This window comes from Triticum urartu, chromosome 3A (genome assembly GCF_056163025.1).
Source record: "Triticum urartu cultivar PI428250 chromosome 3A, HENAU_Tu73, whole genome shotgun sequence".
NCBI lineage: Eukaryota > Viridiplantae > Streptophyta > Magnoliopsida > Poales > Poaceae > Triticum > Triticum urartu.
Genome location: NC_141875.1, coordinates 134,177,997 through 134,246,488, shown reverse-complemented (window position 1 = coordinate 134,246,488; position 68,492 = coordinate 134,177,997). Strand labels below are relative to the sequence as shown.

General features: G+C 47.2%; 7 protein-coding genes, 1 long non-coding RNA gene and 1 pseudogene across 14 annotated transcripts; 4 read left to right on the top strand and 5 right to left on the bottom strand.

The window, feature by feature from the left end:
- Positions 1-13,406: 13,406 nt before the first annotated feature.
- LOC125548174 (cell number regulator 6-like) lies at positions 13,407-17,443 on the top strand. Of its 2 annotated transcripts, none has more exons than XM_048711847.2 (4): positions 13,407-13,538; positions 13,661-13,775; positions 16,429-16,694; positions 17,216-17,443. In XM_048711847.2, the coding sequence occupies exons 1-4, from the start codon at positions 13,407-13,409 to the stop codon at positions 17,441-17,443; spliced, it is 741 nt and encodes a 246-aa protein (XP_048567804.2). The 2 variants fall into 2 exon arrangements, with proteins under 2 accessions (XP_048567804.2, XP_087372815.1); XM_087516689.1 differs by having other exon boundaries at positions 13,407-13,547; positions 13,670-13,775.
- A 1,990-nt stretch (positions 17,444-19,433) lies between these two features.
- Positions 19,434-28,158, bottom strand: LOC125546732 (putative glycerol-3-phosphate acyltransferase 3). 3 transcript variants are annotated; one of them, XM_087546616.1, is made up of 3 exons: positions 22,815-22,901; positions 22,125-22,224; positions 19,434-21,628 (listed from the first exon to the last, which is right to left on the bottom strand). In XM_087546616.1, exon 3 carries the CDS (start codon positions 21,081-21,083, stop codon positions 19,569-19,571), a length of 1,515 nt encoding a protein of 504 aa, XP_087402742.1. In that variant the 5' UTR covers positions 21,084-21,628; positions 22,125-22,224; positions 22,815-22,901; the 3' UTR covers positions 19,434-19,568. The 3 variants fall into 3 exon arrangements, 2 of the variants coding, with proteins under 2 accessions (XP_087402742.1, XP_087402744.1); XM_087546618.1 differs by lacking the exons at positions 22,125-22,224; positions 22,815-22,901 and adding an exon at positions 22,029-22,056; XR_015618408.1 differs by lacking the exons at positions 19,434-21,628; positions 22,815-22,901 and adding an exon at positions 27,539-28,158 and having other exon boundaries at positions 22,138-22,224.
- Positions 22,231-24,159, top strand: LOC147978945 (protein FAR1-RELATED SEQUENCE 5-like; annotated as a pseudogene).
- Positions 23,727-27,532, bottom strand: LOC147978944 (uncharacterized). The gene is made up of 2 exons (XM_087546619.1): positions 23,907-27,532; positions 23,727-23,764 (listed from the first exon to the last, which is right to left on the bottom strand). The coding sequence occupies exon 1, from the start codon at positions 25,847-25,849 to the stop codon at positions 24,374-24,376; it is 1,476 nt and encodes a 491-aa protein (XP_087402745.1). The 5' UTR covers positions 25,850-27,532; the 3' UTR covers positions 23,727-23,764; positions 23,907-24,373.
- A 4,680-nt stretch (positions 28,159-32,838) lies between the features above and the next one.
- Positions 32,839-35,927, bottom strand: LOC125548173 (VAN3-binding protein-like). The gene is made up of 6 exons (XM_087546615.1): positions 34,532-35,927; positions 34,053-34,437; positions 33,789-33,935; positions 33,555-33,606; positions 33,392-33,447; positions 32,839-33,280 (listed from the first exon to the last, which is right to left on the bottom strand). Exons 1-6 carry the CDS (start codon positions 34,799-34,801, stop codon positions 33,045-33,047), a joined length of 1,146 nt encoding a protein of 381 aa, XP_087402741.1. The 5' UTR covers positions 34,802-35,927; the 3' UTR covers positions 32,839-33,044.
- A 998-nt stretch (positions 35,928-36,925) lies between these two features.
- On the bottom strand, positions 36,926-41,616 carry LOC125543282 (uncharacterized). 3 transcript variants are annotated; one of them, XM_048706582.2, is made up of 4 exons: positions 41,456-41,616; positions 40,982-41,057; positions 38,777-38,958; positions 36,926-37,623 (listed from the first exon to the last, which is right to left on the bottom strand). In XM_048706582.2, exons 3-4 carry the CDS (start codon positions 38,885-38,887, stop codon positions 37,171-37,173), a joined length of 564 nt encoding a protein of 187 aa, XP_048562539.2. In that variant the 5' UTR covers positions 38,888-38,958; positions 40,982-41,057; positions 41,456-41,616; the 3' UTR covers positions 36,926-37,170. The 3 variants fall into 3 exon arrangements, with proteins under 3 accessions (XP_048562539.2, XP_048562541.2, XP_048562540.2); XM_048706584.2 differs by having other exon boundaries at positions 40,982-41,054; positions 41,456-41,613; XM_048706583.2 differs by lacking the exons at positions 40,982-41,057; positions 41,456-41,616 and adding an exon at positions 39,994-40,318.
- Positions 41,617-42,387: 771 nt separating this feature from the next.
- Positions 42,388-46,836, top strand: LOC125543280 (uncharacterized). 2 transcript variants are annotated; one of them, XM_048706578.2, is made up of 11 exons: positions 42,388-43,123; positions 43,222-43,291; positions 43,376-43,504; positions 43,613-43,729; positions 44,051-44,422; positions 44,754-45,067; positions 45,169-45,268; positions 45,368-45,427; positions 45,512-45,598; positions 46,108-46,248; positions 46,336-46,836. In XM_048706578.2, the coding sequence occupies exons 1-11, from the start codon at positions 42,972-42,974 to the stop codon at positions 46,693-46,695; spliced, it is 1,902 nt and encodes a 633-aa protein (XP_048562535.2). In that variant the 5' UTR covers positions 42,388-42,971; the 3' UTR covers positions 46,696-46,836. The 2 variants fall into 2 exon arrangements, with proteins under 2 accessions (XP_048562535.2, XP_048562538.2); XM_048706581.2 differs by having other exon boundaries at positions 42,389-43,123; positions 43,237-43,291.
- Positions 45,402-46,239, bottom strand: LOC147978943 (uncharacterized). Its single transcript, XR_015618407.1, has 2 exons — positions 46,102-46,239; positions 45,402-45,629 (listed from the first exon to the last, which is right to left on the bottom strand). It is a non-coding gene; the product is annotated as an uncharacterized LOC147978943 (long non-coding RNA).
- A 5,969-nt stretch (positions 46,837-52,805) lies between the features above and the next one.
- Positions 52,806-63,792, top strand: LOC125530359 (D-3-phosphoglycerate dehydrogenase 2, chloroplastic-like). Its single transcript, XM_048694764.2, has 5 exons — positions 52,806-59,575; positions 61,923-62,299; positions 62,394-62,504; positions 62,603-62,698; positions 62,793-63,792. The coding sequence occupies exons 1-5, from the start codon at positions 58,972-58,974 to the stop codon at positions 63,465-63,467; spliced, it is 1,863 nt and encodes a 620-aa protein (XP_048550721.2). The 5' UTR covers positions 52,806-58,971; the 3' UTR covers positions 63,468-63,792.
- Positions 63,793-68,492: the final 4,700 nt, after the last annotated feature.

Genomic DNA, 68,492 nt, shown 5'->3' with positions numbered 1-68,492 from the left:
CGGGTGTAAGACAGTTTTACACATGCAAAACACTTAGGGTTAACTTGACGAGCCTAGCATGTGCATAGACATGGCCTCGGAACACAGAAGACCGAAAGGTCGAGCATGAGTCGTATGGTAGATACGATCAACATGAAGATGTTCACCGACGTTGACTAGTCCGTCTCACGTGATGATCGGACACGGCCTAGTTGACTCGGATCATGTAATCACTTAGATGACTAGAGGGATGTCTATCTGAGTGGGAGTTCATAAGATGAACTTAATTATCCTGAACATAGTCAAAAGGTCTTCGCAAATTATGTTGTAGCTCGCGCTTTAGTTCTACTATTTAGATATGTTCCTAGAGAAAATTTAGTTGAAAAGTAGATAGTAGCTATTATGCGGACTAGGTCCGTGAACTGAGGATTGTCCTCATTGCTTCATAGAAGGCTTATGTCCTTAATGCACCGCTCAGTGTGCTGAACCTCGAACGTTGTCTGTGGATGTTGCGAACATCTAACATACACATTTTTATAACTACGTGATAGTTCAGTTAAATGGTTTAGAATTGAGGCACCGAAGACGGTTTTGAAACGTCGCGAAACATATGAGATGTTTCGAGGGCTGAAATTGGGATTTCAGGCTCGTGCCCATGTCAAGAGGTATAAGACCTCCGACGATTTTCTTAGCCTGCAAACTAAGGAGAAAAGCTCAATTGTTGAGCTTGTGCTCAGATTGTCTGAGTACAACAATCATTTGAATCAAGTGGGAGTTGATCTTCCAAATGAGATAGTGATGTTTCTCCGAAGTCATTACCACCAAGCTGCTAGAGCTTCGTGATGAACTATAATGTATCGGGGACATATATGATGATCCTTGAGATATTCACGATGTTTGACACCACAAAAGTAGAAATCAAGAAGGAGCATCAATTGTTGATGGTTGGTGAAACCACTAGTTTCAAGAAGGGCAAGGGCACGAAGGGATACTTCATGAAACGGCAATTCAGCTGCTGCTCTAGTGAAGAAACCCAAGGTTGAACCCAAACCCGAGACTAAGTGCTTCTGTAATAAGGGGAACAGCCACTGGAGAAGAATTACCCTAGATACTTGGTAGATGAGAAGGCTGGCAAGGTCGATAGAAGTATATTGGATATACATTGTGTTGATGTGTACTTTACTAGTACTCCTAGTAGCACCAGGGTATTAGATACCGGTTCGATTGCTAAGTGTTAGTAACTCGAAACAAAAGGCTATGGAATAAACGGAGACTAGCTAAAGGTGAGCTGACGATATGTGTTGGAAGTGTTTCCAATGTTGATATGATCAAGCAACGCACGCTCCCTCTACCATCGAGATTGGTGTTAAACCTAAATAATTGTTATTTGGTGTTTGCGTTGAGCATAGACATGATTGGATTATGCCTATCGCAATACGGTTATTCATTTAAAGAATAATGGTTACTCTGTTTATTTGAATAATACCTTCAAATGGTCTTACACCTAAAATGAATGGTTTATTGAATCTCGATCGTAGTGATACACATGTTCATGCCAAAAGATATAAGATAGTAATGATAGGACCACCTATTTGTGGCACTGCCACTTAAGTCATATCGGTATAAAACACATGAAGAAGCTCCATGTTGATGGATCTTTGGGCTCACTCGTTTTTGAAAGGTTTGAGACATGCGAACCATGTCTATTGGTGTATATGCATGAAGAAACTCCATGCAAATGGACCGTTTGGACTCACTTGATTTTGAATCACTTGAGACATGCAAATCATACCACATGGGCAAGATGACTGAAAGCCTCGTTTTTCAGTAAAATGGAACTAGAAAGCAACTTGTTGGAAGTAATACATTTTGATGTGTGCAGTCCAATGAGTGCTGAGGCATGTAGTGGATATCGTTATGTTCTTACTTCACAGATGATTTGAGTAGATGTTGAGTATATTTACTTGATGAATCACGAGTCTGAATTATTGAAAGGTTCAAGTAATTTCAGTGTGAAGTTGAAAGATCGTCGTGACAAGAGGATAAAAGATCTATGATATGATCATAGAGATGAATATCTGAATTACGAGTTTGGCACAGAATTAAGACATTGTGGAAATTGTTTCACAACTAATACAGCCTGGAACACCATAGTGTGATGGTGTGTCCGAACATCATAACTGCACCCTATTGGATATGATGCATACCATGATGTCTCTTATCGAATTACCACGATAGTTTATGGGTTAGGCATTAGAGACAACCACATTCACTTTAAATAGGGCACCACGTAATTCCGATAAGATGACACCGTATGAACTATGCTTTAGAGAAACCTAAGCTGTCATTTCTTAAAAGTTTGGGGCTGCGACGCTTATTGAAAAGTTTCAGGCTGATAAGCTCGAACCCAAAGCGGATAAATGCATCTTCATAGGACACCCAAAACAGTTGGGTATACCTCCTGTCTCAGATCCGAAAGCAATAAGGGATTGTTTCTAGAATCGGGTCCTTTCACGAGGAAAAGTTTCTCTCGAAAGAATTGAGTGGGAGGATGGTGGAGACTTGATGAGGTTATTGAACCGTCACTTCAACTAGTGTATAGCAGGGCACAAAGAGTTGTTCCTGTGGCACCTACACCAATTGACGTGGAAGCTTATGATAGTGATCATGAAACTTCAGATCAAGTCACTACCAAACCTCGTGGGATGACAAGGATGCGTACTACTTCAGAGTGGTACGTAATCCTGTCTTGGAAGTCATGTTGCTAGACAACAATGAACCTACGAGCTATGGAGAAGCGATGGTGGGCCTGGATTCCAAAATGGCTCGAGGCCATATAATTCGAGAGAGGATCCATATATGAAAACAAAGTGAAGACTTTGGCAGAACGGCTCGATGGTCATAAGGCTATTGAGTACAGATGGATTTTAAAAGGAAGACGGACAATGATGGTAAATGTCACCATTAAGAAAGCTCGACTTGTCGTTAAGATGTTTTCCGACAAGTTCAAGGAGTTGACTACGATGAGACTTTCTCACTCGTAGCGATGCTAAGAGTCTGTTGGGATTATATTAGCGATTACTGCATTATTTATGAAATCTTGCAGATAGGATGTCAAACATTGTTTCCTCGATGATTTTCTTGAGGAAAGGTTGTATGTGATACAACCGGAAGGTTTTGTCAATCCTGAACGATGCTAATAAGTATGCAAAGCTCCAGCTATCCTTCTAAGGACTGGAGTAAGCATCTCGGAGTTGGAATGTACGCTTTGATGAGATGATCAAAGGTTTTGGGTTTATACAAAGTTCATGAGAAACTTGTATTTCCAAAGAAGTGAGTGGGAGCACTATAGAATTTCTGATAAATATATGTTGTTGACATATTGTTGATCAGAAATGACGTATAATTTCTAGAAAGCATATAGGGTTATTTGGAAAGTGTTTTTCAATGGAAAGCCTGGATTAAGCTACTTGAACATTGAGCATCAAGATCTATAAGGATAGATCAAAACGCTTAATGGTACTTTCAAATGAGCACATACCTTGACATGATCTTGAAGGTGTTCAAGATGGATCAGTCAAAGAAGGAGTTCTTGCCTGAGTTGTAAGGTATGAAGTTAAGACTTAAAGCTCGACCACGGCAGAATAGAGAGAAAGGACGAAGGTCGTCCCCTATGCTTACGACATAGGCTCTACAGTATGCTATGCTGTGTACCGCACCTGAAATGTGCCTTGCCATGAGTCAGTCAAGGGGTACAAGAGTGATCTAAGAATGGATCACAGGACAGCGGTCAAAGTTATCCTTAGTAACTAGTGGACTAAGGAATTTTCTCGATTATGGAGGTGATAAAGAGTTCAACGTACAGAGTTACGTCGATGCAAGCTTAACACCTATCCGGATAGCTCTGAGTAGAGATACCGGATACGTATAATGGAGCAACAATTTAGAATAGCTCCATGTAGAACAGTTATTTGAAATGGCTCCAAATATAGCGTAGTAGCTGCATCTACAAGATGACATAGAGATTTGTGAAGTACATACGGATCTGAAAGATTCAGACCCGTTGACTATAACATCTCTCACAAGCATAACATGATCAAACCCAGAACTCATCGAGTGTTAATCACATGGTAATGTGAACTAGATTATTGACTCTAGTAAACTCTTTGGATGTTGGTCACATGGCGATGTGACCTGTGAGTGTTAATCACATGGCGATGTGAACTAGATTATTGACTCTAGTGCAAGTGGGATACTGTTGGAAATATGCCCTAGAGGCAATAATAAATAAGTTATTATTATATTTCCTTGTTCATGATAATCGTTTATTATCCATGCTAGAATTGTATTGATAGGAAACTCAGATACATGTGTGGATACATAGACAACACCATGTCCCTGGTAAGCCTCTAGTTGACTAGCTCGTTGATCAATAGATGGTTACGGTTTCCTGACCATGGACATTGGATGTCATTGATAACGGGATCACATCATTAGGAGAATGATGTGATGGACAAGACCCAATCCTAAGCATAGCTCATAGATCGTGTAGTTCGTATGCTAAAGCTTTTCTAATGTCAAGTATCATTTCCTTAGACCATGAGATTGTGCAACTCCCGGATACCGTAGGAATGCTTTGGGTGTACCAAACATCACAACGTAACTGGGTGACTATAAAGGTGCACTACGGGTATCTCCGAAAGTGTCTGTTGGGTTGGCACGAATCGAGACTGGGATTTGTCACTCCGTGTGACGGAGAGGTATCTCTGGGCCCACTCGGTAGGACATCATCATAATGTGCACAATGTGATCAAGGAGTTGATCACGGGATGATGAGGAATGAGTAAAGAGACTTGCCGGTAACGAGATTGAACAAGGTATCGGGATACCGACGATCGAATCTCGGGCAAGTATCGTACCAATAGACAAAGGGAATTGTATACGGGATTGATTAAGTCCTTGACATCGTGGTTCATCCGATGAGATCGTCGTGGAACATGTGGGAGCCAACATGGGTATCCAGATCCCGCTGTTGGTTATTGATCGGAGAACGTCTCGGTCATGTCTGCATGTCTCCCGAACCCGTAGGGTCTACACACTTAAGGTTCGATGACGCTAGGGTTATAAAGGAAGTTTGTATGTGGTTACCGAATGTTGTTAGGAGTCCCGGATGAGATCCCGGATGTCACGAGGAGTTCCGGAATGGTCCGGAGGTAAAGATTTATATATAGAAAATCCTGTTTCGGCCATCGGGACAAGTTTCGGGGTCATCGGTATTGTACCGGGACCACCGAAAGGGTCCCGGGGGTCCACCGGGTGGGGCCACCTGCCCCGGGGGGCCACATGGGCTGTGGGAGGTGCGCCTTGGCCTACATGGGCCAAGGGCACCAGCCCCAAGAGGTCCATGCGCCTAGGGTTTTAAGGAGGGAAGAGTCCCACAAGGGGAAGGCACCTCCTAGGTGCCTTGGGGGGAGGGAAACCTCCTCTTGGCCGCCTCCCCTTTCCCATCTAGGGCTGCCGCCCCCCCTAGGGGTGGGAACCCTAGAGGGGGCGCACCCTCCTCCCTCTCCCCTATATATAGTAAGGCATAGGGGCTGCTCATAACACGCGATTTGATCTCTCTCATTGGTGCAGCCCTCCCTCTCTTTCTCCTCATATCCCGTGGTGCTTGGCGAAGCCCTGCAGGATTGCCACGCTCCTCCACCACCACCACGCCATTGTGCTGCTGCTGGATGGAGTCTTCCTCAACCTCTCCCTCTCTCCTTGCTGGATCAAGGCATGGGAGACGTCACCGGGCTGTACGTGTGTTGAACGCGGAGGTGCCGTGCGTTCGGCACTAGGATCTCCGGTGATTTGGATCACGACGAGTACGACTCCATCAACCCCGTTCTCTTGAACGCTTCCGCTTAGCGATCTACAAGGGTATGTAGATGCACTCTCCTTCCCCTCGTTGCTGGTCTCTCCATAGATAGATCTTGGTGACACGTAGGAAAATTTTGAATTTCTGCTACGTTCCCCAACAATGGCACCCCCGAAAAACCAGCCAATCACACCAACAGGGATTGGTGGGTGTTCAAGTAGGCAGGCAAGTTAAATGCCGAAAGCAGAGACAAGGGGCTGCATAGCAATGACGAGGAGGAGCCCCAGCCGCCGAACAACAGTGGACAGAAAGGGTTTTCTCCCACAAGTGCGGACGGTGAACATGATATATGCAACCCACGTCCCCAAGAGGGAGCGGAAGCGTGTGCTAAGGGACGTATATGCGATGGAGCCAGTCGCCCCAAAGTTCAAACCATGGTCTTCCTGCCCGATCACTTTTGATCGAAGGGACCACCCCACTAGCATCCGTCATGGTGGATTCGCTGCATTAGTTCTAGACCCAATTATTGACGGATTTCACCTCACTAGAGTCCTTATGTACGGCGGCAGCAGACTGAACCTGCTTTATCAGGATACAGTGCGGAAAATGGGCATCGATCCCTCGAGGATTAAACCCACCAGAACGACCTTTAAAGGCGTCATATCAGGTGTAGAAGCCAACTGTACAGGCTCATTTACACTTGAAGTGGTCTTCGGATCTCCGGATAATTTCCGAAGCAAGGATTTAATCTTCGACATAGTCCCGTTCCGCAGTGGCTATCACGCACTGCTCGGGCGAACCGCATTTGCCAAGTTCAATGCGGTGCCGCACTATGCATACCTCAAGCTCAAGATGCCAGGCCCTCGAGGTGTCATCATGGTCAATGGAAACACCGAACGCTCTCTCCGAACGGAGGAGCATACGGCGGCTATCGCAGTGGAAGTACAAAGCAGCCTCTCAAGGCAATTCTCTAGTCTGGCCATTCAACGTCTGGACACCGTCAAGCACGCCCAGAGTAACCTACACCAAGACCGCTCGGCACGTTCAGAGCAAGCGTAGCAATGCGGCCCCAACCCCAGCCCTCGCGAACTTGCGAAACCAGTGATGCGCATACATAACTACGCTCTGGAAATACCATGGGCACATGGGGGAGGGGCACCATCACGGCACGCCCGAAACGCGGCTTAAACCGCACTAGGGTCTGCCGATTTCTTAATTTTCTCTTATTTTTAGGACTCCATTCTTCGAAAGGCTTGTCCGGCAGTACAATTTCCGCACAAACGATACAACCAGGGAAGCAGAAAACTACGCCGCACTACGGAACTCTAAGGTGGTCTCTATAACGAGCAGTATACCTGTTTCGCATAACATTCCGCAGCTCGCCCCTGGAAAGGACATATTTGATAGTCCCATCTTTTGCTTATTGCACTATTTGTATCGTTCTGCTTTGATCGCAGCTTTTTTAAATAAACAATGCATAGCTTCCGTCTATTATTGCATTACCTTTTTTACGAATATATGTTCATTAATGACATGTTGCACCCGTACACTTTGGTACGGCCAATACGCCAGGGGCTTAAGTACCCCACAATACGGTGTGAGAAGTCCGAACACTTTCACAAGTGCGGCACCCCGAACTTATAGCATTATATGCATCGGCGGCGAATCATGTCTTGGGTCAATAGTTGGGTTTGTCCGGCTCCTATGTTTTGGTACCTTACGTTCCGTTATATCGGCTAAGGTAGCACTAGGAGAACTACTGCAATTCTGCCCCAGTTGAGCTGGGCTAAGCACCTCAGTAGAGAAAGCTAAAACTGACTGTCATGATGAGGTGAGAGCTGGTCGCTGTTCGAGAGGTTTTCGAGTCCCTAAAGACTTATGCCGCTTAGAGCGAGGAGTCGGCTTTGTCCGGCCTAGGCGTGGATAGCGCCCCGAACTCGGTCTTCTGAACACCAGGGGCTTCGCCAAAATTTAAAATTATAGAATTCTATGGCTAAGTGAGAGTGTTCAAGCATTATAGTCCGATTGCCTTGTTCGTTGTGTTGAGCGCCTCCCTCGAAAGACCCAAGAATGGGAAAAAGAGCGCTCATGTTTATCCTGAACACCCCAGCACTCGTGCCATGGGGGCAGAAGCCGACGACTCGCCATCTCTCAAATTTGATAAACGGCCGCACAGAAGGTAATATTTTAAATTCAAAAAGCATTGCTTAGCGCACATGAACAAGTTTTCAGCGCACAGGACAAAACGAGCGAGTTTACTGAAAAATTACATCCATGGAATATTCATCCGCCACAAGGCGGGCACCCTTCAGAACGCCCTCATAATACATCTCGGGCTTGCAATGCTCCTTGCCCGGCGGTGGCCCGTCCTCCACAAGCTTCTCAGCATCCAGCTTGCCCCAGTGCACCTTCGCACGGGCAAGCGCCCTACGGGCACCCTCGATGCATACGGAGCGCTTGATGACTTCGAGCCTTGGACAGGCCTCCACCAGCCGCCTCACCAGCCCGAAGTAGCTCCCAGGCATGGCCTCTCCAGGCCACAGCCGGACTATGAGGCCCTTCATGGCCTGTTCGATCACCTTATGGAGCTCGACCAGCTGTTTCAGCTGGTCTCTTAAGGGCACCGGGTGTTCGGCCTCAGCATACTGAGACCAGAACACCTTCTCCGTCGAGCTTCCCTCCTCGGCTCGGTAGAAGGCAGCTGCATCCGACACGCTACGGGGCAAGTCTGCGAATGCTCCTGGAGAGCTCCGGATTCGGGTAAGTGACAAGTAATTCGCTTTTACGTGCTTGCTTTGCATAAAGAATGCCTTACCCGCCGCTATCTTTTTTATTGCCTCAACCTCCTGGAGGGCCTTCTGGGCTTCAGCCTTGGCAGACTTCGCATCTTCAATGGCCGCCGCAAGCTCAGACTCTCACGTCTTCGAGTTAAGCTCCAAACTCTCATGTTTTTTCATGAGAGCCTGGAGCTCTTGCCGCACCTCACCAACCTGCGTCTCATGCTTCTCCCACTCGGTGCGCTCCGTGGCCGCCCTCTTTTCGGCCTCGGACAGCGCTTGCTTAAGGGTCGCCACCTCAGTTGTGGCCCCTACAATAGCCGTGTTAATCCTGTCACTTTTTGCAATTGCACCTTTCACATATTTCAATAAGGTATTTCTTACCTTCCTTCTCCTCGAGCTGCTGCTTGGCTAGGCCGAGCTCTTGCTCGGACCGCTCGAGGTTCTGCTTCAGCGTATCCACCTCCGCAGTCAGTGCGGCGGAGGCCAGCAGCGAAGCCTGCATACGCATATTGACTTGATTATGTTAGACTCCTGCGAATGTTATTAGATCCTTTATTCGGCTTTTCTTTCCGAACGCCGAACAGAGCATCAGGGGCTACTGTCTATGCGGTAATATTTTTACATATTCTTTACTCACCTCAAAGCTTGTTAGAAGGCTGGCACAGGCTTCAGTCAGTCCGTTCTTGGCGTACTGAACCTTCTGGATCACCGCACTCATAATAGTGCGGTCCTCCTCATCGATGGAGGCGCCGTTAAGCGTCTCCAGCAAATTGTCCGGTGCCTCCGGTTGGACGGAGGTCACCGGCTTAGTAGGCTTGCTCCTCTTGGAAGGAGGCTACCTACCGGAGTCCAGAACCGTTGAAGGTTCCGGCGCGGTGTCCGGCTCAAAGCTGGACTTAGAGCCCTTGGGGTTCTACCCCCTTCACGCCTGGAGTCCGGGAGGTCGCCTTCCGGCGCCTCCAGGGTCACCTCCTCCTGGCTTGGAACCTGTTGGGATAGCACCTCGGCGTCGTCCGTAGGGTGGGGGGAGGTAGTCGTCGGAAGCGAATTCACATCCGATGAATCCAGGGAACCGCTTGACGACACGTCGAGCCGGTCTTTGGGTGGACTACATAAACATGTTCGACATAAGCAAAAGTTGTGCAATGGAGGAATACTATGAGTCACTCTGGTATCCGGACACTTACAATCTCGCCAGGGGCTTGGCCCTGTGCGGCCACTCCTCTTAGCCGTCGTCGGCGTTGGTGGAGCCGTCCAGAGGAAGGGTTTTCCCCTTATTGGACCCTTCGGCCTCCCCAGTTGGGGTGACCTTCCTTTTCTTCTCTCCCCCCGCTGGAGGGGGAGAGGTCTCTTCTTCCTCCTCATCGTCTTCACGGGAGGAGTGCGTCTTGGAGTCGTCGGATGATGAATCCGACACCTCCTGGCGCCAGGCACTCTTTCGAGTCCCCGTGGCCTTCTTCTTGGCCTTCTTCTCCGGCACCACATAGGGTGCCGGAGCCAGCAGCTTCGCCAAGCGAGCGTCCGCTGGGCCTTCGGGCAAAGGAGCCGGACAGTTGATCTGTCCGGACGTCTACTGCCAATCCTGTCAAAGTTGAGGGAGCTTAGTTCCCGCATTGAGTCAAACTATGAAAAACTAATCCCCTGTAAAAGGTGAAAACAGCTTACCACACGAGCGTGACGCTGCGTGCTGAATCCGCGATCCTCGGTAGCGAATGCGGGGGCCTCGGCGCCCTTGAAAAGTACCTTCCAGGCATCTTCGTACGTCGTGTCGAAGAGCCTGCTCAGAGTTCGGTGCCACGCCGGGTTGAACTCCCACAAGTTGAAAGCCCGTTGTTGACATGGGAGGATCCGGCGGATGAGCATAACCTGGACTACGTTGACAAGTTTGAGCTTCTTGTCCACCAGGGTTTGGACGCATGTTTGGAGTCCGGTCAGCTCTCCTTCTTTACCCCACGACAGGCCCGTCTCTTTCCAGGAGGTGAGCCGCGTAGGGGGTCCAGATCGGAACTCGGGGGCTGCAACCCATTCAGGGTCGCGCGGCTCGGTGATGTAAAACCACCCTGATTGCCACCCCTTTAGGGACTCCACGAAGGAGCCCTCGGGCCATAGGACGTTGGGCATCTTGCCCACCATGGCGCCCCCGCACTCCGCCTGGGTGCCGCGCACCACCTTTGGCTTGACATTGAAAGTCTTGAGCCATAGGCCGAAATGGGGGCGGATGCGGAAGAAAGCCTCGCACACGACGATAAACGCCGAGATGTTGAGGACAAAGTTCAGGGCCAGATCGTGGAAATCCAGGCCATAGTAGAACATGAGCCCTTGGACAAATGGGTGGAGAGGGAAGCCTAGTCCACGGAGGAAATGGGGGAGGAATACCACCCTCTCATGGGGCCTAGGGGTGGGGATGAGCTGCCCCTCTTCGAGAAGCCGGTGCGCAATGTCGTTAGACAAGTATCCGGCCTTCCTCAGTCTTTTGATGTGTCCCTCCGTGACGGAGGAGACCATCCACTTGCCTCCCGCTCCGGACATGGCTGGAGAAGGTTGAGGTGGGGTGTGCGGACTTGGGCGCTGGAGCTCGAGTGCGCGGAAATGGATAGGCAAAGGAGGAAGAAGGCGTGGATGAAAAGGTGGGTCCTTATCCCTTTATATGGGCGGACGCGACTATGCGCCCCCACCAGCCTGGTAAAACTCGCTTATCTCCCAAGCGCCATAGTCAATGGCGCGGTTGGGTTACCCACACCCGTATTGATGAAAATCCCGGAATAAGGGGACACGATCTCTGCTTTAACAAGACGTGTCAAGGAAACCGCCTCGCTAAACACGCTGAGGTGGGACAATAAAATGATTCGAATAAAGACTTGGCCGTGGTGTGATGTCACTCTACGGAATACGTTAGCAGATTAGATTTGTGTAAATATTATTCTCTCTATGGCAATATGTGGAAACTTATTTTGCAGAGCCAGACACTACCTTTGTGTTCAAAATATTCTATGAAGTACTTGGGGGAGGAACCCGCCTTACAATGCCGAAGACAATCTACGCACCGGGCTCGTCGTCATTGAAGCCTGGTTCAGGGGCTACTGAGGGAGTCCTGGATTAGGGGGTGTCCGGATGGCCAGACTATACCTTCGGCCGGACTCCTGGACTATGAATATACAAGATTGAAGACTTCGTCCCGTGTCCGGAAGGGACTTTCCTTGGCGTGAAAGGCAAGCTTGGCGATACGGATATGTAGATCTCCTACCATTGTAACCGACTCTGTGTAACCCTATCCCTCTCCGGTGTCTATATAAACCGGAGAGTTTTAGTCCATAGGACGAACAACAATCATACCATAGGCTAGTTTCTAGGGTTTAGCCTCTCTGATCTCGTGGTAGATCTACTCTTGTACAACCCATATCATCAATATTAATCAAGCAGGACGTAGGGTTTTACCTCCATTAAGAGGGCCCGAACCTGGGTAAAACATCGTGTCCCCTGCCTCCTGTTACCATCCGGCCTAGACGCACAGTTCAGGACCCCGTACCCGAGATCCGCCGGTTTTGACACCGACAGAGGCCTTACCTTATAAGCTCCCTGATGATGTCAAAGTTGTTCGAACGTCGCCGCTTGGAGAAGGAGCCAGAGGACTATGACACGAAGCGACATTGTCCAGTCTGTTGGAGGACGCTTTTGAATACCACATGCATAACACGGAGACACAATCAAATCAGCCACTCTAGAAAGAGCAGCTACTAGACGAGTCACACCCTCCTCTATGCCATCGAGGAGACCGTCGTTGACAAGGTGGATCGAGAGTCGGAGAGTCTTATTCTTGATCCACATAACATTGCCATCATCACCACAATGCTACCACCGGGGAGGGAAACTCTTAACTCTAAAAGACCTAACCACAATACCACATTGTCTATCTAGGATCCCCACTACGAGGCTTGGATCATGCAAGTAAAGATATCTCCGAAGCTGTTGACCACAAGTCAACATATACCAATTCAGTTATCAAAGGTGAGGATGCACCGAGGGAGACAAGATCCACGACGCTGGTTCAAGCTATTATGACTGTTATTTACTTAACCACCGTACATTTTACATTACCTAAGAACAACATGTATATCACTACACTAACAACCGCTTTGAAGGAGGTAAGAAGAGAAGAGACTACATCCTATCCTGTACTCCTAGTCAGGTAGTCTCTCTTCTTCATGTATATCCTGGCCCACCATTCGCGGAACCCTAACTTCTCCTCAAAATCGAGAGAACTCGCTTTAAAAAAAACCAAGGGAACTCTATGCGAGCCCTATACAACCACCATCGCTCCACCCGCTCCCCACAGGTCAGGCTACGGGTTCCCTTCGCATTTATATGCTGCTTGATGACGGGACATGGTAGATGTAAAGCCTCCAATAGGTTTCTGATCAAATTCAGGAGGAATTGATGGGGATTTTGAGGAATCAATGTTTTTTGTTGTTTGGCACAAATTATGAAATAAAGTGTGTGCACGACAAGATATAAAGACTGGAAAAGTTCTGTGTTCAATATTAGAAAAATGTGCACATTCTCACAAAAAAGAAAAAAAGTGTCCTAAAACAAAAAGGCAAACGTGACCTTTGCGTGATGGACCCCCCGGCTGAACCGTCATTGACCTGACTTGACCGTGGACCGTCGGACGCGTCGGGAGCCAAATCTCACTCCACCACTCGCACCCGTCCCCACACTCCCCACCGCGCAGCCCTCCCCTTCGTCGGCAGCCCAAAAACCCTCGGGGGCGAAGCGAGGAGAGGACGGCAATGGCGGAGGCGAGCCGCAGCCACCCGTCGCAGTACGTGAGGCTGAAGAAGGACCAGGACGCTTCCGCCTCCGGCCCCAGCGTGGAGGACATCCGCCCTGGCGAGCTCAACCTGCCCGTCGCCGTCCCGCAGGTCGGTCTCGCCATTCCTCGCGCGATCCTCGTTTTCTTCCAATTTCTGCTGCCGCAATTGTTTGTTCGGGGAATCGGGATGGTCCGATCTGATTCTGGGCGCTGCGTCGTGTGGCTGTATAGCTGGAGCAGAGGAAGTGCTTCGAATGCGGGCAGGTGCTGCCTGAGAGCCACCGGGCGCCGGCCGACGAGCCGTGGACAACCGGCATCTTCGGGTGCGCCGAAGACCCCGAGAGCTGTAAGTGGCGTGGAATTTCCTTCTCGCCTTTGCATTTGCCCCCCACCCCCCCCCAACTGCCTAGCCGATCTAGTTCTGCTACTTCCTCCCGCTCTAGACGGGTCACACCTTCAAAATTCGTGGTAGTTTTGATGTGCTGATATGCCAGAGTTGGCAGGAATTTTCATGTGGATCTGCACAGGATGGGGTTGTGTTGCTGTGGTTGAGCTCAGGGTTTGTGGCTATTACACACATTGCACAACTCAGCAACTAGATGTTTGTTTCCATGGCATTGAAGTGTTACTGAAGTGTCACCGACAGAGGTTAGGTGCTTTAGTTTTAAATCCTTTAGCGGTCCCGCGTATTAAGCGCACACAGGTTTTTATTATGAAGCCCGTACGTCAAGTGAATCTCTCTCTAGTAAAGAAAAGAGAAACATCTGCACAAGGATGGCCCATACACCTCCTATCCTCCTTTTTTCATTTAGGCTTTTATTGTTTTCCATTTTTTACATGTGTTTGTTACAGACTATTTTTCAGCACTAAAGGTGTTTCTTTCGAAATTTCAATTACAAATTATAACAGTATTTATATGCTTATAGATCATTGTGAAATATTTCCACATTAGTTTAGTGAGCAGTTGCCTGTCAGAAATTTGGTGTTGCCTCCTTTTTACATGGTACCAGTTGAGATAGTTTTCAAACAGAGATGCTTTGCAAATCTGAATTTTCTTCCTCTCTGTCATTTTTTCATTAACAAACGTGAACTTAATCGAGGAACAAACCATGGTAGACTAAACATATAGTCAATTAATTCTTTCTCATGTCTATGAGAAAGGCATGGTTGATATTTTACATTGCACATATAACTCAGTTGTAAACTGGAGCCAACCCGATGCTGATTTATGTCTTATACTACACATGTAACTCAAATTTATAATGTGGAGTCGATCCGAAGCATGTCTGCCCTACATTTAGGAGTATTTTACCTAGACTAGAGGGGTAGAGGTTCATGACTGAACAGTCCAAATTGAGTACTTCATTTTTTTTATAGCTTGCTTAGGAGTACTTTATTTTGAAATATTAATTGTTCACATACACTTTTTTGTATCATATTGCAAGCCTTTATGGTTTGCAAATTTGAAGTTCTGTTATCTTTTTGGTCTTCTATTATCTTTGTAAAATTAGCCTGTGATGATGTGCTCATGTGGGAAGGGATTAGGCACTGGTCATTGTCTGAAAGAAATAAAGAGTAGCAGTCGTAACGACTGGCTTCGATTATCATGTTCTTATTGTTAAAGACGACCCTTCTTTTTTCCGTATTGGAAAAGTTCTTCAAAATGTAGGGTGTGTTTGGTTTTGAGCCAAAACTGGCCTTGCCAAAACATTGGCGTGCCCATGAGTTTTGGCTGTTGTTTGGTTGGACACCAAATATTTGGCTTGCCCAACCCAGCCGGCGTTTGCCCATGCAGTTCTCGCCAGTACGCGGGCGAGCCATGGGGTGAATTCGTCCACCAGAATATTGTCTGCCAGCCTGCTAGCATTCCCGCGTATTATGCTTCGGTCTTACGCGAGCCGGAAAATTAATTAGCTAGCTTGTATACGCACGCCTCCTCTGATCGTATCGATCAAGTCAGCTAGTACGTCTGTTTCACTCGGTCAAAAGCCTGTACATGCTGCTTCTCTGAACTTTTCTTTACTGTTCTTTTTTCTGAATGTTTGATCATCATGATTTATGGGCTCCTTATATAAAAATTTCAAGTTAAGACCTCAGATGCTGATATGTGGCATGTTAATTGGCTACAAACCAAACTGAGACCCAACCATTTTGCCAAAAAATTGGTACGTGCTATGGCTACAATCCAAACAACACTACCACACCAAAATTTTGGTCATGCCCTTGCTTTGGCTATGCCAAAATTTTAGCAGGGCAAGTTGGGGCACAAACCAAACAGCCCCGTACACACTTCTACAGCTGACTGTCGGTTATCATTTTAGCTCTTTTAGGCTCTTTGCAAAATCAACGTGCTGTGAGAATGTGCTCATATTGAAAAGAATTTGCAACTTCCATTGTTTCAAAGAAGCAAAAATTAGCAGTTGTAACGTTTACTTTTACTACAATGCTTTTGATCTAAAGATGTCTTTCTTCTTGATCTGTTTGAAAGTTCTTGTACATGTACACTTTCCCACTATAAGTGTTAATTGCGATAAACTGTTGAGCACATAAATGATTGCGTCGTACATGGCCGAAACCTGAAAGCTTAATGGAATAGCTAATTCTTTTTTCTTTCTTGACTTCCATAGGTTGGATTTTTTTTTTAATCTTGTAGTGATGGATCTTGTAATATGCTCCGAGGTTCCTTATGCCGTTCTTCTGAACTTGAACACAGAGCAGCTGAATCTCTAATCACAAGAGGGACCATCTCCAGGTTTACTGAAGAGTTAATCTAAGCACTAAAAGGAACACCATAAAGTTTGCGGATGTGTCTACTAATCATAATTGCTTAGTCTATTACCGACTTTCATTCATGGGGCCTTCTTATTCAAATTGTGTCATCATAGGGTTTGTGATGTTTGTACCTTTATGCTTCAGTCCGTGCAGTTTTCATATATATTACTGCTACATTCTGAGATACTTCTGAACCACTTGCGTGTCTGATCTTCTTACTTTTTTAGGCCGGACTGGTCTATTCTGCCCCTGTGTTTTGTTTGGACGAAATGTTCAGGCTCTTAGAGAAGATATCCCATGGACAACACCCTGCACTTGCCATGCTGTCTGTGTTGAAGGTGGCATTGCATTGGCAATCCTTACGGCTATATTCCATGGTGTTGACCCAGACACATCAGTCCTGATTGGTGAAGGCCTGGTGTTCGGTTGGTGGTTATGCTCTATATATACTGGTAATTTTCGTCTACAGCTTCAGAGGAGGTATCATCTCGAGGTACTTCTTTCTCTCTTTCACTGTTTTCTTTGTATGTGTCATGATAAATCGCATTCAGAAGAACATCTACAAACAGTTGTATTTATTTCTACTATAAGAAGTACAGAATTGCATTCTCCATCTGAGATAGTTGTATCAGGTATGCAGGCGTCCAGAAGCAAACTGCATGGTTAAAGTTATGTGTATCCGTCCTCACTAAAATAAAGTTCTGTAGTTTGGACGAGAGAGTTATGTCGTCCAGCGAACTTCTGTCACTGTCATGAAATTTTTGCTTGGCATTGTCCACTGGCGGTAGCTGGTTATATCATTGAATTATCAGACCATTTCATCAACCCTGTATTGCTCATCATTGTGATCATGGAGGGTCCTTGACCACCTTTTCACGTATAGTATCTTTTTGTGGTCACTAATTCTAATCAGTTGTCACGTCTAGCATTTGATATGCGGGCTGGGCTTTTAGTTTCATGCATCAGTATCACGGGCCTTTCGCTAACCATCACATATTGTTGTGCTTCCACCAGAACTCTCCATGCCCTCCTGGCATAGTCCACTGCTGCTTCCCCTGGTGCGCGAACTGTCAGGAGCATCGTGAAAGGAAAGGCCGCCTCGCAGAAAGCAGTGTTGTTCCAATGACCATTGTCAACCCGCCGCCGCTGCAAGAGATGAGCATGGTCGAGAACAACGCTCCCACATCCGAGAATGAAGCGTCGAAGGCCGAGCATGATGATGTGGAGGTGATACCTCTCTAGGAAAGATAGCATGAGAACTGAAACTGACATGGAATCTGCTAGCCAATTTAGAGACTACCATATATTGTTAATAAATCACTGTCATCTGGCAGGTACCGTATGAAACATTGTTCTGATCCAGATTTTAGTTTATGACCATTACTACCTATGATAGAATGTTGACCGTGGGCATGTAATATATGTGTGGAGACCATTACTACCTATGATAGAGTGCTGCCCGTGGGCATATAATATATATGTGTGGAGACCATTACTACCTATGATAGAATGTTTCCCGTGGGCATATAATATATGTGTGGATATATTTACATTTGTGAGTGGTATGTCCTATGTTCTATCCACATTATGCATTGCCTGTGTTCTCGACTTCTCGTTCATGAAAGTTAAGGCCTGCTTTGGTTCAAAGGATAGGAATATCATAGGAATAGAAAAGAGATATTCATCTCATTTTCTATAGGAAAAGAGGTGCTATTCGATTCGTAGGATAGGAAATTTTCCATAAGGTTTGAGCTAATTTTCTTTTTCTTTGAAATGTGAAGGATAATCCTACTAGGAAATCTTACAAACCAAAGAGCTCCAATGAAAATTTTCCTATAGGAATCCTATCCTATAATATTCTTACAAATCAAAGGAGGCCTAAGTGTATGGTACAACTATATGAAGAGGTTTAGGCAAATCTCCTTTGATGTAGTGTAGATTAGCATTTACGTGTAATTCTTGCAAATTTATATGAAATCGTGTTTGCTATTTGCAAGCCCTTTGGGAAGAGAAGATGGTGAGGCGGAGATGGGGTGATGCAGCCGGGCATGGTGAATTGACGATGCCAAGCCGGGGCCAACACGGGGGGACGGCGAGGGGGTTGCCGGCACCGGAGAAGAGGATGGACTTAGAGGGGTGGCCAAGTGCCATGGCAGACCAGTGGAGATGGGGACGCGGTTTTTTATGTTCGCGTTCTGTATGCAGTGTGAATCCGAGCCGGCCATCAAGCATGCTGTCCAATCAGTTAGGCCCATCATTGTGTCAGCCATGCACCAGCCACAGGCTAGTAGATTCGTTTCTCTACCTAGGTCCTGTGCATGCTCTATGCACTTTTCCCTCCCATGCTCCTGTTTAGTGGCAAGCCAGCCTCATAATTATATCTGGCATGGATAATTAACGTCGCTAGTTACTTTTTGTTGCAGGATAATGTCACTAGTTACTGTAGGATTATTACATGTTAACCCACAGCCTCACTAAAAAATCACGCGCGTGCAATTTTTATGAAGGCTTTATCGAACTTTATGAAGAATGTGCCTGAACTTTGCTATGAAAATCAGAAGGATTTTTGAAGAAACCAATAAAAATAAAAAGTTCTTTGAGTTTTGGCGATAAAGTTCCAAAAATACGGTTAACATGTTCTCTACCTATTTTTCAAAAATTGCGAGCTATGCCAGAGTTTTCCAAAAGTACTTCTATTTGTCATGGCAAAGTTCATAAACCAGTTTAATAAAGTTTGGTTCTATGTTTTTTTGCGGGATGCAGTTTGGTTTTATTTAAAACTATTTAAAGAACATTCTTTGAGAACAATTTCAATAACATGATATTTTAATTTTGTGATGTTTAAATTACTTCCAACAAAATAGGCTAGAGAGATAATCACAAGAATTAATTCCACCATCGGAGGGGTAAAGTGAATCTATCAATAGCGCGTCACCTACTACTGGACAAGACTAACCTGGGTCTTAGTAGGGCCCTTCTCAGCTTTCTCACATACATCATGGGTAGATTTAGACAGTGGAGATACACGCTGTGAACGGAACACGAATGTAAATGCCTTTTCTGTGGAGATGACAGTTTGGGGAGGGTGGGGGTAGCAAGGAGACCGGCAATTCGGCCGGAGTCGAAGCGCGGCAAGAGGAAGAAGCTACACGAAGGAGAAATTTGACTAGCGCTTAGATATTTTTCCAGGGAATCCAGGCAGCTGATGAATAATGTGTCCCATCCCATGTGAAATATATGAAACTTTAGCGTTCCAAACATACCCAGTTCATCAATCCGGCATACAAAAAATGTGGTTATGCAGTGCAATGTACAGTAACGCAAAACAACACTCTACTATGTATATATTCTAAGCATCCCTACAATCCTAGATGACTTTGCTCGTCTTGGTCGCCACGACCCCCTCGTTACCAGCGAGCAGCAAGTACTTGTCCTTCCTCGTCAGCGCCGTGGGCGTGAACCCGAGAGCGCCGGCCAGCACGCCCTGCACCTGGTTCGCGACCTCGATGCTGCCACGCGGGTTGTCTGTGCGCACGGGCTCCAGGAAGTGGACCGAGTACTCCGGCCGTGGGTTCATCAGGAAAAAGACCGAGTCCAAGCACTTGGCGCCCGGCGACGTCGACGTGCCGTAGAACATGGTGGAGCGCTCGTCCACCGCCACGGGGCTCACCTCGTCGGCGAGCTCGGCGAACAGCGGGCTGAACCTGAGCAGGTACGGCTCGCGGCACGTCGTCCCCTCCGGGCACACCACCACGTCGCCCCGCTCCAGCAGCTCCGACATGCGGCACCGGTCCTCGTCGCGGCCGCGGGTGAGGCGCAGCAGCGAGATCGGCGAGAGCAGCTCCGACAGCGGGCTCAGGCTGTACGTCACGGCGAACACGGGCTTCCCCAGCGCGCTCGAGATGGCAATCGGGTCGAGGAGCGTGCGGTGGTTGCACGCGTAGAGCCGGCCGCCCGAGGCGCCGCTCTCGCCGTTCGCGGCGGCGGGAGGGGCGCCGGTGACGCGCACCCGCACGCCGGCGAGCGCGGCGGCTGGGCCTATCAGGCGCCGCGGGAGGAGGGTATAGATGGCGATGTGCACGACAGAGAGCACGACGGCGAAGGGGAAGTAGACGTACATGGCGAGCGCGGCCGCCGGTGTCGGCGTGAACGCCAGCCGCCCGTCGTGGAAGATCATGGGCTTCGGGTAGTGGTACGTAGTGTTCTCTTCGGCTCTCTTGACCGCAGCCCTAAGCCTCTCCGCGTACGTGTTCCCGTCGTCCATTACACCGGCGAAGTATCCGTAGCCCGTCTTGACCTCCCTGCCGATCACCGCGTCGAAGCCCACGTAATCCTTCAAGAACGCCTCCACCATCACCGTCGGGAACGACCTGCTCGCCGCCGCCACCTTCACCTCACTCGCCGTCGCCTCCCTCGCCTCCCCCAGCGCCTCCACGCGCGCCGCCTCCTTGGAGAAGTACTTGGGCAGCACGGCCCTGCCGATCCTCGCCGCCTCGTCGCGCCGCAGCCCGCAGAAGCTGACCATGACCATGGCCTCTACACACGTCGCGTGCGTCATGATGTGCAGGAACGGGTAGAGCGCGAGCAGGAGGAGGCCTCGGGCGAAGCTGCCGGCCTCGACGGCGACGAGGAAGAAAGGAGGGAACAGCGTCGCGGCCGACGGCGGTGAAGACTTGAGGAGCAGCGCGTCGACTTCGAGCACCACGGTCTTGATGCCGTTTCCGAGCAGGCACGCGGGCGTCTCCACCGCCGGTGCTGCCGTCGTCGTCGGCGCAGTCGGGATGAACCGGAGGAGACCGGCGACGAGATTGCTCTTGACGACTCGGTGGAGGCTGAGCATGCGGTGGACGACGCCGTCGCCGGTTGACATCGCCATGGCCATGCGCGCCCGCGCATGTACCGTGATTTAGCCTCAGGATTTCTCGATCTGTTGTGCGGTGTCTCGGAAACTCCTCTTCCACGGGGTTCGGCTCCTCTGCAGTCCAACTATTACTGCACGGGTGCTGTAGACATCTACATCAGCCGTCAATTCCAATCTGACCGCTCTAATTTCCCCACTTAATTCTTTTAAAGAATGAAAACAAACACCCCAATTTGTCCGGTGAAATATCTCCTACGGCTGCTTGGCGCCAAACAGAACGCACATTGGCGCCAAACAGCGATCTCCATGCCTTCGTCCCGCCGGTCTTCCCCAGTCCTCCTTGATCATCCTTCTTGTAGCCAGAACGTGACCAAGGTATATGTTGATCTATGGGCGGCATAGAGATCCTCTTTTGCCCTATATCTGTCCTCCTCACGCTGATCTGCAAGTTTATGTGGCATAAAGATCTCCCTTTTGCCCCATCTCTCTATTGATTGTTCTTCTCCCGCTGATCTGCAAGTGGTGTGGATGATCTCCCTTTTGAACTCACTTTTACCATCCTTCTCCTAGCAACAAAAAAGAAGCTGATCAATCTCAAGGTATGTGACATGTGATCTGATTCTATCCATGTTCTCAAGGCAACAAGAGAATTCCTAGACTGATTTTGCTATATGATCACAGATTACAAAAAAAAAAGACAAGGTTTAGTGGAGAATATGATTAACGGCAATGAAGATTCAAACAGGTACCATCAATTTTAATAAATTCAGTAGCTAAATTGCAGAGGAGCCGAATCCTCCAAACAACTAGTAGAAAATCAGTAGTGACAAGGGAGGAAGGAGATCCAAAATTTATTCCTGCACCTTTTGGATGATGTTAGAGTGAAAAAATATATTTGAACATAAGTGATCTCTATTGTTCTAAATAAGCTCAAGATGAAATACATGAATGTAGTCAGAACTGTACATGCAAGTTGTACCATAGGTGCTTTGCTAACAGAAGTGATCTATATTGTTTTGAATAATCTCAAGATAAAATACATGAATGTAGTTAGATCTTTACATGCAAGTTGTACCATAGGTGCTTTGCTCATGAAATACTTGGGATTTCCAATACTTGACAGGAGATTAATGTAGATGATCTCCCTTTTGCCTTCCTTCTCCTAGCAAAAAAAAAAAGACGATCAATCTCGAGGTATGTAACATATGCTCTAACTGTATTCATGTTCTCAAGGCAGCAAGAGAATTCCTATAGACTGACTATCTCAGATTACAAAAAAGGAAACGAAAAGGTGTAATGGAGAATATGACCAACTCCAACAAAGATTCAAACAGGTACACTCAATTTTGTTAAATTCTCATGCCATATCATCATATTTCTTGTAGTGTAACTAGACAAATAAATTAAGATATGCCTATTTTTTACAGGAAAAACATGATTCCTAGTTGGATGCCTCAAATTGGTATGAAATTTAATTCCACAAAAGAGGCCTGGGGATTTTGGACTTGTTATGGAGGTCATATTGGTTTTGACGTAAGGGTAAATTATGAAAATAAGAGCAAACTTGATGGGGCAATCACTTCCGCGAGATACGTTTGTTCCAACGAGGGCTACAGAAGAATAGACAAAAGAGATCATAATACCAAGCGTCCTCGTGCAGAAACAAGGACTGGTTGTAAAGTTCGAATGGGAATCACCATCGACCGAGAAACAGGAAATTACGAAGTACACGAGTTAGTCACTGAACACAACCATGTCTTGCAATTGCCTGGAACATGCCACTTGATGCCATCACAACGGAAGATATCGACCTTGCAAGCTTTTGACATTGAAACTGCAGATGATTCAGGAATTGTACCAAAAGCAGCCCATGAGCTGGCAAGTCGGCAAGTTGGTGGGTCATTAAACCTTACCTACACACCTCGTGATCACAAGAACTATTTGCGAACCAAGCGTCAAAGGGAGTTGATGTATGGTGAAGCTGGAAGTATGCTCAAGTACTTTCGAGATAAAAAAATGAGAATCCTGCATTTGAATATGATGTACAACACGATTGCGATGAACAAATAGCAAATATCTTTTGGGCTGATGCAAAGATGATCATTGACTATGCTCACTTTGGTGATGTTGTTACGTTTGATACTACATTTGGGACAAATAAAGAGTACAGACCCTTTGGTGTATTTGTTGGCTTCAACCATTTTAGAGAAATGGTCATTTTTGGTGTTGCACTTCTATACGACGAGACATTTGAATCCTTCAAATGGTTGTTCAACACTTTCTTATCCATACATAACAAAAAACAGCCTAGAACTATCTTTACTGGCCAGGACGTAGCAATGGGTAATGCAATTCGGGCGGTATTTACAGAAGCATGGCATGGATTGTGCACTTTTCACATAATGCAAAATGCCATCAAACATTTACCTCATAAGAAAAAAGACGAGGATGGCCCAAATGTACTTGCTGATTTCAGTGCTTGCATGTACAAGTACGAGGAAGAGGAAGACTTTGAAGAAGCTTTCACTGCCATAAGAATCAATGTGGATACACAGACTTGGTTGGACAGTATCTATAAAGTAAAAGAGAAATGGGCAAGATGTTACATGAGAAATGCTTACACTATAGGCATGAGAAGCACACAATTAAGTGAGAGCTTGAATAGTGACTTGAAAGACCATTTGAAGTCTGATCTTGACATTCTTCGTTTTTTCAAGCACGTAGAGAGGGTTGTGCAAGGAAAGAGAGATAAAGAGGTAAATGAGGAATATGAGTCGAGGAAAAAATTACCTAGAGTTAGAATAAGAACTCCTACAGTAATACAAGCAAGCAAAGTTTACACACCTAGCATATTTGAAGATTTTCAGAATGAATACGAAAGATCCATCTCAGCGTACATCAAGCCATCGGAGGAAGACAATGCATATACTGTTGCAATTGCCAATCTTGACCCGGAATGCTCTTATGAAGAAGAATGCAAAGTTATAGTTGATGAAGAGCAAAAAGTTCTATGTAGCTGTGGCCAATTTGAAAGAGTTGGTATATTGTGTAGTCATGCTTTGAAAGCTCTGGATGTCATGAATATTAAGTATCTTCCAAGCTGTTATGGCGCTGCTAGAAGGAGGGCGCGAGAGGGCCGGCCGGGGGCCTTTTTGCCCACGGCCGGGCAAGAGGGAAGGGATTTCCTTCTTAATTCTTGCTTAATTAGATTGATACATCTCCTTTCTTTATATAGAGAGGTTTACTTGACTCCCAAGCAAGGCTTACTTGACCCCTAAGCAAGCGACCCTTATCTCTAATTAACCCTAAGGCTAACGGGCTATACCGCCAGCCCAGGCCATTAGGCCCATTACGTACTCTAACACTACAACCCACCTAGACATGCAGCTTGTCCTCGAGCTGCAGCCTAACCAACTTATAACCATGACTCGACGCAACACAGATCTAACACCTAAAAACAAGCCTTTTACATCTCGGCTTGTTTTATTACTCTCAACCTGAAATGGACCGGGATGATTTATTTTGGACCTCTTAATAAAAAGTGGATACCATCCGCACGTCGGACGTGCACGCGTACAACCACCTGGATCCCATGGACACCATCTGGACAAAAGGAGTGCATGTGTATGGCCACCTGGAAGTGGTCGCAAGAGTGACCAGCAGAGGCGCCCTTGCGGCGCCCGGTGACGGAATGCAGTGGTGCTACGTGGTGCGTTGTTGTCGGTGACACCATGCCTTCTTCCTGCCGGACGGCTGTTGGTCTGCACCGCACAGAGAAGAGTGGGGGGCTTGCGATGGAGAATGACGAGGAGGGGTGCGCTCCCCCAACCGCCAATGTTGCAGACTTGGAGGTCGCTGCCCGTGGGGAAAACAGCATGCCCAAGATCCCTGACGCAGTGGACGAGATCGAGGTCCTTTGCGCAGCGAAGCGCAACTGGGAGGAGCGGCAGCTGCAGACCACGCAACTCCCGCACACGCCGACGCGCTAGGAGGCCGCATGCAGCAGCCTGCAGCCTCACCATCGCCGACACGTGGCGGGTAGTGATCCAAGCTGGAAGTGGTGACGGCGACGGCGGAAGCTTGATCTGCTGGATGGGGACGCCCTGGGGAAGCGGTGATGGCGACGGCGGGAACTTGATCTGGTGGATCGGGACTCCCGTCGGCGCGGTCGATGCGGGGCCGGAGCTGACCGGTGATGGCTGCTGCAGTTGCAGCGGCTGCTGCGGCGGAGCGCCGGGCGCGGCGGAGGTCGCCAGGAGCGGTGGCTGCCAGTGCAGCCAGGGCGGGGCGGTGGATGGCAGCTGCTGCAGCGGCCCGATGAGCGCGGCGGAGGCCACCTGGTGCGGCGGCTGCCACGGCAGCCAGGACGGGGCGGTGGTGGCGGTGGATGGCAGTTGCAGCGGCTGCTGCAGCAGCCCGACGAGCGCGGCGGAGGCCGCCTGGTGCGGCGGCTGCCATGACAGCCAGGACGGGGCGATGGATGGCAGCTGCAGCGGCTGCTGCAGTAGCCCGGCGAGCGCGGCGGGGGCCTCTTGGTGCGGCGGCTGCCACGGCAGCCACGGCGGTGCGGTGGCGGTGATGGGCGGCGCAGCCGGGTGCGGCCCATAGGACCCGGCCAAGAACAGGTGGATCTCCTGGACCGCCTGTGTTAGGTCCCGCAGCGCCCCGGACACCTCCGGGGTGAGGACGACGGGGGCGGGCGCGACGGAGGATCCCGGCGCGGGCAGGAGCGGGGCGACGGTCGTGACCGGCAGCGGAAGAGACGGGTTGGGCGGCGGTGAAGACATGATCGAACCGAAGCTAGCGATACCAAATTGTTATGGCGCTGCTAGAAGGAGGGCGCGAGAGGGCCGGCCGGGGGCCTTTTTGCCCATGGCCGGGCAAGAGGGAAGGGATTTCCTTCTTAATTCTTGCTTAATTAGATTGATACATCTCCTTTCTTTATATAGAGAGGTTTACTTGACTCCCAAGCAAGGCTTACTTGACCCCTAAGCAAGCGACCCTTATCTCTAATTAACCCTAAGACTAACGGGCTATACCGCCAGCCCAGGCCATTAGGCCCATTACGTACTCTAACACAAGCCACTATATTTTGAAGCGATGGACTCGAGAAGCACGAAGCGGCACTATTCAAAACAGCCATGGCAACATTGTTTTGGAAGACCCTAGATCGGAAGATAGGCAGCAGCTGAGGTTTTTCATGCACGAGTTCCTTGGCATAGCTTCCCAAGCAGTTGCATCAGAAGAGTGCATCAAATTAGTAGATGATGCTTTGAAGAATCTAAAGAAGCAAGTTGAAGACAAAGCTCCTACTACTACATGCAGAACTGAAGCCATATCTCAGGAACCAGACATTTGTTTGCAAACAGCTTGCCTGAAGAAAAAGGAAATTCAGCAGAAGACTTCAAAAAGGAAGAAATCATGGCTTGATAATCAACATCCCAGTAAAAAGAAAAAAGGGGCAGCTAAAGTCATTCCCGAAAAACAATCTTCTTCTGTAAATCTCTTATCACTTATCGAAACAGCCTATAGATTTACTAATAACTCAACTAATGTTTGTTCTGATTTATATTTTGCATAGAGAGGAGAGAAGTACATTCCAGTTGCACAATGCGAAGCACCTACAGAGAAAATGACTGGAACAAATGCAGATGGTTTGCGGGACTATGGGTACTATGCTCGTTTACTAACGGTATTCCACTTATCTTGTCCAAAATTCCTAAAATCCATTTGTAAGCAATATGATTTTTGTGTAATCTGTTATGTCTCTCTTTAATTTACAGAGTGAAGCCGATGACATTTGGGACTTGGAAAAGAATCCATATTTTCCTCCGATATGATAATAGTTTGATAGGGAAATAAGATGAGAGTCATGCATTTGTGGGATTCGGCTCCTCTACGTCAACCACAACTACAGTCGTCACTATAGCCGTGAAATGCAGCTAGTAATTCCTTCTATGTGTTTAGTACTTAAGGCAAATACAGAGAGAGCAGCCTTTGCATCCTATTCTGGTATTTGTAATTCCTGTAGGCAAAGAGAAAGGAAGAGGAACGTTTGCTTCTGTTTATCTGTTTTAAAGTCAGGAAAAATAGAAGTAGAGTAGCACCTAGTTTTGCTGATGTGTGAATTGGCAAGGACTTAGCATTTGCATCACAGTATCCTGGTTTCCAAACGAGATGAACCTCAACTTAGCCTTTTTCAAATAGTTTTAAGATCATCAAAACCTGATTTACAGTAGTCTAGAAATTTGCTAGTCAGAACCATGCCAAAATCTCTATGGATAGTGAGACGACGACACAACAGCGCAGTCAAATCAAATGCAATTGTAGTAAGATATTCAGACCACAATACAGCAACATTCAGAAACACAAGCTACATACATATAATTTTGAAGATTTGCACGGACAAGATCAATGGACAAGGGACCAAACATATTGTCATGCTAAACACTACAAGGTAGGAGATAGCCACGTACTGATCGGTGCCTCTCCCGAGCTCGAGAAGCGCCTGCACGGCGGACTCCCACGCGCCGGAGAGGCGGAGGAATAACTCCTTCCTGGGCGGTGGCGGCGCGGGGCCGGCAGATCCCCATCTGCGAGAGGCTGGAGGAAGCGGGCAGCTTCCATCGAGGTGGAGGGCGTCGGGCGGCGCGGCCTGAGGAAGGCGGAGTGCTCCCACATACCTGCCGTCGACGGCGTCGGCCGGCGAGCCCAGGGAACGGCGCCTTGCGGCAGATCCTGAGAAAGCCGGGGACGCAGCCGCGGCGCAGCAGGCGGGCATGGAGGGCCATCTGCCGGACCGTCGCTCGGTGAGGGAGTGCGCTTGGCCGGATATACGAACCCTCGCCGGCGGTGAGGTCTTCTGCTCGCTCCTGCCTCATCAGTCTAGTTAGTGCGTGGTGTGCAGTGTGAACGGAAGCAATTATCTGAATGCATAAAGGCTTTTTTTATTAACAGAATTAAGTAGGTAAAATGCAGGCGATCAGATGGAAATTGACGGCTGGTATGAAGGCCTACAGCACCCGTGCAGTAATAGTTCGACTGCAGAGGAGCCGAACCCGCATGCATTTATATCTGCTATACTAGTATGCGCCAAACGAAATTCCTACTCGACTACGTGCTTGCCTATTGTATCACACTTCAAATTTTAATCGCGTTCGGGAAGAACCAGGAATTGGAGTCCTGTTCAGTCGCTATCCCGCGGGGCTATTGTATGGACCGGTAAACATATGGCCCACCAAGCCGACTTGATGGGTTCAAGGCCCAACAGTCTTTGACTCTTTGTTCAGGTCTGATGATCTCCGGTTTATTCTATGGCGTGCTTCAGGCTGCCACGAGGTATATGTGAAAATATTACATAGATGATTCGACAATTCTGGTGGGGCAGTAAGAGAGGCAAGAGGAAGCCTTGTTGGGTCGCTTGGGACGTATGCACTAAACCAAAATCTTTGAGAGGTTTAGGTTTCGGGATATTGAGCTTTTCAATTTATCACTCCTCGCAAGACAGGCTTGGCGATTGATTGAAGGACCTATGACGCTGAGCGCAAGAATACTTAAGTCAGTATATTATCCTTCTGTTTCTTTCTTGGATTCGGAGTTGGGTAATCACCCCTCACAAATATGGAGAGCTATTTTGGATGAAAGGGACGTGATAGCTCAAGGCATCATTAGAAGGATTGGTACAGAAGAGAAAACAAGTATATGGAATCAAAACTGGTTGCCAAGGACGGGTCTTATGAGGCCGATCTGCTCACTGGTAACCCAGTCACCTATTTTGGTCTCAGAACTCATTGATGCCTCATCTTCGTCATGGCGAGAGGAAGAGCTACGGAGAATATTTGTACCTGTTGATGTTGAGGAGATACTAAAAATCCCACTGTGTACAAAAAAGATAGAAGATTTCTGGGCTTGGAGAGAAGACTGTCGTGGCAAGTTTTCAATAAGTTTAGCGTATAAATTGTTGTCCAACTTAAAGAGGCAGCGGGAAAATCTCTTGGACAGGACGGGAGGATCGTCAGCTATGGTACGAGAGCAGAAAGCTTGGAAGTCCGTGTGGAATATCAAGGTTTCGTCAAAATTAAAGAACTTTATATGGAGATTGTGTAACGACTCGATACCGACCGCGGATGTTTTACAGCATAGGCATATGGCAACGAGCTGTGTCTGTGCCTTCTGTTCGGCAGAGGACAGCTGGAAGCATGCCCTAATTGATTGTGTCGTTTTGAGGTGCGCGTGGTCTTTATCATCTGATGAGCTAGTTGAAACAATGTGTGATAATTTGAGTCTGAATGCAAAAAATTGGGTGTTCACGATGCATGAACTTCTGCCTCATGAGGAGTTCACGCGCGGTGACACTTTGGGCGATATGGTGGTGACAATATATGACAGTCCGTTGCAAATCAATCACTTCATCAATTCTTTCTTGAAGGACATTCAAATTCTAGAGATACTGAACCAGACAATCAAGAGCACTTTGAGCAGACCATCACAGTGGTTACCACCACCACAAGATCATGTGAAGATGAATGTTGACGCTGCAGTACTAAATGATAATATGGGAGCCGTTGCTGTGGTCTGCAGAGACATCAATGGAGTATTTTTGGGTGCATCGGCAATCACTTTCAAACATATACATAACCCTGTTACACTTGAAGTTTTAGCAATACGTGAGTCACTTTCACTTGCGGAGGATCTGTATGTAATACAAGTGGCTTCTGATTGCAAAAAGGTGGTGGATGATATCAAGCAGGGATCGTTGGCCGGACATGCTGCAATCATACATGAAATCATAGATCGCTCTTGTTCTTTTACTGCTTGTAACATTGTTCACGAGTATAGGAGCTCGAATTTCGAGGCTCACAATCTCGCTAGGCATGCACTTTCTTTAGGGTTTGGTCGCCATGTTTGATTAGGCCAACCCGGAAACTTAAATTTTATTCCTGTAAATGTTGGGACAGTTTGAATAAAGCCTGGCGAGAATGTCTCAAAAAAAAGGTCTGATGATCTCCGCAGTTTGGGCCTTCCTTTCCTTTTGTTGGAAGCGGCCCTTCACTACCAACAACAGCTTACTTTCTCAAAACAAACAAACAACGAGCCCTAAAGAAAACGAAATCACTAGTTAAGAGTTACCCCTTGCAAAGGTCACCCCCACCTTCTAGGCTGACAAGTGACGCACTGCATGTGCACCATCAATCGTAACCTGAGAGGATTTTTTTTGTAGTTTTGTTTATTTAAAACATTTGATCTCTTGAACCATGGTCCAAATCCCGAACCGTTTTCACCGTTGGATTTATCGGGTCAAGAATTCGAAACTAGAACACATGTTAGTAGGTTTCGATGAACTTTTCCATGAAAAGGCTAAATATCAAAGAAAAAAACTAAAATAAATGAATATAAAAGAAGAAGGCCGAATAAAATCCTAAGCCCGAAAGCACGGTAGCGGGTTTCACTTTTTTCCCTTTCCAAAAAACACAATTGTGCTTCTCTTGGAAGCATACATTTTTCACTTGGCACACTTCTCACGGAAGCAAGCATTTGCTTCCACAAGAAGCAAACATGTGCTTCTTGTGAAAGCACATACTTTTTCCTTAGAAGTACACTTTTTACGGAAGCAAGTCTATGCTTCCACAAGAAGCAAATTTGTGCTACTCGTGAAATCACTTTTTTTTTCTTAAGTTGTGCTTCTCGCAAAAGCAAATTTGTGCTTCCGCGAGAAGCAAATATGTGCTTCTCGTGGAAGCGCATATTGTCTTTTCTTTACGAGAAGCAGAGAGCAAATATGTGCTTCTAGTGGAAGCACATATTTTTTTTCTTTTTCAAGAAGCACATTTGTGATTCACAAAAAAAAATCTCCAAAACCAAGGAAAACCAAGAGAAAATCGAAAACGCCCCAAAAAAACCATTGAAATCCCAAAAACGCATACAGAAAATTAAAAACCGAAATCTAGAGGGAGCGTCTAGCACGCCACACGTGGTGGTGATACGTGTGATACGTCTCCATCATATCTACTTTTTGGAACACTTTTGCTCTTGTTTTCCCCCATAATTTCCATGATTTGAGTGAAAGTAACCCGAGTTGACGTTGTTTTCAACAGAACTACCTTGGTGATTTATTTGTGCAAAATAAAAATTCTAGGAATTTAATGAAAATTTACGAAGAATTATTTTAGAATAAATGAAAAATCTTGGAACCAAAATCCACCAGAGAAACGCCAGGGGGTGGCCACATGGGTTGGTGGCGCGGCCACCCCCCAGGTCACGCCACCTGGCCATGTGGGCCCCTTGGACATTCTCTGACTTAATTCCAGCGCTATATATTCACTTCCTTCAAGGAAAAAAATGAGATAGAAAGTTTCATCGTGTTTTATAATATGGAGTCGTCGTCACCTCCCGTTCTTCGTCGGGAGCCCTAATCTAGAGTTTTTTCGTAGCTCCAGAGAGAGGGAGTTATCGTCGTCGTCATCGCCAACCCTTCTCCATCAACAATTCCATGATGCTCGCAATCATATGTGAGTAATTCCCTTGTAGGCATACTGGAGGTAGATTGAGATGGATGATATTTCATATGTAATCATGTCAATTTGCTAAGGCTTGATCCTTAGTATCTACTATGTTCTGAGATTGATATTGCTATGACTTTGCTATGCTTAATGTTTGTCACTAGGATCCGAGTGTCGTGATTTCAGATCTGAACATGTTGCTCTTATGCATATATTTACGTTCCTGATTTTACCTGCAAGTTGTATGCACCTGTTATTATTCTGAACCTTAGAACCCCAAGGTGATCATGACTTGGGATATCGATGGGGATGATTTTAACTTCAGGAGTTCATGTATTCATAGTGTGTTAATGCTTTGTTCCGGTTCTCTATTAAAATGAGCGTCTTAATTACTCTTAGTTTCCATTAGGACCCGTTTCCACGGGAGGGTAGGACAAAAAATGTTACGCAAATTCTTACTGCTTCCGCTGAGACGATGACAATGATGTCGATGCCCCCAGCTATCCCCTGGCCTAGGACGAGGCCTATGATTACAAGAATACTAAACCGACGTAGGGTTCTCTTCGGTAAAAGAGTCATTTGCTTGCGCGCCTAGACGGCAGACTTTGCTTGGGAGGCTTCCTACATTGGTCTGAGGCCCGTAGAATCCTCATGGCCCGCTAGCCCAGCGGCCGGCTTGCCTCCCGACGGACCACCCCTACCGGTATAGCACACCGTCATGTAACTTTCCTTGGGAGGTGCATGTTTTCCCTTTGTAATTCTCTTGTTAGTTGCAGTACAAGCAAGAAAACTTTATGTTTCAGTTTACAACAGCTTTGTCATAGCCAGTTGAAAGGACCTACAGTATGTTGGGTCACCATGACTTGCGTGTAATTTCATGGGCCAGAAATTTCCTGATTGTCAGATGTAGCTCCAAGTGTCTAGATTCTCCCGTAGGCTGCACTTGAGCAAGCAACTCAGAGAAGCCAAAAAATTGGGCCTTCATAGGTCCAATTTTGCCACAAAAGACTCCTAGTCCACCTTGTGATTTTGCTTTGCAAACTTTGGTTCATGCAATGAGAGATGGTCCTTTATCCCCCCTGGCATGCTTTCTTCATAAACAACCGGTGATGAATTTATTAATCTGATCAATGGCATCTGCTGGAGCACATGTAGAATGCTGGCATGGAAGAGAAAACTAACTAAAGTAGCTGCAAGTTTGCCCCCACAGGATACAAGTGTGGAGCAACCAGTGAGTCTTCTCTCATTTCTTTGCACCAAAGGCATGAAATCTGCCATTTTGTCACTAACACGGCGAGCTTAATAGAGGAACACACATAGTAAAATCTACTAACTCTCTATCACATCCTTTTGTATGCATTACAAATACAGAGCTAAACTAAACTGCCTCACAAGAGTATCATCAACATCATTATGTCATATGTAACAACCCCCTTATATCACAACATACTATCACCTTAACACCGAGAAAACGGCTCACACATCAACCCATTTTCACTACCGACTCCAGCTTATTTCCCACACGATCATCTGGAGCAACCTGTCGAAGCAGGTTCTGCACATCATCGACCCAGTTCTGCTTACTCGTGCCGTCCTGACACTCGAATTCCACGATCCCTTGCGCCGTGCTCAGGCCGAAGCAGCATTTCTCATCCATGAAGGCCTTTCCCGGCTCGATCACCCACGTCGGAAGCTCACTGTATACGCCGTAAACCACGCCTGCAGACGATAATTACAGGCGGAACGCTCAGTGTTAAAATCTCACAAACTACGCTGACAGAGGCAGAAATGGTAGCATATGATGTTTGTTTCGGGTGCTGCTGAACTTACTCTTGTTGTTCTTGGACAGTGCACCTCCAATGTGCTTGCTTTTCAGCTTCAGCATGCCTATTATCATTTGGCTATGCCGTCAGTAATTGAACACACATTTTATTTTATTTTTGGTAGGACAAATGGACAATAATTTGATATTGTCCAGTCAGAGTTTTTTTCTACCTGAGACCTCCTGTTGATGTAGACAGATACTTTTGTCCTGTGTAAATCCCCTGCACCAGGAAAAATAAATTCAGATTGTGCACCTTAATTGTATTGTTTGGTGTTAATTTTACACGTTACTAGTAGATTATAAGATTTTAATTCATCTCTTCCGAATTATGTATATGTAAAATGTTGGCACATGACTGAATGTTCTGAATATTACTCGGCTGTGTTGTCTGAATGTCTGTACCTTTTCTTGTGCGTTTCAGCAGCTCACCCTCCTTGCACCAGACATCAGGGCTCCACGAATGGCCCTTCTCGTAAGGAAGAACGCTCGCGTTGCTCCTCGCCGCCTCCCGCTGCACCCTCTGCTTCATCGTCGCAGCTCCTCGCAGCGCTGACACGAATTCCACACGAACTCAGCTTTGATTCTTGCACGAGATAACATACGGAAACGGGAGTGCACATTGTGATGGCAATGGCGGCACGGCCGTTCGCCGCGTCGAACCCTTACCGGTTGCCGCTGCGGCTGTGAGCGTCGTCAGATCGCCGGCGCTCCTTACGCCGACCGCGGACTGGACGGCGGAGGCCACCTGCTCGTGTGTCGCCCCGGCAAGCCTTGCCGCCTCCACGCAGTGCGAGGCCAGCAGCTCCGTGGCCGGCGCCATGGCGGCGGCCATCTTGGAGGCCTGGGTGTCGGAGCTGGTGGACGCCGCCGCAACGGCGGCCACCGCGGCCGCGACGCGGACCACGGACACCATGGCGTGCACGTGGGCCCTGTCGGCGCGCAGCTTCTCCTTGCTGCTCTGCCTGGACCGGCTCGCGTCCTTGTGCTGGAACCATTTGCCGATGGACTGGTGGTGGCCGATGCCGCTGATGGAACTCCGCCTTGCTTCCGTCTGCTCGAAAATGGGCAGACAACAGACGGAAACATTCAGAAAGGAGAGAGCAAAGAAAGGATGGGAGTGAGTGGGCAGTGGACTGCTCGCTGACGTGGTGTCGATAGCTCGGGACGATGGCCGTGGCGGCGAGCACGGCGGAGGCCTCCGGTATGCCCATCTCCTGCAGCGGCAGCCTGTTGAGGCAGCTCTTCTTGCCTCCGACGAGGATCTTGGATATCTCCGACGCGGACACGCTCCAGGACCTCGACAGGTACTCCATGGGCTCGAGCGGCGTCTGCGGCGGCGGTATCGCCGCCGCCGCCGCATCCTCCTCCTCCTCGACCACATCAAACCGGAACGCGCTGCCGGCCTTCCAGGCCATCAGTCCCACGCAGTCACTCTCCGCACTCAGCACTAGTCTACCACGTCCTTGGCTCTCAGTGGCTGGTTGCAGGCAGCAGGAGGCGACGGTCGCCTACTTATAGCGGAGGAGGCACGCACGGAGCACGAGGAGGGGGGCGTGGAGCCGCCATGGCCGTGGCAGAAAGAACAAGGAGGACACGAGGCTGGCTGGCGAACAGGCCCCTGGCTTTCTCTGCTACTCCTGTCTGTCTCTAACAAGTCTCCCTCCACTACCTGGGACTGAATATTTCTACTACCACTGCTGCAATATACTAGTGCCGCCGTCGCTGTTCTCTAGCCATTTGTTCCCGGCAGCTGAGCTATCCGGGACCTCGGAGGGTCTCACGACATGACTTCAGAGGAACCAAGCCAACCATGGATTGCTACGGCGGCATTGGCTTCTGGACGTACCTACGGTTGTTGGCAACGTTTAGTCAATTGCACGAAGACTTGTTTGAACTTGCAGCAACGTTCTGCGAGGCGATGCGATGCTTCCAAGAGAAACCCCCTGTTTTCCCGGCGTATCAGCTACCGACGATGCCGGCGTTCCCGCTAATTAACACGAAGGGATAGATGTATGCGACGGCTGCGCTTGGAGGCCGGTCAAGGTGCGAGGAGGAGCTTGACGACAGGAGACCCGTCACCCGGTAAGCTGGACGCCGGTCGGTCTGCTTCATCGGTCTTGGGTTGCATGTATCCATCCATATTGCTTGTTTGAATTCTACTCATGCTTGTGCGTCTCTGGCTCTCTGTGTCTGTTTCTTTTTTCAATTTTCAGGTGCGGTGGGGCTTGATGCGTGGCCTATGTCTCCGTTTCCACGTACATCTGTAGGGTACGTGAGGGCGATCGATCGATCTCCTTTGCTTCGATCTTCAAACTCGGTGGAACGGTCAAGCCGCTTGATCGACCGCCAAGGCGCCAAGGCAGGAGCAGCAGCATTAGTTTTTTCGAGCAGTATAAAGCTCCCCAGGTGCTGGTGGGACTGGGCAGTGCAGAAATGAAAACAATACTCGTACGCACCATACGTGCTGTGCTGCTACGTGTCGTGCCGTGAGGTGGTCGCCCCTGCCACCGTCGCAGGAGATGCGAGATGTTTGTCCCGTCCCTGAGCATGTCGAGCGTGCGCGCGCGCGCGAGGTGACGAGTGGCGCGCCCAATGATCAGGGCCACCGCCACCCCCACCGGAGTGGAATCTCGTCCCACGCGCGCCTGCGTTATCGCCATCATCGGTCGATGGCCATGCCCTCTTCTACCCTCCACTAACAACGTGCCCAAAGCCCGGCCGGCCCCATGATTGGGCAGCACTTGCCTGCTGACCCAAATCATCGTGTTGCCTGCTTGATTAACAAGAGTCTGAGACTGAGCAGGGAATCGGTCGCCGTAACCTGTTCGCAACGGCATCGACCGTGGTTTGTTTTTTCGACGTTTGGGTTTGTTTGGTCAGTTTAGGGAACACCCATGATGCAACTTTTCCCGCCAAAACAAGTGTGCTACCACATGTGTGAGAGGTATGCTAGTGTTGTATGGTACTATTACTAGTTAGTAGCTGATGAGCGTCTCGTCCCTTGGAAGCGACGGATCGGTCATGTCCCAACAAAACACTGTGTACAGTAGTACAGTATGTACGTATCAACTAGTAGGAGTTTCAAGGAACGGCACGCGTTTCCTCGTCATGCGAGTATGAATGTATGATCAGCATCAGTCGGCCGGGATTTTTAACCGGCCAAGGGAGCTACGGCAGGCGATGATGGTGTTTGCCTCGTGCCTATTTCATGATTGAGTGTGGCAACGAAGGCCTTCATGATGGATACAGATAGATACAGGAGGGTGGGACGGCCAGAATCGCTCGCTGGCTGCCTCTTTTCACTCGGCCGCACTTTTGCCATCACCAAAGGAGCAGATAGATAAAGAGCACCGGCGCCTGCGACGGGAGAGGGCCTCACCTCCCTCCCTCGTCCATCGGAGGCGTGGGAAAAGTGGGCAGAGACCACCAGCGCGTCTCCTCAGCCGTTGCGCACGCCGGGAATCCGTCGCGGGCGCTGCACCAGCCCACACCAAACCCAGGCTTCCATTTCGGCTGTAGAAAACCATATCATCACCATCTTAACAACAGAAATGGTACTCCTACTAGTAGAAAACAAGGCACCAAAATGTCAAGTGTGGTTGACATCTTCACACGGAGAAGAGCTACCCTGGTAAAGCCGTTAAAAGTCTGCGAAATTTCTTGCAACAGACATTGGACATCCGCAAAAGTCACAGCGCATTCAACCAAGCCAACACTCTTCCTCAGCAGCAGGCGTAGAAAGCAGAGCGGCAACAGACACACACCAGCAAAAAAAGAGAAAGGATCAGTCGAGGTAGAGCTTGACGTGGATGCCGTTGTCGATGAGCGACTGCACGACGGCCCTGATCTTGCCCTCGAACCGGTCCCGCTCCCGGGGCGTGTAGGTGCACGCGTACACGTCCGCCTCCTTGGCCCACTCCGCCAGGAACCGCCCCACTGACAGGCACGCCGGCACGTCCGACCGCGACGTCAGCGCCGCCTTCACGTCCTTGGAGTTGGTGCCCGCAACCGCCACCTGCCGGCACGTCGACCGGTGGGTCAGCGACGCCGACACAAACCGCTTCGAGATGAACACATCCAGGGTGAAGGGCTCCATGTGCGCGATCGTCCGCTGCTTGAACGAGATGTGCTTGTGCGGGTTCTTGGACCGCTTCTCCTTCTTGTACGTGTAGGGCTTGCTGTTGTCCTCGTCCATGAAGTCCTCCACGCCAAAGAAGCTCCTCGCCGACCTCAACACCTGAATCAATGAATGAATCAAGAGGTCAGAGCGGCGACTTCTATCTACTTTAGATTTTTAGTGAGTGGAGCTGAAAGCGAAACATGGATCAACAGACTGAAGCGTCCGTTGCACTGAGTTTGAATTTGAATTGAAGGTGGAACATATATCAACAGAATGAAGTGTCTGAAGCAGGGTCAGAATTTGAATAGATTGTGTGTGAGGTTGCATCTCAGGTAAACAAACTTTTGAAGAGCTAAACGCTTGGTCTAAAGAGGTAAGCTAAATGAATTGTTCAACTAATTTCAGGGTTTATAAATGTACAAGACCTATACATGTTTGTAAACTGACTGCATAAGTCCAGCCAAAGAATCCAGAGGCAACTTCAAGACTTGAGCTCTTGCGGCAGCACCAAACTTTTATAAACAGTTGTATACCCGGGTGATTACAACAAGTTATACGAATGAATTCCTTCAATGCACTGCCAAGTGTCTTTACAATGAAATGTAGATGAAAGTGACTGAATTGTCCAGTGTATTCAGTGTAACTAATTGATGAAATGAATTGTGGATGCCGCTGTAATCTAAAAAAAAAAAGGTAATCCGTACACTGAATCAGGTACAGTTGCAATAGATTGTTAAACTTAAAGCCATTATTTAGCCAGTATATACATAAGACTGACATGCATAGGGTAGTAAGAATGACTGGAAATGCTTTACTAGACCTGTTTGACATAACTTTGAGCCAAGGTTCGAAATTTTGAACGAATCTTTGGTGGGATGTGTCTCAAGTAAGTGAATTTTTCAGCTCATTAATGAACATCTAAATTGTGCTGGAAATATAAATGATTGTAGAAGGACAACAAATGTTTGGCTCATGCAGCCACAGGAAACTTGTAGCCTTCAGACAGTATCACATACTATGCAGGTATGCAGTCACTGCAAGTAGTCTAGATTTCAGACAGGATTACACTAGTTTATTCATAAGCATTACCAAGCTATCTTGTTATTACAAGCATTTCTAAGTTATCACAACAAAAATTCTAGTAGCTAATGCCAACTAATTTTCATCAACATATCCAAGTTGCTAAAATTCAAGCACTATAACAACATAGATGCTTCAAGGGTTGATTATCACCAGATAACAGGCAGAGAATAAAAATGTGTTTTATTACCTGCCCGCTGTGAAATTGACTTGAACAAGCATACATTGCTTCAGCTGGATGCCCTTCCCGTAGGACATGCGCTCCCCTCCTCCATGACTGACTCAAGATGTTCTTCAGCATCTTTATCTCAAGCACCCTCAATGCTCAACAAATACTAAGCATGGATTACTTGTAGCATAAGCTCCAGGTCACTGTGCAAGAAAGGAAGTTATTTTAGAGCTCAAAATTCTTCAGCTAATTTGCTTCACAGTGGCAGTCCTACACAACAAAGCCACACATTTGTAGTTCCTACAAGATGACGACTCATCAGACACCAGGGGCAGATCTTAAGTGGGGATACTAGTGCTCTGAATCAAATTGGGACAAATTTGAAGCAATATTTGAGATAAACTGCAACAATTACTTGGGTGAGTACTACTCAGGATGTAATGTGGCAATGGGGCAATAGCCGCGTCAGCCGCATGGCAGTTATGTGGGTTTTGCGCCAGCCACTTAGGGCCAGTTCTTTCCGCCTCATAATTCTGGAGAATTATAATTCTAGGAAACTGCCTACAGAATTGTCTGCCCACAGAATTGCCTGTCCAGTTCTTTTCTGTTATTCTAGCCTGTGATTGTTGTATGAGTTGTCTGTTGAAATGTCTGCAATGCCCCTAGATTGAAGTGAGTGATGAATTGGTAATGCCTAGTTATTTCGGTCAGTTTCATGTCTAATATGAACACGAAAACGAGCTGCAAATCTCATAAAATATATAATATTACAATAGTTTCCCCCGGAGTGCTCATTAAACTTAGTAAACAAATTAGCTTGCCCTACATCGGACAAAGTGGTGTTTCCTATGGCGCGGTGGTTTGCTCGCACCTCCTCTACGCACACATCCATATATATGGAATGAGCCGCAGCATCCCAAATTGCTTTCTGCTTCCCTTTATCCATCTACAACATTCACATGTCAATGTTTTAATCTATAGAAATACATTCCTTACAGATTGTCCATACAATTATTTTGCTAAATGTTGCATATTCAAACCAGTAAATACAATTTAACTAACAAGTTAACATACAATTATTTTACTGCATCCCAAATAGGTGGTGGCTGGGCAGAGGGGCATATTCGAATACACTTTAACTAACAAGTTAACATACAATTTAACTAACCAGTAAACCTATTCCAATTTTTTTACTGCATCCATCAGTCCATATTCGAGGGAGACAGAAGGGAACTCACCAGCAGCAGGCGCGGTGGTGGCTGGCCGCAGAGGAGACGGGGCAGCTGGGCGCGGTGGTGGCGGCCTGCTTCCGGGCGGAGGGAAAGGAGGGCCGGCCAGGGAGGATTCGAGCAGGAGGGCAGCCGGGGAAGGACTTGGGGAGGGGCGGCCGGGCGAGGAGGAGACGATGAGGAGGGCAGCCGGGTCAGGGCGGTGTCCTGCTTCCGTGGTGAGCAGCAGCGGCGGCCGGCGGCGGGGAGCAACCTGGCGGCGCCAACCCTAGCAGAACGAAGGTTGGGGACGAAAGGAGTTTGCGGGCACAGGAGGAAGGAGTTGCGCTCGGGTCTGTTGGGTCGGGGAGTGGCATTTTGGCCATAATTTCAGTGCCCAATAGGGGTACTTGTTTAAAACGAACAGTTTTATTTTGTGGGATTGCCCAGAATTGCCAAAAATTGGTCATTCTAGATTGCACTTGCAATTGTGAGCTGATTGTGGACAAGCTCACCAATTGCATGGAGTACTCTATGGAAATACCGGCTAACAACTTCCCCGGATCTACCAAAATTCCCTCCAATTACCCTATTCCTGACATTATGACCAACGGTGTGCAAAAACATTGCTACTTGTTGCTCAATAGACATATGGACCGTGTCTTTTAGCAAATTGCGATCTCTAAAGAGTTGACAAAACCGAAAGAATGGTGCCCTCCGAAGCCTGAGCATGTTCACACTAATTGTATCATTTTTCCATACTTTGTTATCAAAGTACTCTCTTCTCATCCTATCTCTCTCATCAATTGGGGCATATGTAATTGCTTCTCTCCTTTTTTCTTTTTCTAGATTGAACAACCAAAGCTATCATATTGGTAAACCATTGTGCCATTGCCGCACAAATTAACGTCTTTGTCTTTTTGTCCATCTACAATATAATAGTACAAATGATATAACTTCAATAGGAACAAGTCAACATGCACATTCTCTGTCAAGCAGTAAATAGGAGAAGAGTTACCTCAGATTTTGGGGAGAAATCAACAATAGGAAGATGTAGTAGTCCCTGACTTCCCTGTCGCCTTTGACCTGAGCTGCTGCAGCACAAAAAAAACAACAAAAAAAGATTAGCATGTTGGATAGAAAATCAATGGAGAAATCACGTATTAGTACATATGGTCCGTGCAGCACGCGCAGCAAGCAGGGCCAAGCAGCTAGCACGCCGGCGTACCGCGCGCAACACCTGTTCTCACTGGGCGCACAACATGCGCACTTGCCGGACAGATGCAGGGCCGGCGCAGCACGCGCAGCACCAGCGCATGGGGCGCACAGCAGGCGCACCGGCCGGAGAGAAGCAGGGACAGCGCCGCCATCCACTGGGCTCCGGCGGCCGCGCGCGGCACTCACCGGTGTTGACCGCCGCCGCCATGTGACCTCTGATGGCAGATGAGGAGCGGAGGAAAGGAAGGAGAGAGTCACGACGCTGCGCACTCACCGTCGTCGCCGGGCTTCGATCTGCCGGCGCCGCTGCGCACTCACCGCCGTCGTCGGGCTTCGATCTGTCGCCGCCGCTGGAACGGAGAAAAGAGAGATGGAAAGGGGAAAAGAGATAGGGTTGCCCTTTTGTGGTAGGTGAATGAAACGAGACGGCGCCGAAAAACGTTTCGCGGGCTCTCTTCGGGCCCCCCGCGCGCGCGGGATGCCCACATCCGCGAGATTTTCGCGGACCCGCGGAGCCGAGTTTTGGAGGAATATTCGAAGCATCTGGTCATCCCTATCCCAACTCGTCCGTGAAACAAACGACCGCCATCCACCTAAAAAACGGCTATCCCTGTCCCATAGAGGGATAGCCCAGCATCCAAACGCATCCTACCACTAGCTCGCTCTCCCTGGCTCTGGCCGCGTAGAGTAGAGTACATTGTACATGCGGTTGGTCTCGGTTTCAGATGGCTGGTGGATCATTACGCCAGGGTGTCGTAAGTCGTACACCCGGCTCGTCGTCGGGTTCCCTTGTCGACGGAAGCTAGCTTTTCCCACTGCGCTGCTAGCGCTAGACGCTGGTACAGGGGCCATTGAACGCCCGCATTCCTGCCTGTCGCCTGCCTACCTCGTGACATGCTGCATGCATGCGATCGCCGGTAGGTAGCTCAGGTCAATGCCGTGGAGGAGGAGAGAACACGCATACCGGTAGGGGTAGGCCAGCCAGGGAAGGAATCACATATCTCGTAGCCGTAGCCATGAAGGTCGATCCGCTGCCGAGGTTCGTCTAGAACTGTAGCACCGGCAGCAGTTTCTCTGACGGGTCGTCATGCAACAGTTTCTCACGTAAGCACTCCTGTGCTGCGCCCTGGTGCCCTGTTGATCGTCGGGGACTTGGAGTAGTCGCGGCGGCGTTTCTCTGACTTGGAGCTGCAGCGTGCAGCTTCTTCTAGAATTCTACTCTTTTTTCTTCCTTGGAGTAGAATATCACGAGCATGTTAGGAGCAGAGTCACTCGCTCGGAAAGTTTATACAGTAAAAACTTGGGAGAGAGTGGCCAGCGGTACGACTTACTGCGACTTCGGCAGTCACGTAGGGCCGGCGAGAGACATCGCGGAGTCGAAGCCATGTCACGGCATGGCGAGTTCTTGCTCGTGCCATTTACTCCGCCGCAGTGCGCGCGTCAGTGCATTAACGCGGCTCACCAACTCATTCGCTTCCACGCAGTTACTCCTCCCACTTCCCCCCGCCATCCGTCTCCAGTCTCCCTGTCGCTCTCCGTCGCCGACCCGCTCTTCCTCTTCCTCTGCGACTTCGCTGCCGCGGCAGCAGCGGTTTACTACCGCGTGCCACGCCGTATTAAACCGCCGGCGTCGCAGCGCGGCCCAGGGAGTGGGCACGGCCCTGTGCGCGGGATGCTCTTTGCCCCCCGCGCCACGAGATCAATCCGCCCGCCCGGACCCTGCTCATATAATGCTCATGCGTCGCCCTTCTGGACTGTTGCCATGTAGCAGCTAGGTTGGTGGCGCTGGCATGGCGGCAGCCCAACAAGGGAACGTGGAGCAGGCCGTGAACGGAGCGCAAGAACCGGGCAAGGTCGGCGGCGAGGCTCCCGAGGCGGCGTCGGCGCCCAAGGCCGCGGCGGCCGCCACCGCTGCTGCGCCGCATCACCGGCGATCCAAGAGGTCTCTGCCGCGCCTTTGCCGGGTTTTTCTCCGCCTTGGTTTTGCTTGCCGCTCATCTCAAACCTGGTTCTCTTTTTCTGTCTGTGTCCATTGTCCAGTGCTTCTTCGGGCAGGAACCTGGAGACTTGCAAGCATGTCACCATGGAGCAACGCTTCAACCAAGCACAGGTGATGCTTTCATGAGCGGAGATTACTGATCAAGCAAGCACATGTGCAAATTACTGATCGGATTCTGTGAAAATTCCATGGCAGAACCCGCCGGACCCGAGGAAGTCTTCTTGCTCCACGGATGGTTCTTCGGTTCACCGGGCACCGCCGAGGGATCAACGGACGAGCACGGCCACGGCGTCGCCGAACCACCGCGTCTCGCTGGAGAATGACGTGAGTACAAAAAGAACAATTAGCCGCTGTTCTCCTGACGCTATGGTGCACCACGGCTTCTTTTTTGCGTCTGAGTAATTGGTGTTGGCAATTGCTGGATCGTGGCAGGTCTCGCAGCTGCAGCTGCATCTGCATCAGGAGAGGTCCATCCGGATCATGCTTGACCGGGCGATCGGCCGGGCTTCCAGCACTCTGTCTCCTGGTCATCGGCACTTTCCAGCTCAGGTACCGTTCATCTCCTACAGTTTCTACTGCACAATGACAACGACAAAATTCCTCCAAAAAACTGTTTACATTTCCATCCATGATTTTTATTTTACTTCCAATCGTCAGGCTAGTGTAATTTTAGCATTTTGTTGAATAGAAGCAGTGCAATTGCCGGGTGAAGATAGCACACAGGGGAAAGTGTCACCTCACACTCCATGCTGTTCCAAGCACAGTTTTTCAGATATTCGCAGAAAAAAAGTGCAATTTCAGATGGCTGGCACAAAATGAGTACAATTTCAATTGTGCGCTGATGAGTGTGATTCTTGTTGCTACCTGCAGACAAAGGAACTGATAGCAGAGATTGAATTGCTCGAAGAGGAAATCGCGAACCGCGAGCAGCACGTCCTCTCACTCTACAGAAGTATATTTGATCAGTGCGTATCTGGGCCATCATCAGGGCAGAGTTCCGGTATTTCATCCCCGGCTCATGCCAAGAGCATAAGTTCAAGGACGAGACGACGACAATCGAGCATAATATCAAGTGCATTTTGCTCATCTAAGAAGCTGCCTCTCCAACCTTTCCATATCATGACATCAGTGTCGGAGTCGGGTAGGACGAAGAACATGCTCAAGACCAAGATCAAGCATGAATCTTTCTCCAGCGAAACGTTGGATGTTCGTCCTGCCTCCCTTGCATCAGATCCAAGGAAGGTAAAACATACAAAAGAAAATATAGTTTCTTTAAATACATACAAAAATTAAATGTAGTGTATTCTACTCTATATTAATTTTTTTATGTATTACTCCCTTTGCTAATATTTACAGTCAGATGTATGGCCTTTTTATACTCGAATGCAAATTCTCTGCATTGTTGTACTTTCAGGAGCATGCCTTTTGTCCCAATTTTGTACGTCTGAACCCGCTGAATTTAAATCAGGAGATGCTGTGATTAATGTAGTACTTTCAAGCAGAAAATGCACATATTGAACTTATTTTAACTGCTGTTTTTCCTTTGTTTTGCCTTTTTTTTCTTTACAAATAGCTGCCTTATTCAGGGAGTAGTTCTTTGGCACGTACTCTGAAAGATCATCTCTACCAATGTCCAAGCAAGATATCTGAAGAAATGGTTAGATGCATGGCCTCCATATACTGTCTTCTGCGCACGGAGTCACCAGAAAAGCCTGAAAAGGTTCGCTCGCCGTTCTTGTCAAGATCATCAACAAGTGTCATTCTTCCTCGGAGGGGTAACGGCGAGGAGACTAATCCATCAAGTAACAAAAGCATTGTCGAAGTATGTTCAATCACAGTCGAAAAGAATCAGACGCCGGATGTCTCCTGTGCAATTACCCACTACAGGTTTGTTGGAAAAATGATGATTATCGTGCTTTATATCCTGGAGAGTAATTTATTTACCGAATAATTGTATAACAAATTTCATGGTGTTGCTTTGAGCTTAGGTTGCTTGTGGAGCAGCTTGAAAGGGTTGATCTGAGTATATCAGAAACCAGTATCAAACTGGCCTTTTGGATCAACGTGTACAATTCTCTTGTCATGCATGTAATTGCCGAAAACTCTACACTGGTTTCTCTGTTTTCTTATTCTTTAAAATTTTGTAATTTTGCCAGTGTGTCATCCCACGTGTGATTCGCTTTGCAGGCATATCTAGCATATGGAATTCCAAACAGCTCTCTGAAAAGAATGGCTCTATTTCACAAGGTGAAAAGGATATTTTAGTTACAGTTGTCCCTGGAGTGCTGGAGTTCATAATGACGTGGCTAACAAATAACTCACATATTGCAGGCTGCCTACAATGTTGGTGGATATGCCGTGACAGCCAACTCCATTGAACACTCCTTGCTGTGCTGCAGATCCCCGCGGATTGGTCGTGTCCGTATGATTTGTGATCTCATGCCAAATCCTGAATTTAGATTCAGATAGTTCATGTGAAGCTGACAGCTTCAAATAAAATTCAAGACCCTAAAATTCAGTTTGGTAAACTATTCATCAAATTCACTGAAACAAACGGAACAACATGAATAACACGCTAGTAATCAAATTAGCACACTGAGGGCTGCCAACTTGTGTAAGTACGTACGACCTTCTATCTCATGCCTAAGTTTTGAGTATAAATTCAGATAATTCATGTAACATCGACGGCTTCAGATAAAACATCAAAAATCATTTTTTAAATTCTACATTTAGGATACTTTCTAGGAAGCGGGCTGTTTATGCTTGAAGAACTCAGTACTTGTGAACCAAGGCCCTAAATTCAGCTTGGTCAACTGTTCATGAATTCAGAAAAAACTAACCAAGAACACTCTAGGAGTAGTCAAATTAGCACAGGGAGGGAAACCTGATTTCTGGAGAAGTGAGGTCTGATCCAATTTTACCCGCAGTGGTTTGAATCGATACTGTCGACGGCGATGCGGAAGAGATGCGCCGACGAGAAGCAGCTGGTCCAGCTCAAGTTCGGCCTGCCGGACTGCCAGCCCCAGGCCCTGTTCGCGCTGTGCACCGGTGCCTCCTCCGACCCCACGGTACGTACGTACACCCTGACGCCGCCACCGTACTTGATCGATCTCCTCGAGGCCTGAGCTGAGCTCCGGCGTCGCGTTGCGCTGCAGCTCAAGGTGTACACGGCGAAGAACGTGACGGAGGAGCTGGAGCGGGCGAAGCGGGAGTTCCTGCAGGCCGGCGTGGTGGTGCGCAAGTCGAGGAAGGTGTTCCTGCCGCGCCTCGTGGAGCGGTACGCCAAGGAGGCCGGCCTCCCCGCCGGCGACGGCGTCCTCGCGTGGACGCGCGACAACTTGGACGGCCGGGCCGCGCAGGAGGCCATCCAGCGGTGCGCCGCCGCCGCAGCAGGAGCCGGCGGCCGGCGCAGGGCGTCGCAGGCCTTCGAGTGGCTCCCGTACAACGCCAGGTTCCGCTACGCCTTCGCCAGGAGCATGGTCGACAAGCAAGCCGCCGCGAGAACCGGATCCTGAATGTCACCGTGCTACAGTGTTAGGCTAGTGTAAAATGAAGAAGGAGAGTTAGGGATTGTTAGTAGATAATTAATAGATTGTTTAGTGTTGGTATTTACTGTAGATATAAATACTTTAAATTTAATTTTATTTCACCATCAATTTATTTGCATATAATTACTATAAATGTATACTATAGATCATCAAATTGCAAATTAATTTAAATTATTTCAGACATAATTATATGAATAGAAAAAAGAAAAGTTAGAGTATTGTAGCTTCTCTAACATTCCTTCTTATCCGGTTCCGCCGCCGCGGTGCTGGCCTAGATTGTCCTCGCCTTCGTAGCTGCTGGCTGCAGCTGCCGAGTACTAAGTACAGTATATATATATATATGGTTTTGGGATTGAGATGATGATGTGAAACTCAAACTAGCAATCAAAGCATGGATGAAGTTTACTGGGTCTCATCTGTAACTCAAACTGAAGATTTTGTGCTGCGTACGTTGCAGCGTTTTTGTTTTTTCTCCTCCTCTTTTTTCTGTTGGAAGAAAACGTGCCGTGCATCGCGCCCCACTACTGACCGCGTCATCCCACGATCGAGCTTGTGCAGGATTTTATTTGGCTGCGTGCCGTGGCAAGGTTGAACACGACCGAGGGCCTTTGTCAGGATGTTCGCCCTCCGCTCGCCTGTTTTGATGAAACACGGCCACCGTGCCTTTCTCAACACAGCTGTGGATGAAGTGGCAGCGCTTGTTGATGTGTTTGCTGCGATCATGGAGCACTAGTTCTTGGAGAGCGAGATGGTAAAGTTGTTTTTCTTAACACAGTACAGACGCAAGCGTTCACATAAACACGCATACATTCATCCCTATGAACGCACGCACGCATATCCTACCCTTATGAGCACCTCCGAGAAACTGAGCCGGCATATCATCTTGAGATTTTACGAAGTCATCGTAGGTATCTCGTAGTCGACAGGAACGTCCCCTCCCACTAAACGTGCATCGCCGAAAATCCTGAAATAAATCCAGAATAAATGTGGACTTGTTGTCGATGAAGCGTGTCATCGGGGAGGCGTCTCCATTCAGCAAATCATCGAGAGACGAGCCAACCAGATACCCTGGCACACCGTTGTGGCCGCCGCGGTATACTACACCTCACAACATCTAAGGTAATTTCCTCCCTAGGATATTTAGCTACCCACTCATCATAAGAGGGGCCATTAACTTTTTCTTCATCATCAAATTCAACATCTTCATCACTTGAATCATAAAGTTTACCATGTCTAACCAATCATACTTAGCATTCAAAGAGTATTCAACAATAAAAATATTACCAACAATTTTTTTCTTGATGTCTGACTTCGTCAAAGTGTGCAGCAGTGGAACGTATGTACGATCGGGAATTTGAATTCATATTCCTTTAGAAACCACTAATACGCTTAATAAACTTAATTCCATGGTCAATGTCTTTCTAGGTTTCTGTTGTGCCATATGTAGTATCAATGCGCCTCACAATATGTCTCTGTTTTTTATTCAGTTGAAGATAAGCTACGACATGTATATAAGAAATGTTAGTAAGATAGTAAGGTGGAACTTCAGGCGAAGGAGTAAAGAACGTACAAGTACAAGTACTCCCTCCGGTTCTTTTTACTCTGCATATTAGGTTTGTCTGAAGTAAAACTCTTCAAAGTTTGACCAAGTCTATATAAAAATTATTAACATTCACATAACAACACGAAAATCATTAGATCCATCTTGGAATATATTTTCGTATTATATTTATTAGGTATTAGAGATGTTAATAATTTCTAATATAAATCTGGTCAAACTTAGCAAAGTTTGGCTTCAGACAAATATAAAACGCGGAGTAAAAAGGACCGGAGGAAGTAGTAACTAATGATAATACTATAAAAATGTCAAAGTACAACAGAAGGGAATTTGGATAGAACGATGTACTAGTAAAGAACGTTGTATCAGTACAAGTAGTAACTAATGATTTTTTTTCATAAAGGAGTAGTAACTAATGATGATACTATAAAAAATGTGGAGGTACAAGAGAAGGGAATTTGGATAAAACATGTAGTAGTAAAGAACGTTGTATCAGTACAAGTAGTAACTAATGATAATGTTATAAAAATGTGGAGGTACGAGAGAAGGGAATTTGGACAAAACTATGGTAGTAAGATACATACATGGATGAATAGCTGGACAGATATGGAGCGATCTGGGTTGGAACGTAAAGTGAGGTGCATCTCTTTATCAACTAAGGTGCGGTGGTACACATATAGAACTGTGTCCAAGAGTTACCAGTGAAATATGTTTTTGCTTGATTACTGGCGACATCCACAACAAAAGTGAACCCTTCTTTTGTCTCAAGCAAAGCTGCAACATATATTGCAATGCCCACGAGTTTAAGGTAATCATTTCTTGCAAAGCAGGGGATGTCAAAATGGAAGTAAATAAAGAAGTGTTCTTACAGAGAACTATGAACTGGATATTCTTACAAAAAGAAAATTGTATGTTGGTGAGATTATTTTCTGTAAAGACTATATTTCGTATGACGATGTGTAGGCTTAATATTGAAATGTAAGAATTGTGATGTTACAAAAACGTGAAAATTACAGATAGGTAGACATGAATATGAAATTGGTATCCAAACAGAACTGATGTATCCTTGCATACTGATCCAACAGTATGCAAAATGTCGGTACGAGTTCTAGGTTGGACTAATAGGAATTTTTTTGAAAACATGATGAAATAATCACATGCAATTGAATGAATGTTGGATCTACATCTTGTTTAGTCAATAAAGGAGCACGTAGTTATGGAAAAAGCTATAATGAACTAACAAGCAAATCAGACATCTGATGAACAAGATTGGAATAAGTATTGGAAACTTATCGTTCTTTCTTTACAGTTTGGTGTAAAAAGGAGGGAGAAGCAGTTGTTCTTCGAAACGTTGTCCTCATCGCACAAGCATCTGAAGTCGTAACAAATTGGGCACTAGAATAGTACCAACAGAGAGTTTAGTACAAAAAAAGTAGTCGGACCTGATTTGGACGAGATTAAGAAGGATACATAGTGACTTACATCCATTTCATGAACTGCATTTAGGTCCATTGGGATTTTCTTTTGTATCGTGAGTTGCAAGGGGAATGTAGATGACCACCGGTAGTATCTGTAGTCCTTGTTGACGATTATGGTCGTCGACTTCCGACAAGTGGTGGAAGCAATGTATGGTAGGAGTCTAAAGAGAGTAGATCTACACGACGACAGTTGAAAGGAACAAGACGAGGGAGAAAGAGGAGCGATAGAGAATTTGATGCGTCTGCGGAGTGCACACCACAAAAATAAATGTTAGGTAACTCGGCGACACAACTTGTTAGGTGCGCACAGTAATAAATCATATAAATTTGAGCAGCAGAATGTGCACAAGTTCGTACGTTCAAAACTGAAGCTACTGAGTAAGTTTGCTAAAAAGAAAGTCATTCGTAGAACAAGAACCAAAATGTTAGGACTGAAATTGAAATGAAATCATACAAAAAGCTGTTGAAGAACGAAATCGAAATGGTATCTGGTAGGGGCAAATTCATAAGGAAGGCATTGACGTCTTTCAACAAAATAATATTTCACAGTACAAGCATGCAAGTGTTGAAGAATAGAAGGATGAATATTTGACAGAAGAGAAAATCAAATATTGAAAAAAAAGGTGTAGCAATTTTTGATGGGAAGGACGATGGCATGAATTTGCGAGTGCTGGAGAATAGATGGATGAATATTTGAGGGAAAAGAAAATCAAAAGTTGCAAAAAAAAGTGTAGCAATTTTTCATGGGAGGAACGGCGGCATGAATTTGCGAAGGCGCGGGACCGGACGAACTGATGAGTCCACACCATGTAAAGGAAAGTAATTGTAGAGAAGGAAAACAAATATAGAAAGGAGAGGAGGAAACAGTACCGGAACCGAAGAGCGGAACATGACAAGAACGAAAGAAGAAGTTGAACAGTGTAGGGAACTCGTTGAACAGTTTGTGTAACAGAACGTGATGTGGCATACGCATAGGTAGAAAAGACATATAAGAATAGCCCACAGAAATATTAATTTAAAATAAGCACGTATAATGTCTCGTATTCAGAGGGTTAAGAATTTTCATCCATTTTCAACCAATTTTGGTGAGAACATATGTTTGGATCACATCGTAGATCAACGACTGCGAACATTTCCGTAGGTGCGTGCCCCTGCGAATTTACGTTTGCTAAAGATGCAAAGCGATACTTTTGTTCATATTTTACACCATATCCATATGGAAGTAGCCTGACAATTCCTATGAAAGAGATGAGTGGAATCAGATTCTCCTCCTTCTATCCCTAGAACTAAACGCAGGAACAGAACCAACCCATGCCATTTTCTATCTTCAACCAAACACAAGAACGGAACCGACCGATTCCTCGGAAATGGAACCATGACATTCCATGAATTTTGGTCCTCAAACCAAATACACCCTTAAGGCATATTTTACGGTTTTGAAGCTACAGGGTGTGCTGCAAGATTTATTTAGAAAGTGAGGGGAACTGGGCCTCACGGTGTAATTTGGGGGGGGGGGGGGGTTGATCTGGAAGTAGATGTTCGCACATGAACACGTCACTGTGTATTCTCAATGCCGGGGATGATGCACTGCAGCTCACGTTGAAGGAGACCTAACGAGAAGCACGGTATGCAAGCAATCCAACGGGCGCTTTTGTAGACCCGAAACCTCACACGCCCAAGAGAGGCCCAGTCAGGGCGCGCGGCAAATATAGGCTGCCCTAGGTCGACCTGATCGCCCCTAGGACCTCGAGGTTCACCGTCTGCAACAAGATGAACGAATGAAGAACGAGGAAGAAGAAGAATAAGGGAGAAGGTAAAAGGTAAAAAAGGCATAGATCGATTTGTCGATTGTGTGTTGCTCAATCGGTCGTCACCTCTCATCTATTTATGAGGCGGATGGACTTCCCGTACAAGGAAATGACTGAAAATTTCATCCAAAACATAAAAAACCCTAATCTAACTCGGACAGGAATCTTTGGCAATTTTTCGGATCCATTCTGAGCCTCCGAGTGGTTTGTCCGGTCTCACCGAGTGAACATGGCCAACCTTAAGAGTAACTCTAGCAGACCCCGCAAAAGCCCCCGACCCGCAAAATAACCGCAAAATGCGGGTGGGGGCTGGAAAGCCTGCCCGACCAGACCCCGCATCCCGCCCCGGCCCGCAAAAAAATTTAGGAGGCGCGGCAAATTTCCGGCCCCAACCCGGGAAAACGCGGGTTTCCCCCTCGCGGCTGCGGTGCCCTGCATCATAGAGAAGCAGTTGGCGGGAGGGACATTTCAGCCCGCGCTCTTTTCCCCCTTCCTTCCGCCGCCGCCCGCCCGCCGCCGACGATTCCGGCCATATCTACGGGCGGAATCGCTCCGCGGGGCCACCCCACACCCTCCCGTGCCGAGCCGCTGCACCGCCCCTCCGGATCCGGCGAGAAGAGCCGCCCCCCAGTCGCCGCCGCCGCTGGGACCGACCACCGTCGAGCGCACCACCCTCGTCGCCGCCCGGGATCACTCGCCACCGGTTAGTCCCCTTTTTTATGATTTTCGTAAGCTGTGTAGTAGATTGACGTGCCGGCGTGCGTGTAGATGGAGTTGACCCCGTGCGAGAAGTTCCTGCTATCCGATTCGTCCGATTCGGACGACTTGGATGTGGAGACCATGCTTGCGACCTTTCGGAAGCAAACATTGGTCATGGCGCTTGCCGTGAAGGAGCATGAAGACGAGTACCGAAAGAGGAGGCGAGGATCTACTGTCGGGCGTCTGTGCATTCCGCGGAATCGCCATCTTGGAAACAAGATGTTGATGCAAGATTATTTTCCGGAGAATCCTACATATCCTGCACACCTCTTCCGCAGAAGGTACCGAATGCGCCGATCCCTTTTTGTGAAAATTGTTGAAGCTTGCGAGGCAAATTGCTGGTATTTCACTTAGAGAAGGAATGCCACGGGCTTAAAGGGATTTAGTGCATATCAAAAAATCTCCGCAGCTATGCGGGTGATTGCATATGGCGTCCCGGCTGACTATGCTGATGAGTATCTTCGCATTGGTGAAGATAGCACAATTGAGTTTGCGCGTAGATTTGCGAAAGTGATCGTTCGTGTCTTTGGTCCCGAGTATCTTCGGGCACCAAATGAAGATGGCACAAAGAAATTGATGGCAGCTAATGAGAGGAGAGGTTGGCCTGGGATGCTAGGTAGCATTGATTGTATGCATTCGAATTGGAAAAATTACCCCAAGGCTTGGCAAGGAATGTATTGTGGCAAGTCTCGTGATGCAACAATTGTGCTAGAGGCTGTAGCATCCGAGGATTTATGGATTTGGCATTGCTTTTTTGGTATGCCCGGCACACTCAATGATATCAATGTTTTGCAACGCTCTCATTTGTTTGCTAGGCTTGCTACCGGTGATGCTCCTTCTTGCGACTACATTATCAATGGGCATGAATACACAAAGCGGTACTATCTTGCAGATGATATATATCCTCCTTGGTGCACATTTGTCAAGAGCATCAAAGAACCCAAAACAAAAAAATAATGTGAATTTGCAAGGGTGCAAGAGGCACCCCGAAAAGACATTGAAAGATCATTCGATGTTTTGCAATCTAGGTTTGCTATTGTCCGAGGTCCTGCTCGTTTTTGGGATAAGAAAACCCTGAAGAACATCATGACTTGGCGTGTTATCCTGCACAATATGATATGACTTGGCGTGTTATCCTGCACAATATGATTCTTAAAGATGAGAGAGGAATGGACTTAGAATTCTTTCATAATAATGTGGGTAGCCGTGTCAAACCAGCTAGAGACCCAAACCGCATTAGAGCTTTTCTTCAGACATACAAGGAGATTGAAAATGCAGACACACACTTTCAACTTCAGGAAGATTTCATTGAGCACCATTGGCAAAGGGCTGGACAGTGACTAATTTTTGTATTCATTTGTATTTGTATTCATGACAAGTTTCGTATTGCATTATTTTAAGTTTGCTACGGTGATTTGAATAATTATTTGTAATACGGATGGTTATTGTTTTATGTTTGATTTGAATAATTCAGTTTGTTTTCGATTGTTGAATTATGTTGGATTTGAGATTTGCGGGCTGATGATTTGCGACGATGCAGCGGCGCAAAGAGCAGAACCCGCATAGCCGACCCGTAAAAAAGCATATTTCGCGAATATACTTTTTTACAGATCCGTTTGGAGGGTCTGCATCTGTGCCAGCCCGCGCCGGCCCGTAAAAGCTGTTTTGCGCGAACTGCATACACGTTTTGCGGGCCGGCATTTTGCGGGGTCTGCTAGAGTTGCTCTTATGTACTCTTCTGTGTCCCACTTAGAAATTCCTGAGTGGTTTCACTCGGTCTCATCGAGTGCATTGGGTGTCTCATGAAATTTTTTTTGACATCCATTTGGTCTCACCGAATCAAATCCACTTTGTCTGTCCAAAGAGATTGTGCAGCTTCTGTCCCTAACCTTATTTTGGCTCTACATGATGCATACAACCTCGGATTATGATGATTTTTATATCAAAATCGACTATTTCGACGAGACAAAGATTTTTTTGTGTAGCAACTATTTTCATTTGAGGCCATCTTAATTGTGTTTCTAGCCATGCCAAAATCTGATGTCAACATATGCTTCGTTGGATTTATCATATCTTTTACGGTCGAGCTCTATTTTGGACCACCTTCATATCCATCTTGATCTTCTCAAAGAAGGCTATCCAATGGTGACTTCCAACCATAATTTTGGTGTCATCTTGCTATACCATCAAGCTTCTCTTCACGATTGTGTCACTTTTGAGCATCAACACATGCCCCCTATTTTTTGGCAAAGCTAGCTTGCCAAAAACTAACTTTCACCGAGTCCGTTCTAAGGACTATACCAACACTTCATTGGCCATTTTGTATGCTTAGGATGATAAGTATATATCGGCCATTGCATTCTTAAACTTTCTTGATGCAAACTTTGGTGGAACTTCCTCAATTCCTTGCTTAGTTTTCATCCAAGCGCTTGAAAAGAACACCATCAACAATTCGACAATAAAATTTTCATATACAATTGTGCATCTCAAAGCCATCTGTATTGTCCACCCTTTTGCTAGTATCTTGGATATAATTAACAATGAACTTTCCTCAATCCCTAATTTCGCTTGCCAAAAAATTCATTAGTGGCCGAAGCAGTGGGATCCAGTTCGGCCTTACCTTTGTCGGTGACACTAACCATCGGCTATTGATACATATGCAATACACCATTATCAATATGGTAGCCGGATGCTTGTTGTGCTAACTCATTTGCTCGCCAATTGTCATGTCTAGACATATGAGCCATATTAAAGCATCCCAAGGTGAATATTACATCTAGGCATTCCTCAAGATAAATTATAACGAATCACCGGAAGCCTCAATATGTGTAGCACCTATAACAACCAAAAGCCCCAAACCGAATAATATGCATATTCGGCTTTGATTATTTATGCAAAAATATTTTGAGCGGCATGAGGATTCACAAAATAGAACCACAAGGAGATATATATAAATAACACCGACACCTTGACCATTGGTATGAATTGAACCATCAAAATATAATCTCCATGGTACTAGAGAGACCATGTGAATATAAATATTATGCATGACCTCTGTCCAATGCTCAGCAATAAAACTAACAATGATTTGGCTTTTCATATATAATAAATTAATGAGCCAAATCATATCCAGCCAAAGCATAAGCGCACTCACCAGTTCTACAACTATGAATTGGTCTATGCAACATATATTGAATGGATCAATTATAATGTCTCAACTCCACGTAAGCAATATTGATATAAGCATATTTTTAAATGAATGCATACCTTGTCTCGGTCTCTAATTAAACTAAGTACGATGTTAGAATACCACACCTGTCATGCTTAGATATATTCTTTGGGCGATAGATAAATATCGGCCATTACCACAAGGTTCATGTAAACTTCATCCACCAAAGCATGTATATCCAAAATAAACAAATGAAATAACAAACCAAATATTTAGATCCTTTGAATCAGCAACAAAAAATGTAGCTAATCAAATGTATAGTGATTTGGTAATACCCTTTCATGACCTAGGAAATTGTATTGCATCCATGGATCAAAATAAGCCAATGGGGGATAACCAATCATACCTGGTGATGAATTACATGGCATATGCATCAATGACATGGTTGAAGAATATGGATGATGTGATAACCGAAGATTCTGGTGGTTAGATGTAAACCTTATGTTAGTTGTTCATAGTTTTCACTATTTTCCTGCCTTCGCTGCACTTCTTGCAATACAAGCTTGCACATTATTCTTGTTTAGAGTACTTCCTTTGGGAACCCATGGCATGTTCCTCTTTTCAAGTTCTTGTGCACTACGCTTTTGCAATTTCTTATTTTGCCAATACGATAAGCCGAGCGGGCACCTCGGATGTGATTCCATTTTGGACAAGGGTCTCTCTTTCTTGGCCTTATGCGCTCCCAACTTCTTTTCTTCAGGTTTGGCATTTTGGATTTTGAACAATTGATTGCGTCATCTCATTGCTTTTAGTAGCCAATGTCAACACCTTAATTGTTTATTTGCCATTTGAAATCAAATCCGAAGTGGCACACTTACGACAATCTTCTTTGATGCGATATAATTGTTTGACCGGCTCTTTCTTCTCTCTTGAGCTCCGGACCGATTTCTTATGATTGAAATGGTCTTTGACATGTGATTGTTCATCAAATGTTGATCTTCTTGGAGCTAGATATCGGTTGTGAGACGGTCGAAAATAAGATGTAGAATGTGCCCTCGTATCATACTTGTCCCATGATGGATATAACAAATAAATTACCCCTCTTCATTGGTCTCTCAAGATTTGTTATATGGATTTTTCTAATGGATGCACTGACAGCAAAGTTATGGCCAAATATGAGAATAGGCAAATTATTTCCTAGACATACCTCTTCAAATATATTGGGAGAGCATAATGGTGGTGTGACTTGAACAATATCTTGCTTTGCCTTTGGATGACTCCCCAACACCTTGCAGTCCTCTTTTTCTTGATTCTGTGCATCACTACTTCGAAGATCTTTGTCAATCAAACTTTGTTCAGCTACTTGCTCTCGTCCTTTAGGCTCATCAATTTCTATGGGACGAAACTCATAGGGCAGGAAGTAGGTTCACTTTAGAAAAATCAAACACGGTTGTTTTGCCATACTTGCCATGCTCTTTCATAATGATACTTGCCTTTTTGGATATGATGGATTCAAAACACACACTAGTTGATTCAGCCATTTCAATTGTACACTTTCACTCTTCAAATCGTCATTCTTTTTTGCTTTTACCAATTGGCAAGACTTCTTTTCTTTGAGCCAATTCTTTTTCTATTTGTTCTTGACGGCGAGAGGCAAAATAAGTTTAAAGTTTTTTCTTAATTTCAGCCACTCCGAATATGATTGCCCCCAATCAAAACGGTGAGTTAGCGCCTCTGCCACTTTAGTAGTCATCTTCTCCTTTGGCCTAAGCAGCCCGAGCTCCTTGACAATGCGAAGAGAAGCTCAGTGAGCCACTGTGGCCTTGGACGCGATCGCAGCCTGGCGCGCGTTGTGGCGACGGGGACCGAGGCAGCACACGACTTGGGCAGGACTGTGGGGTGTTGGGGAGGCGCGTTGGCGAAGACTAGAGTCGGGATGTCTCGAAAGAGGCGGCGGGGCTAGATGCTCTCCTCGTCGCTGACGGTTTCTAGCTGGCAGACCTGGCGGGTGACCGCGCCTAGTTGGACCTCCATGGTGCATGCGGGTGGTGGGGCTTGGCGGTGGAAATTGACTGGGCTCGCCCGTGGGCCAGAGAGCATGGGGCCAAACACATCCAGCTGGTCTTCGGGACCCACACTTTCCTTCTGCTCACTGTTGATGAAGTCCAGCGGGGCTGCGACCGCAGCGTTAGCCGCTGCCTGCAGCTCGTTGGCCATGCAGTCTACCACGGCCTAGGTTGCCAATGGCTTCTTGGCGGCGGCGAAGAACGCCTCCACCGAATCGCCACGGGGATCTGAGTTGTCTTATGTGGCCGCCTGTGGTAGCGCTACAAGGGGGGCGGTAGAGTTTGCTGACTTGACGGCTCACCATCCAGAGCATTTATTCATTATCTTCAACCAGCCGGCGGACCACGTCAACGCTGCCAGGCGCAGGTCCATTCCGGGTCGATGGCGCCGTCTTCAACATTGCTTCGTGGCATGAGCATGACCATGCGGGCTTCGGCAACTTCAACCTCCACGCCAGGGTCGTCATCGAGAAGGTGCAGATGCAGTACTGGTCCCTGAAAGGCGTGGTCTCCTTCGCGACAAGGTGCACGTGGACTTTCTCGACAGAACGCTCGAGCGTGGCGACACCAAGACTTTTGTCTGCTGGCTCTGGGCATGGGATGTCGCCCACATTCCCACCAAGCACATGCTATGGGTGCTGCCGCGCGGCGCTGGAAGGTGAAGGAGATGCAGGGCTTCTTGGCACCCAACCGCCGGGTGGCGCCGCCGCCCGGAGCAACGCGGTACGGCATGCTCATCCATGTGGATCGAGTCGAAGTTTGGTCCCTTCCTTCACGGACTTTCTGCTGACTTCGTCAATTGCTTTTTATCGCTTAATAGAAGGGAAATTTTCTCAGAGACTTTTTGTTCTGTGATGTATTTAAGGCTCTGTTGATCAGTTTAGCAACCCTAGTTTAAGTACTAGCATCCCACCCCAACGTTCTTGTACTTCAAAATACTCTCCCCCGCTTGCTGCTCGCCTCAGCCAGACATGGCTTCATCGCACTCGGGGCAGAGCGGCTTGCCGTCTTCCAACTCCGACGAGGGCGATGCGCCATCCCCCCACGTGATCCCTGGCACGTGGACGATGGAGGTTTATACAATCTGGAGCCATCTGTGTTGCAGAGGGCTTGCTTTGGGGGTACTTCTCCACTTTTGAGCTTTGTTTCCTGGTGTGTTCCTCTCATGTCTTAATCCATGTATTGCATTTCCAGGGCCCCCAAGCAATAATTTCCGGCCCCATCCACCCGTCAAAATTTATTTCCCCAAAATAACCTCCACCAACTTCCCCATACCCTCGCGTTAACCAGCCAATCGTTGCTCCTCCTACTTTGCCTCAACAGAGAAAAGACCAGTCTTGTTCCTCCGCCTCCCTCTCTTCCGGTAACCAGATATCACCGGCGTGAGGCACGAGCCTGATTGAACATGTCCGCCTCACGCGCCCTCCTCTCGAGCCCGCACGGGGTTGCGAGCCGGACCTTCACGAGAGCGGCGCCGGCCCGCCTCGCCGCGCCCTCGATCCCGTTCGCGCGCTCCGGCGCTCTCCGCGCCCGGACCACGATCCTGTCGTCGCCGGCGGCCACTGTGCCGGTGACCTCTGCTGAGCCGAAGCGCCGGATCTCGCGCTCCGTGTCGGACTCGGCGCCGCTGGCGAAGCCTGCGGTCCTGGTGGCGGAGAAGCTGGGCGAGGCCGGGCTGGAGGTGCTGCGTCAGTTCGCGGACGTGGAGTACGCGTACGGCATGTCCCCCGCCGAGCTCCTGGCCAAGGTGGCGCAGTTCGACGCGCTCATCGTGCGGAGCGGCACCAAGGTGACGAGGGAGGTGCTGGAGGCGGGGCGCGGGCGGCTGCGGGTGGTCGGCCGGGCCGGCGTCGGGATAGACAACGTGGACCTGCAGGCGGCGACGGAGGCGGGGTGCCTCGTCGTGAACGCCCCCACGGCCAACACCGTCGCCGCGGCGGAGCATGGCATCGCGCTGCTCGCCTGCATGGCCCGCAACGTCTCGCAGGCGGACGCCGCGCTCAAGGCCGGTGAGTGACCGATCGCTTCATTTGTGATGGTGTTTAGTTACGTCCGTTTTAGTTGCCATTGTTCCAGATTTTAGCACTATTTTTGACATCGACGTCCGATTCTGAAGGAGGGCGGCAGATTAACACCACAAATAATCTTTGGCGCTCACTCCTCCTCAGAATAGGAACACGTGATTAAATTTCCAATTTGGTGGTGTCACTTTAGTGGTGTTGGGTGCGAGAGAAAGGTAAATTTAGACTTTACATGGACATATTGTGTCTAAGACGGACACCTTTCAATACTTAGGATCAATGCTAGTAGTAGAAAGCAACGGTTGTCGTATCAAAGAGGGTAATAGCCGGCGAACCAAAGCGGAGGTGGATGAAGCGGCATGCTACAAAAAAGTAACCACTAAAGCTCAAAAGTAAATTCTGCATGACGGCGATTGAATCTCTCCGTTGGAGCCTATGTTAAATTATTGCGTCCTATGAACACCGCCACGTCGCTAGGACCCGCATTTTTCTAGGCTGGCACCACCAAAGAAGCCGTCGTGACCACAGGCTTGCGTACGTGTCTTGATCCATGAAATAATTGTCCCTTGCTACCTTCTCTCCTTTTCTGTCAGCTCATACAATGGAAATTAGATTTGCTGTTTTCTGATATAAGGGTAGTCATCAGTCAAGTAAAAACCACACAAGCTAGTAGTACGTATGATCAATTGAGGTTTGCTCGTGTGCTTGCTTTGGGATTATAGTATTTTGCTCTTCGCTTTACTAGCCAGCAATGATTGAGCCGACGATATTCAGGATAGGTTTTCTTCGAAAAATCAGCCTTCGACTTGTGAACATAAAAAATGCCCCATTAGCAAGTTATAATATTTAATAAAATTACCATAGAACGACTGTTCTACGGTTTCAGCTCAAAAAAAGCAGATCAATTGTCAGGGTGACTCCACGAGAGCATTAATCTCTAGTTTGATTTCCTTTTAATCACTTTGTAATAGCTGTATGCACTCAAATCCAAAAATAAACAAATGTACCTCCCTCTTTGTGTTGAAAACGGAGGAAAAGTACACACGCATGACCCCCATAACCCAACTGTATCAGTATGATGAACCGTTACAACGGAAAATGAACAATGTATTTGGTAAGAGCCTTCAGATGACATTTTGGTTGTGATATCGACGAGCTGCTTGCCGTGGGTGATTGATTGAGTACAGTATATTGCATCTTTTGTGTGTCTCTGAAGTCTGTTTGAAGATCATGACAGCTTACCAGTGTAGCCAAAAGGGGTGCATCAAAGCTGTGGGTGAGGAGTCTTTGCTTTCTGGGATTAGTTCAGATAGTAGGAAGTTATGCTTTCAACATCTTTGCGAATCTAAGTGTAATCACACACTGAAGCGTACTAAAGTGAATATGTATGAAAACTATTGAATGTCATGGTTGCTACTTAGTAGTACTACTAAATAGCAGCAACGGAAGTGGAATATAATTTTAGATTCTCTGGTCCACTTTCGTTGGGCTTTACCTTTCTCGTGATAAGCGGTTGCAAATTCAGCAGGATGATGCCTTTTTCGTACTGAGGAATCTGTGCAAAACTATTTTGGCAATATGAAACTAATAAAATTTGATGGGTCCCAAGCATGATACCTCAGCTTAGTGGGGAATATGATCCCTGTTCAACTTTAGCATTTTCATCTGCTATGTGGCAAAAATTTAGTGCTACATGTAGAGGCAAAATCGGTCTCTGATATTTTGGAACTTGTTGCTTTCTGGCACTTATGAAGCCAAACAAAATTATGCGTTGTCAAGGAGGAAATTCGATGGATGTAGGCTGCCTTTGTTTTGCCTGCAAAAGTTGCTATATGATCCTATCTAACTATCTAGTAGGTATTTTCAGTTTTTTACCATGAAGTTTTAACGATGAATTCACCTCGCCGTTTAACAACTGGGTCCCCCAAGGGAGGGTGTAACAGAGTGTGGGGAAATCCTGTTGCTAACATTCAAGTGGGCATGAAACTTCAACCCTATACTTTTTCTATTCCTACATTTTCAAAATCCTACGAATCAAAGAGGCCCTTGGCAGTGTTTCCAATCTAGATATGTCAAATTGATTATGCTCCTATCTTGCATGTTTACATTGTCGCATAAACTTAACACTTAAATACTTCCTTCGTGGAATTACTTGTCGCTCAAACGGATGTATCTAGACATATTGTAGTGCTAGATTATCTGTTTGAGCGACGAGTAATTCGGGATGGAGGGAGTAACTTTTAATCACAGAATACAAAAGCAAAAAAATTCCACAGGTGATGCGAGTGAACTCGTTCATTCTTACTAATAAAAGTATTGAACTGATTTCCCACAGGCAAATGGCAAAGAGCCAAGTACGTTGGAGTTTCCCTAGTTGGAAAGACTCTTGCCATCATGGGCTTTGGAAAGGTTGGCTCAGAGGTGGCAAGGCGAGCGAAAGGGCTAGGGATGCATGTGATTGCCCATGACCCCTATGCCCCGGCCGATAAGGCCCGTGCCATTGGAGCAGAGCTGGTGTCCTTTGAGGAGGCCATCGCCAAGGCAGACTTCATCTCCCTCCACATGCCGCTCACCCCGGCGACATCCAAGGTCTTCAACGACGAATCCTTCGGGAAGATGAAGACCGGCGTGCGGATCGTCAATGTGGCCAGGGGCGGAGTGATCGATGAGGATGCTCTGGTCAGGGCACTGGACTCCGGCAAAGTTGCTCAGGTGATTCGAAGCTTCCTCTTCTCAGCTTTCTTCTGGCTCGCCGGTGTGGAGATTTCTCTGAAAGGTGGAGGTTTTGTTTGCCAATCTGGATCAGGCAGCTCTTGATGTTTTCACTGTGGAGCCCCCGGCGAAGGACAGCAAGCTGGTTCTTCATGAGAATGTCACTGTCACGCCCCATCTTGGAGCAAGCACAGTGGAGGCGCAGGTCGGCGTCTTGGCTACGATAAATGTTTCAGTGGATGTAATCAAACCACTTGCCGCTCTTTTTGAGGTACCAACGCACTTGAACTTGCCGCATTGCAGGAAGGCGTCGCCATCGAAATTGCTGAAGCCGTCGGCGGCGCACTGAGAGGTGAGCTCGCAGCGACCGCCGTGAATGCTCCCATGGTCCCAGCAGAGGTACGCACGAAGCTTCTTGAGAAGTTGAGATGTCGGTGATAGACTGTGATTATGCGGCAAATCTTTCTTCTGAATCTGTTTCTTCCTTTTACAGGTCATGTCAGAGCTAGCTCCGTATGTTTCCTTGGCGGAGAAGCTGGGGAGGCTGGCAGTGCAGCTCGTCGCCGGGGAGAGCGGCATCAAGGGCGTCAAGGTGGTGTACACCTCAGCCAGGGACCCCGACGACCTCGACACGAGGCTCCTCCGGGCGATGGTCACCAAGGGCATCGTGGAGCCCGTGTCCAGCACCTTCGTCAACCTCGTGAACGCGGACTACACGGCGAAGCAGCGCGGCCTGCGCATCGCCGAGGAGCGGGTCTCCCACGACAACGCCGCCGCCGAGGCGCCGCTGGAGTCCATCCAGGTGCGCCTTTCGCACGTGCAGTCCAGGTTCGCCGGGGCGATCAGCGACGGCGGGGACATCGTCGTGGTCGGCAGGGTCAAGTACGGCGTGCCCCACCTGACCGTCGTCGGGCCCTACGAGGTCGACGTCAGTCTGGAGGGGAACCTGATCCTGTGCCGGCAGGTCGACCAGCCCGGGATGATCGGCAAGGTCGGGAACATCCTCGGGGAGAGGAACGTGAACGTCAGCTTCATGAGCGTCGGCCGCACTTCCCGTGGCAAGCAGGCGATCATGGCCATCGGCGTGGACGAGGAGCCGGACAAGAAGACGCTCGAGAAGATTGGGGCCATCCCGGCCGTCGAGGAGTTTGTGTTCCTCGAGCTATGATGGACGGGGGGCGCTCACTCCACTCCTCGCTAGAATAAGTGGCATCGCAGCAACATCATATTGGTTTGATGCCACGCGGAGTGGGGTGAAGTGATCCTTCCACGGCGCCTTGGTTTGGCCTCCGTTTGAATAAGAACGATGTGTGTGTATGGTATATGCTGTGTGTGTCAACCTGTGTGCCTAGCGCTTGTTTATGGAGAGTCGTATCATAGTATTATATTGTTTGGCTAGATATAATTGTTTGTGTGTTGCAAACTTGCAATACAGACACAAATATTTTGTATGTAATGGTGATGATTTACATGTCATTTTATTTCTATTTTTATTTACTTATAAAGACAATAGGATGCTATAAGCCTATAATAAAGTTGGAGAAAAACAAAGTTACGAATACGAACTTAAGAGGAAGGGAGAGATTTGCGCTGGTTGCCAACCGGTAAACCAGCAAGGGAGAATACACCCAACTGGGAAAACTCCAGGGTAATGATAACCGGTGAACATCACCTGGGAAAAGGATAGCAAGCGAACTTTTTTGTGCACCTTTAATTCGTAAGAGCATCTACAATCGGGCGCACAAATCGGCCTCATACGTTCGGGCAGGCTGCCCGGTTACTGTTTGGTCACGATTTTTCAACCTAGATGTCTCTCTCAAACAGGCCTCAAACGTCCGAGCTGACTGACACCTTATATCCAACCCAAATATGGGATGGATATGGGGCGTCTGAACATGTCCGCCATGTCGGATCCGACAGCCCGATCCCATCGTAAATTACACCAATTCCACCCCCTAGACCTGTCGGATCCATTTGCTATCTTCTTTCTTTTTCCTCCTCCACGTCGCTCGTCTCGCAGCTCCGCCGCCGCGCGCACTCCGCAGCGTTCCTAGCCTCTGCGCCGCCAGCTCTGGTAGAGCAATCCACTCTCCTGCTGTGGTGGAGGTGTTTAGACCTGAGTATCTCGAAGAACCAAATGTGCAGGACACGAAGAAGTTGTTGGCTATTGGAGAGGCAAGGGGGTTTCTAAGAATGTTCGGATCAATTGATTGCATGCATTGGTAAGGGAAAAACTGTCCTAAAGGTTTGCGGGGAATGTATCAAGATAACACCAGAGATGCCACCATCATACTAGAAGCGGTGGCATCACATGACTTATGGGTTTCGCGCGCTTTCTTTGGAATGTCGGGTTTTCACAACGACATCAACGTCCTTCAACGATCTCCGGTGTTCAGGAGGCTTTGCAATGGGAAATCACCGCCGTGCAACTACACCGTCAACGGTCGAGACTACAACATGTGATACTATGTTGCCGATGGTATCTAACCTCAGTGGGTGGTGTTTGTGAAGACCATATTCGAACCGCATGGCAATAAACAGAGCCACTTTGCAACAATGCGGAAAGCGGCTAGAAAGGATGTCGAGAGGGCATTTGGTGTGCTTCAATCTCGTTGGGGAATTGTGTAGAGCGCTGCAATGATGTGAGAATCAGAAACTTTGTGGTAGTTGATGACATATTGTGTTATTCTGCACAATATGATTGCCGAGGATGAGGGTGATGGTGTATCCCAAACCAATGATTTTGAAGCACCTGGAGAACAAGTTGAAATCCTGAAATATCAAGATGTGGCTCAGCTTATGAATTTTCAGCAGATGCATCAGAATCTTCAAGATCATCATATGTACACACAGCTACCCAATGATCTTGTGGAGCACATGTGGGCCCACAATGAAAACCAAGGAGCTAATGCTTTAGTTGTGCACTTAGAATAAATTTTATGTAAACACTATCTATGCTCAGTACCAACATTTGTTATTTATGTACGACATTGACTTTTATGATCGACGTGCATGGATTTGCATGGATTTGAGAGTCCAGATTTGAGATATGTGAATGCTGGGAGTGAATTATAAGGGCCCGTCCAGATACACCCGCGGGCTTGCCCAAGAGCGTCTGTAGACGTATAGTGGGTCGGATTTGCCAAGTCTGACTGTAGATCCTCTAAGGACTTGGTAACTGTTATTCACTTAGAACCATGTAAACCTAGCTGGAAATGGTTGAACTATAATTTGCCATGTTTCAAAATACCGTACGGTTTAGTACTTTGTTCCGAGAGTCAGTCATCCCAAAATGGAAGAAATTTAATTCCAGGATTCTCCTAAATCTTTTGGTGTCTTGCATGATCTGATCATCAGAATGCATGAACTGTATGGAATGTTGCTTGTCCTAATCTAATTATCTGCAATCCACATGATATGGAACTGCAATTGCAATGGTAGCAGGAACGACCTTGCTTTTCTTTTCTTTTTTTGCAGAAGAGGAATGACCTTGCTTGGGCGACCTTCTCTGTTATGATGTTGTTTTCTAAGTTACAAAACCTAAAACCTGCTCGATGGTTTTGTTATGTTGGATGTGCCCCAAGAAGCTTCTTTCTTTTGATTTTTGTTGTTAATATATTCTGTGGATGCTCCCTATACTCATTTTGAAGTTTGGCAAATATCAATTCTCTGGATGTTCTTCATACATGTGGTGAATCACATGATGTTCAAATGTTAGCATAGCTAAGTTGTATGTTCGGCAATGACACAATGCACAGATCAAGTGTTCAGACATTGTTGTACTAGACTTAGTTTGCATGCTATGTACGGATGATTTGTGTTGTTTTCTATCCGAACTTTGATTAGTATCGGCCACTTTGCATGAATTTTATCCGATTAGTTAAAATATGGTTTGAAATGTATGCGGCTAGCGTTGGATGGCCCTCCCACATCCGTATCCGTGGACTGGTCCCCTGTCAACGGACAGATGTGGGAAGATATTTATAGGTTGCCGTTGAAGATGCCCTTAGTCATAAGGATATAAAATGTTTGGTGTCAAAAAAAGCATAGAAAAATGTTGTCCCAGATTCCACGGGTGTGAAACGTTGCACGAGCCCTTCGGAAATTTCTTCGAAACTCCTGCAAACATAGAGTTGTTCTCGGTTTAGGTTCCAAAATCCGTGGACTCCTTTTCTTCTCAGGTCCCAATCGAGATCGGTTGATTCTGTGAACGGGTGGATAGCAAGGCAAAGTGAATGCCGTTCCTCTCTTCCGCTCCCCCTGTGCCATACCACGCGGCATGCGCGGGTGGGTCGTTACCGAGACCGACACGATTCATTTTGAATGGAGGCGTCACTCGCCGGATGGCAGGCACGCTGACCCCGCGCCTTCGCACTTTACAAAGCCCGCTCCCGCTCAGCGCACACAAGGACCCGGTCCATGCACCGGGCAGCCCACCACGAGGCCCGCTATTTTTTCAGTTTTCACCCTCGTATCCATATTAATTGGGCCATGCTACGCGTCATCAGGCATCCACCGCCTCGCGAGCCGTCTGATTGTGCCGTCCGTTCTTCTTGTTTAATTTCCTGCAACAACACTCTGGTTGGAAAATATTTTCTTCTCTAACTTTCTGCAGCAAGAGTCATGTTACAAAAATCCTTTTTCTCTAATTTTGTGTAACAAGACCTCTATTGCAAAATCTTCTCTTCGTTGATATACCGCAACAAGACCTTGTTGCAAAAAATATTCTTCTCTATTTTTTTGCAACAAAACCCTTGATGCAAAACTTCTTCTTTATTTTCCGTAACAAGACTCTCGTTGCAAAACCTTCATTGCAATATGACCAAACATCTCCAGCTTCTCCTATGTATTCCTGCAATAATACTATTGTTGCGAAAACCTGTAAGAACGCCGACGGCTGCAACAGTGAGAGCACCCCGTGGTCTCTGCATCACGCTGTTTGTTGCGGTATGCCTTTTCGAACCAGGTGGCCAGTTCTTCTTGTCTAATTTCCTGCAACAACGCTCTTGTTGGAAAATCTTTTCTTCTCTAACTTTCTGCAGCAGAGACATGTTACAAAATTCCTTCTTCTCTAATTTTGTGTAACAAGACCTCTGTTGCAAAATCTTCTCTTCTATGATATACTGTAACAAGACCCTGTTGCAAAAAAATATTCTTCTCTATTTTTTGCAACAAAACCCTTGATGCAAAACTTCTTCTTTATTTTCCGTAACAAGACTCTCGTTGCAAAACCTTCATTGCAATATGACCAAACATCTCCAGCTTCTCCTATGTATTCCTGCAATAATACTATTGTTGCGAAAACCTGTAAGAACGCCGACGGCTGCAACGGTGAGAGCACCCCGTGGTCTCTGCATCACGCTGTTTGTTGCGGTATGCCTTTTCGAACCAGGTGCCCAGTTCTTCTTGTCTAATTTCCTGCAACAACGCTCTTGTTGGAAAATCTTTTCTTCTCTAACTTTCTGCAGCAGAGACATGTTACAAAATTCCTTCTTCTCTAATTTTGTGTAACAAGACCTCTGTTGCAAAATCTTCTCTTCTATGATATACCGTAACAAGACCCTGTTGCAAAAAAAATATTCTTCTCTATTTTTTTGCAACAAAACCCTTGATGCAAAACTTCTTCTTTATTTTCCGTAACAAGACTCTCGTTGCAAAACCTTCATTGCAATATGACCAAACATCTCCAGCTTCTCCTATGTATTCCTGCAATAATACTATTGTTGCGAAAACCTATAAGAACGCCGACGGCTGCAACGGTGAGAGCACCCCGTGGTCTCTGCATCACGCTGTTTGTTGCGGTATGCCTTTTCGAACCAGGTGCCCAGTTCTTCTTGTCTAATTTCCTGCAACAACGCTCTTGTTGGAAAATCTTTTCTTCTCTAACTTTCTGCAGCAGAGACATGTTACAAAATTCCTTCTTCTCTAATTTTGTGTAACAAGACCTCTGTTGCAAAATCTTCTCTTCTATGATATACTGTAACAAGACCCTGTTGCAAAAAAATATTCTTCTCTATTTTTTGCAACAAAACCCTTGATGCAAAACTTCTTCTTTATTTTCCGTAACAAGACTCTCGTTGCAAAACCTTCATTGCAATATGACCAAACATCTCCAGCTTCTCCTATGTATTCCTGCAATAATACTATTGTTGCGAAAACCTGTAAGAACGCCGACGGCTGCAACGGTGAGAGC

Excerpts from the sequence above, each read along its gene's own strand:
- LOC125548174 (XM_048711847.2), top strand. The coding sequence starts at position 13,407 with ATGGCGGAGGCGAGCCGCAGCCACCCGTCGCAGTACGTGAGGCTGAAG. Across the intron at positions 13,539-13,660 it reads TGCCCGTCGCCGTCCCGCAG|CTGGAGCAGAGGAAGTGCTT; the intron begins GTCGGTCTCGCC and ends GTGGCTGTATAG. Across the intron at positions 13,776-16,428 it reads CGCCGAAGACCCCGAGAGCT|GCCGGACTGGTCTATTCTGC; the intron begins GTAAGTGGCGTG and ends TTACTTTTTTAG.
- LOC125546732 (XM_087546616.1), bottom strand. The coding sequence starts at position 21,083 with ATGGCCATGGCGATGTCAACCGGCGACGGCGTCGTCCACCGCATGCTC.
- LOC147978944 (XM_087546619.1), bottom strand. The coding sequence starts at position 25,849 with ATGTCTTCACCGCCGCCCAACCCGTCTCTTCCGCTGCCGGTCACGACC.
- LOC125548173 (XM_087546615.1), bottom strand. The coding sequence starts at position 34,801 with ATGGCCTGGAAGGCCGGCAGCGCGTTCCGGTTTGATGTGGTCGAGGAG. Across the intron at positions 34,438-34,531 it reads TCCCGAGCTATCGACACCAC|ACGGAAGCAAGGCGGAGTTC; the intron begins GTCAGCGAGCAG and ends ATTTTCGAGCAG. Across the intron at positions 33,448-33,554 it reads ATCAACAGGAGGTCTCAGGT|CATGCTGAAGCTGAAAAGCA; the intron begins AGAAAAAAACTC and ends AATGATAATAGG.
- LOC125543282 (XM_048706582.2), bottom strand. The coding sequence starts at position 38,887 with ATGCTGAAGAACATCTTGAGTCAGTCATGGAGGAGGGGAGCGCATGTC. Across the intron at positions 37,624-38,776 it reads GTCAATTTCACAGCGGGCAG|GTGTTGAGGTCGGCGAGGAG; the intron begins GTAATAAAACAC and ends TCATTGATTCAG.
- LOC125543280 (XM_048706578.2), top strand. The coding sequence starts at position 42,972 with ATGGCGGCAGCCCAACAAGGGAACGTGGAGCAGGCCGTGAACGGAGCG. Across the intron at positions 43,124-43,221 it reads CATCACCGGCGATCCAAGAG|TGCTTCTTCGGGCAGGAACC; the intron begins GTCTCTGCCGCG and ends TCCATTGTCCAG. Across the intron at positions 43,730-44,050 it reads ATCGGCACTTTCCAGCTCAG|ACAAAGGAACTGATAGCAGA; the intron begins GTACCGTTCATC and ends TGCTACCTGCAG.
- LOC125530359 (XM_048694764.2), top strand. The coding sequence starts at position 58,972 with ATGTCCGCCTCACGCGCCCTCCTCTCGAGCCCGCACGGGGTTGCGAGC. Across the intron at positions 59,576-61,922 it reads GGACGCCGCGCTCAAGGCCG|GCAAATGGCAAAGAGCCAAG; the intron begins GTGAGTGACCGA and ends GATTTCCCACAG. Across the intron at positions 62,505-62,602 it reads CAAGCACAGTGGAGGCGCAG|GAAGGCGTCGCCATCGAAAT; the intron begins GTCGGCGTCTTG and ends GCCGCATTGCAG.